Source organism: Myotis nattereri, assembly GCF_964212035.1.
Source record: "Myotis nattereri genome assembly, chromosome: 6".
In the NCBI taxonomy this organism is placed as follows: Eukaryota; Metazoa; Chordata; class Mammalia; order Chiroptera; family Vespertilionidae; genus Myotis; species Myotis nattereri.
The window spans coordinates 52,572,135-52,644,223 of NC_138081.1; the positions used below are offsets into that span (position 1 = coordinate 52,572,135).

General features: G+C 37.7%; 1 protein-coding gene across 2 annotated transcripts; it reads left to right on the top strand.

Moving 5' to 3' along the window:
• Window positions 1–14,600: 14,600 nt before the first annotated feature.
• Window positions 14,601–57,334, top strand: MANEA (mannosidase endo-alpha; the record flags this gene model as incomplete). Of its 2 annotated transcripts, XM_081093644.1 has the most annotated exons (6): window positions 14,601–14,746; window positions 18,692–18,788; window positions 24,763–25,341; window positions 32,970–33,079; window positions 55,374–55,450; window positions 56,154–57,334. In XM_081093644.1, the coding sequence occupies 4 exons, from the start codon at window positions 24,798–24,800 to the stop codon at window positions 56,809–56,811; spliced, it is 1,389 nt and encodes a 462-aa protein (XP_080949770.1). In that variant the 3' UTR covers window positions 56,812–57,334. The 2 variants fall into 2 exon arrangements, with proteins under 2 accessions (XP_080949770.1, XP_080949771.1); XM_081093645.1 differs by lacking the exons at window positions 14,601–14,746; window positions 18,692–18,788; window positions 55,374–55,450 and having other exon boundaries at window positions 24,798–25,341; window positions 56,154–57,294.
• Window positions 57,335–72,089: the final 14,755 nt, after the last annotated feature.

Below are 72,089 nucleotides of genomic sequence, written 5' to 3' on the forward strand. Positions count from 1 at the left end.
AGTTTTAATATGCTAATGTTGATCATGGCTCTTCAAGAGGGGATAAAGAAATTCAGGCTTCCCAAACTTGAACTGTAAACTTTTATCCCAAAGCAACTTGTAGAACTAGCACTCCCTGAAACTCATGTTAGGGATGCTCTCATGTTAGGGAGGCTTGATCTAAAGTTTCTGCAACTTTTCTTATTTTTTTAAAAAAACACACACAATATTTTATTGATTTTTAGCAGGAAAGGGAGAAAAGAGAAAGAGAGAGAGAGAGAGAGAGAGAGAGAGAGAGAGAGAGAGAGAGAGAGAGAGACATTGATGTGGGAGTGAAACATCGATCAACTGTCTCCTACACACCCCCAACCAGGGATTGAACCCACAACAGGGGCATGTGCCCTGACAGGGAATTGAACCATCAACGTTTAGGTGCATGGAATGATTCCCAACCAACTGAGCCACACCAGCCAGGGCCAACTTCTCTTATATTTGATTAAGAAAAATAGGTATTTAAAATATTAAAGGTGCTTAAGAGTAGATAGGGGAGTGAAAAGGATTTTAAAATGTATCAAAATACAAGTACCTCATTTTGAACCACCATCAAAAAAAAAAATGGCTACAGTGCTGGTACTTAACCCCAAGAAGATGTCCAGCAACAGGTATGAAGAGGGGAAATTAAATGACTAGACATTCCATGGAAAACTTCCTGCAACTGCCATTGAAAGATAGAACAATGTGCTCCTTAGTTGAAAAGAGCAAACTCCTCTCACCACACCACCCACCTCTCCCCTCTAGTTACTGTGCTGGATGGTGAAATTAAACCCAGCAGGTAGGCAGCTCCTATACAGATTTCTGGAGCTATCTCATGCTCTGGTTAATTGTGCCAGCTTTCAGAGGCTGATTAGCATAATTAATCTTATCTTGTGATTACCCTGAGTAGGAAGTTCTGAATGCCCAGGTGGGATGTGGTGAATGAGTGACTGTGTCTATCTCCAAGTGACAAAGAAGCACAGGATGGAGAAGTTTGAGAACCAGAGCTAGAGTCATTTGGGAGAGCTTGGATCTAGGCTTCCTGGGATAGGAGAAAAGAGCAGAGGAGGGGCAATTTGCACAGGTCAAGGCTCATGGGCCAGGATGTGCCCACACATCTGTATACAGCTGTGGAGTTCCATATCTCCTCTCTTCGCTAGGAGCTCCCTGAGAACCAGCTCTTTGTCTTCTATATTTCTCTCATCACTTAGTTCAGTGATGGACCTCCTGTTAGTTTGGGGCAGAGTAAAATATCTATAATAATAAAAGGGTAATTGCTAATTAGACCAGACAGCCGAAAAACCTTCTAGATGTCCTTCCGGATGACCTTCCGGATGAAGCCGGGGCTGTGAGGGCCGAGGCAAACCGCCACAGCTTCGAGAGCCATGGCTGCGAGGGCCGAGCCCCTTGCACGAATTTATTGCATCGAGCCTCTAGTTTAAGGTGAGAAAAGCAAATAGAATAGGATGGAATCAGATGGAGAAATGAAAGTACTATATTAGAAAGATGGAGGAAGAGAGATGGTTAGGGAGACAGATGGTTAAGTAGATGGAAAGATGGACTGGTGTGTGGCACCAACCATGTGCCAGGCTCTGTGCTATAAAATGGCTCCCAAATCCTTTATATAGAGCATCTTGTTCAATCATCACAACCCACAACACCCATTGGCTCTCAACTTAAAGGTGCATAAGAATCACTAATACTTGTTACAATGAAAATTGCATGTGAAGAGATTTTAGTTTTATAATCTTCTCATAGGAGCTAGGAAGCTACATCATTAATGAGTAGCCAGGTGCTTTCCATGCAGTTGGTCCTAGGACCTCACCTTGAGAAATGCCATTTACTGAATAAATGAATGAATTGATGGTTGGATGAATAAATAAACATACCCTTTGAGGCAGTTATTCTAGGAATCATTTGGAAAGGTAGAGACTGAGGAACAGAGCAAGTGAGTACTTGTTCATCTCTCACTGTTAGTAATGGAGGGCATTTGTATCTGCCCCCCTACTGTAGGGGACATTTAGAGAAGGTTATATATGAGACTGTCCATGCTCTTCAACACACTTTCTTAGAGTAGAAAAGGGCAGAGGCTCAAGGTGGATGTATTCAATTTGAAGGATTTCTACCCTTATTCATTCAACCAATATTTTAAGCACACACTCCATGCCAGGCATGGAGGTTGTACTAATGGACAAAAACAACAACAAAAGGATAGCCTTTTTGGAGTTTAAAGTCTAGAACAGATAGACATTTATAATCTCACAAATACAACCTTATAAAACTGCTCCAAATATTTTTTATAAATGCCCTGTTCATGGTGTTAACAGAAGCTAAGAGTCAGGGAAGGGTTCTTATTTGCATTGTTGTCTTAAGTTTGAGTCTGAGTTAACCAAATGAGCAGAGTAGGAAGAAGAATACTCCTGGCAGTGGAAAAGCAGATGCAGAACTCTGGGGGCTGAGGGAGCAAAGGACTTGAGAAACTGAAAGGCTATGGGTCAGGCTGGAGTATCCATAGAGCTGCATTTGGGGGGAACCAGAGCATGGACAGGCACATCTTCAGCTAAGAAGGATGGAGCTCCAACCATGGTTTGGGGATGGAGAAAGGCAAAACGATTTGGAGGCAGTGTTATATGCAGAAGAAATGAAATCAGAGAAGGAGACTCTCAGAGGTGAGAAGCTGTTCTGGAACATAAGGAGGCCTAAGGAGAAAGATTTGAAGATTAGCTTGTAAATGAAGTGAGGGTATTAGACACCTGCTTTGTTTGATGCCAGCTACAAAATCCAGGAGCTTAATGGGGTCCTGTGGGACCCTGTGGGATTAAACAAGCCCTTTGAAAGGCCCATCATAAAGGAGAGTGGACAAATTCCTGCCAGTCCCATTGTCCTTTATAATAAAAGCACCTGCTTTTTCTCCTCCACCCCAGAGCCTGAAGGCCACATTGGCTAGTTCGTCAACACATGACTACTTCTATGGCAATGAAGAGAATGACTAGCTCCATTCCCATTTTCATGAAGTTTATGGAGAAGTGGGAGAGACTCTCAATTAAATACTCACAAATGTGATCAGTGTGATGAATAAATGGTATAAGTAGCTATATTTCTGATAGTCTGAGAGTCAGTGGTTGGTGGTAGTCGCCTTGGAGACATTTAAAATAAGATCTAAAGAATGAGAGAGGATTAGGTAGGTGAACAGTGGCTGGTAGGGTGGGCTAGGATGATTGAATGTGGGAAATACATAAATGCACAGACCCTGTGATGGGAGGTACTATAAACAGTACAAGGAATGGACAGAGGGTGTGTGTGGCTACAGAGAAGAGGCCCATTGAGAGAATAAACCAAACAGACCAGCAAGGTTTGGACTATGTGGAGTTTTCAGCCATGGTCCATTGAGTTACTCTCTCCCAAGGGAAACAGGTGAACAGAGAGAGATTTACACCAGACAATGGCAACAGCTGAACATGTTAATTCTCTAGGGTGCTATATTTAATGACAGGACTAAATTGGGTTCTATTTCAAGTTGCCATTGAGTTTCTGAGTTCTTTAGAAGGAAGATAAAACAATCTCAAAAAGAATGATGTATGTAATGGATTAATTTCCAGAGCATTCACAGATGCCATTTATGTTGCAAATCTTCCTTCCTGAATTGTTTTCAATTTTCAATTGAGAGGTAATTTTAAAGCAAATAGATGAGCCTGGTGAAAGGGAGAAAGAGAGTGAGGAGGGAGTGTAGGAAAGAGAGGCTTTGTAATGACTTCCATGTGAGAACAGCCTGGGACCCCTTTCTGCAACCTCATCTCCTTCCATCCTTTCTTTCACTTTACTGTTGGAACACATAATTCCCCAACTTGCACACTATTTCAAGCCTCTGGGGTCTTACTTGGATTGCTCTGTGTCCAAGTAGAGTTCTTTTTCCCTCCTTTTGGTACGGATTCAAACCCTCTGCCTTTCTCCTTTCCTTCTTGCAGCGGTACCCAACCTGTGGGTCGTGACCCTTTCACAGGGGTCACCTTAGACCAGGGGTCCTCAAACTACAGCCCACGGGCCACATGCAAATACAAATATTGTATTTGTTCCTGTTTTGTTTTTTTACTTCAAAATAAGATATGTGCAGTGTGCATAGGAATTTGTTAATAGTTTTTTTTAAAAACTATAGTCTGGCCCTCCAACGGTCTGAGGGACAGTGAACTGGCCCCCTGTTTAAAAAGTTTGAGGACCCCTGCCTTAGACCATCGGAAAACACATATATAATAACATATTGTTTTTGTGATTAATCACTATGCTTTAGTTATGTTCAATTTGTAACAATGAAATTGGGGGTCACCACAACATGAGGAACTGTATTAAAGTGTCATTACAAAGCCTCTCTTTCCCACACTCACTCCTCACTCTCTCCCTTTCACCAGGTTCATGTATTTGCTTTAAAATAACCCCTCAATTGAAAATTGAAAACAATTCTTTTTGAGGTTGTTTTATCTTCCTTCTAAACAGCCGTGACTGGTTTGGCTCAGTGGATTGAGCGTCGGCCTGCAGACTGAAGGGTCTGAGGCTCGGTTCCAGAGAGAGAGAGAGGAAGATGAGGGGGAGAGGAAGATGAATGAGGGGGAGAGGAAGATGAATGAGGTGGAGAGGAAGGAAATCCAGAGATTAGGAAGAAAGGATCAATAGGATGACGTGATTGAATTTGAGAATAAAGAAAAGGGTGGAATGAAAATGAACTCCAAGGCCTTGTGTTTGGATGACTTTGAAAATATTAGTATCATTTATGAAAACAGGAAAATCAATTTTGGAGGGAAAACAAGGCACTCAGCTTTAGACATTTTGGCTTGAGGAATGCACTGGAATATACCGGTGTGGGGAGGCAGGGGTTATGCACTTTGTTAAAAGTTCAGAACTGGAGCTTAGGAGAGAGGTCAGAGGTTAGGAAGTAAGCACAGATAAAATAGAATTGTCGGGCTTCTTGCCTTTGTTGTAAACTCCTTGATGGCAGGACCAAGTCCTATTTGTTTTTGCCATCTGTCTTTACCTGTAAAGTACTCAGCACATAGTAGGCATTTTTGTGAACCACTTTTCTTGAAAGCTACCTAAAATGATAAGCAACTATGTTTCCTTGGTAGTGATTGAGGTACAAAGCACTTAAATGTGAAATTCATGGGCCAGTAAAATATTTAGGCAACAGTCTCAGTCTTCTCTCTCTCCAGAGAATATTTTGTTAGTAGAAATTACCAAATTAAAATTTATCATTTATTTTCATTTCTCGATGATGAATTAAAGGGCTTTAAGTCTGTTACAGATTGGATGCCTCAATTAATTGGTATTTTGTACTTGATGGCTTCTCAAGTCCCTTAAAATTCTAAGAAATCTGTTTCTATATGTCAGGCCCAAGTTTAAAAAAAAAAACACAAAACTAAATCAAGCTCTTACACCTTGAAATATTGAAACTGTACATTCCACCAAACATCTCTATTCTCCTTCCCCCCACCCTCACCCCCCCGCCCCCTCCCCCAACACACACACATTTCTCTGTAAATAAACCAGCACTGAGAAATGAGACTGCGCCTGGTGAAAAGGTATTTTTGGGTTCAATTCTGTAGCTTCTTAATCTGCTTCTCCCCTGCGAGCCTGGGAGAGCTCAAGCAAAGCATCTCTCCAGGTCTGGAAGGAAGAAGTTAGCTCTCTGCAGTCCCATCAGTTCTCAGAGGTGCTGGACCGATGCCTGGTTGCTCCTGGAGAATTGTGCGGTCTCCAGTGCAGCTGCGCTCCTAGTTACAGGGTGACCAAGAAAGTACCTTCCTATGCACTGATTTTTCAGCCCGTAGACATTGAGGCACCAGGATGTTGTAGGGATTTGGGAGGCACTCTGCCCTATAAATATGACCTTTCCAAAGTTGCCCCCTCCTCCTCCTTACTCTAGCCTAGCCCACAGTTGACACTGTAACACAGCAGAGAGAATGCACAGCTAAGTCTTTTCTCTCTCCGAGAGGGGGACATTCACCCCTGCCGAAGTGCAGAAACAGAGGAGGGTGAGATGATAGAAAAGGGCCTCCTGGGGTTTTCCTTCAGAGGCTGGAGGTAGAGCCTGGACTGGGAGACAGTAGGAGCTCTGCTGCTTCTTAGCTGTGTGATGCTTTCAAGTTACTCTACCACTCTGGGCCTCAATTTCCTCTTTGTAAAATGAGAGCATCGCGCTAGACCAGTGGTCAGCAAACTGCGGATCGTGAGCCACATGCGGCTCTTTGGCCCCTTGAGTGTGGCTCTTCCACAAAATACCGACTTCTGCGCATGGGCCACGAAGTTTCAATCGCATTGTACGTGCGCACCCACACGTGGTATTTTGTGAAAGAGCCACACTCAAGGGGCCAAAGAGCCGCATGTGGCTCATGAGCCGCAGTTTGCCGACCACTGAGCTAGACCCAACTAGATAATCTCTAAAGTCTCGTTATTCTCCTAAAATTCTACTTTTTCAAAACTTCATAGGATGAAAGAGAATAAACACTCCCAGTTACTCTTACCACACTCCAGCTGGAATACTGCATAACGTGCAGCTCACAGATAAAATTGATCCTGACATTTCTCTTACATTCAGGAACCTACAGTCTTGAACTAGGGTTCATTAATTGGTCGGGTCCTGAGTTTTGAAGAGGTAACTTCTAGGTTGAGCTTCTGATTTACGTTGACCTTGGACAAGCAAGGGCTCGTGGCCTGAAGGACTGCGATACAGTATGAAAGCCACTTGCTGATTAAACTATCCCATCCCTCTCTGCTTCTGATTGTTAGGGGGAGTGCTGTCAATTACCATTGGGAGTGAGAAGTGGAGTCCATGTAGATACTTGGCAAGGGTTGGCTTCTATATGGTCAACGGTTTTCAATTTCTATGTGTGGGGGATGGTGGGCTATCTAGTTCACCCAGTTGTGTTCACCAGAAGTTTTATTTTGAAGTTTAAAGTAAGGTTGATGTGAAGAATTTATGCTTTTATTTTTCTTAAGCTGCACTGACAGAGCAATATTTGCCAAAATAGTGTATTTTGCATTGACAATCACTGCTTTTATTCTGGCTACAAAGTCACATGGAGAATTTTCAAAGAGATTAAAATACTCCTCTCTAAAAACCTGGGAAGAAAAGTAGGACCATATTCATATATCGGTAGGACTTTCTTCTAGAAGAGGGATTATAGTATTTTCTGTAGCTCCACAAAGAGAGCTAGGACCAATGTATGAAACAGATAGGGAAACTCATTTTAACTTTGTGGACAATTTGCAGCAGTTTTTCCTGGCTTTGGGAGTGTCAGTTGCCTATCTTGGCTGTTTCAGAACGAAGTATTGGAACCAACTGCTTGGAGTGTTGAAGAGATTGATCTACTAAGAGAAATGATGTCCAGCTGAATTTTACTATCCTTTTACACTGTAAAATCCTATGGGTTGCATAACTCCAGCAAAGCACCAGTAGATGCAAGCCTGATGTAATCAAAGGGGAGAGTTAATGAGCCTAAACCAGGTAATTCCAGTCAGTAAAAGTTTTGGGATCTACATGTTAGTATTGGTAGAGGTTGTCACTAAACTTCCCACAGTAGGAGATTAAGGGAAAAGAAATTTCAGGTCCGGAGGCAAAGATGCCACATCGAAAACTAGGAAGACAAGACTGTCTAGGGAGCTTGAACGTATCTAGGAGGGGATCAAAATTGAAAGAAATTTTGGAGAAGCCAACATATTCTCTCTTCCTTATTGAACCCAATCTAAAAATTCTTCATCTTATTTTTTGAATAAAAAATAGCATTAATACTTACTTGAAAAATAGCTTTGACATTTCTTTATATACTCTTCCTGAACAAGATGTACAGAATATAAAAAGTAATGTTGTGGAATAAAGATATTTCATATCTTGCAGCAAATTCTAAACCTACAAAAGTCATTAAAATGTACGTATAAAAGTCTATTTTAATAAATCTTTTTGAGAGCATATTATATTCTTCTAATGAATCATAAAATAGTACTGAGATATAGTAGTTAACAGAATATATATGTATATTTCTCAACTATGAAGTCATTAATGGTAATTTGATAAGTTCTGTTTTTATTCTTTCATTTTAAAAAGAAAATTAAGCACCATACTCAATTTATTTTGAAAGAAGCAGGAAAAGAAAAATGTTACCACCAAGTTATATCTCTCTCTCTCTCTCTCTCTCTTTCTCTCACACACACACACACACACACACACACACACACACACCAGTGCTTTGGTCCTTATTCAGTCAATAAAGAATGAATTGATGCAATTAATCAAAAATTTGAAGATTTTCTTCATGAAATGCATCGAACTAGGTGCTATTAAAATACATAGGTGAATGAAGAAAAGCCTGCCTTACAGGAATTCAAATGCTTTTGAGAATATAGATTATATGTGTATAATTAAAGTAATCCAAGCAGTGGTAAGTGGGTAACTAATATAAACCACATAGTGTCTATCTGTATCTCTCTCGATAGATGGCAAATGTCTAGAAGACAGATTTCTTATGAATTGGTGTATTCGGAGAGTAGGCAACACCTAAATATTGTGACTAAATGAATAAGCAAATGAAACATCTATAATAATAAAAGCATAATAAGCAAATCAACCAAACAGCCAAACAGCGGAACGACCTTCCAGATGACCACACTATGACACCCACTGGCGCCAGGCCAGCCATGGTGGGTGCGATGCGATTGGTTGGGGGGGCCCCCCATTGCCCCATGATTGCCCCACAGAGGGAGGCCCAGGCCACCGGCCAATGGGGAGATCAATAGGGGGGCTCCACAATTGCCCCAAAGAAGGAGGCCAGGTGGTCAGGGTCTACCTCTTTGGATCAATGGATCACGGAGCCCTGCAATTGATCACCCCACAGAGGGAGGCCCAGGCTGGGTGGGCGGGGCCTCCCTCTGCAGGGTGATTGATCGCAGGGCTCATGGACTGCAAGAGGGCACAGGCAGGGCTGAGGAATCCCCCTACCCCCGAGTGCATGAATTTCGTGCACCAGGCGTCTAGTATTATCACAAAACTAACATATTGAGCAATATTAACAAACCAAAACCGACCAAAAACAATCAGAGTAATGTTTGGTAAATAAAAACCCCAGGTAAGATAAATGTATTCAGTTTTAATTCTGTAGATATATTTGAAGGATGGTGCTTCTCTCACATCCAAAGAATCTTTCAAGGCTAATAATAATAATAATAATGAATATACAGTATATCTATAATCTTTCTTCTCACACATAATATTTAAATCAACCTGATCATCTTGTAATTGATGTAATGATTACTAAAATCTTACTGTTCATTGTTTCATTTATTTTACACTACTAGAACAAATGACCATAAACTTGGTAGCTTAAAAAAACATAATTTCTTGAAGTTCTGGAGTTCAGAAGTCTGAATCAGTTTTACTGGGTGAAATCCCATTGTTGGCAGTCACTCACCTATAGGAGGCTTAGGGGAGAATCTATTTTCTTGCCTTTTCTAGTTTCTAGAGCTGCATTCTTTTAGTTGTAGCCCCTTCCCCAATCTTCACTGCCAGCAGCACAGTATTTTGCTTCAGTGGTCACCTTGCCTTCTAATCTGTCCAATCTTCTGTCTGTCTCTTATAAATAAAGATAATAGTTAGGGCCCATCCAGAGAATCCCCATCTCAAAACCCTAATCACATCTGCAAAGTCCCCTTTGCCATATCAAGTAGCATTCACAGGTTGAGAGGATTAGGACTTAGATATTTGGGTGGGGGGGCATTATTCACCCCACTACAAACAGTACTGTGACATATGGCAGTAGGTGCTGGAGGTAGGAGACTCAGAGACTCAGACATTTCTGTATCTGCGCTCATAGAGTTTGACATTATGAGGAATAGAAGAAATGTACAAAGCATAGACCTGCTTTTTAATTTGATTCTCTAGCAAAGGAATGCATTAGCAGAGCATAAATGCATTTTCTTCCTATTTTTATTCTAACAAGAAAATTGCCAGCTACCTCTTAGAATAAGCAGGCACAGAAAATCACCTTTCAGCAGATACTGTTGAGAAAAATTAACTTTTTCTTTCTTATATAAAGACAGGATGAGTAGGCTCATCTATCTTAGGAAAAAACAAGCCTTTTTTTTTTCTTTTAGTAACTGTGCAAGCTGCTCTTTTTTATGTCAACAGAGGGTGTTGTTATGGCAGAGGAATCTTATTTGGTTAAGGCATCATAAGGAATCTAAGGTATCCTGCAAAGGAAGAAACTCAAACCCTAAATGCCTTAGGAAATGACCCAGTAAAATATGGGCTTTAAAAGTGGTGTCACATTGAGGGCTCGGCTGGTGAAGGTGTGAAACTAATGCTCGATTACAACACATGAAACTTCCTTCCTCCCAAACACCGAGAGGCTCTATATCACCCTGTGTAGTAGTTTTCCCTCCCAGGAAGTGCTGCATCTCCCTGCTTGCCCAGCTTTCAACTACAAGGCATGCATCCATCTCAGCTGCCACCATCTGTCGGATGCCTTCTGATACTCGCCCGACAGAGATCAAACACAGGACCTTTTGGTATATGGCAGTGGTCGGCAAACTCATTAGTCAACAGAGCCAAATATCAACAGTACAACGATTGAAATTTCTTTTGAGAGCCAAATTTTTTAAACTTAAACTATATAGGTAGGTACATTGTTATTAACTTAATTAGGGTACTCCTAAGCTGGCCTTTGCTAAGAACGTCCTCATTTTATAATAAAGCCACCAACACAAAATAATTACAATTCTTAAATTGATGACAAAAACACCTGTAGAATTTGCAGCTGGTTGGAAAAATACAGGTAACTTTATGCTTCAAGTAGGTACTTTTGTCACCCGCGTGTGATTTGCGGATGCGACTAGCACTAACCACTGCACATGAGACTGCTGACTGCCTGGCTCACTCAACTCGTGCAGGAATCGCACGCGCTGTGTCTCCCGTCACCTGACCGACTGACACCCCCCACTTCTTCTAACGCCACTTCTTCAAAATAGACTCGCCCAGGTGGAAAACCGACTTCTGCACATGGGCCACGAAGTTTCAATCACACTGTACATGCGTGCTCGCACGTGGTATTTTGTGGAAGAGCCACACTCAAGGGGCCAAAGAGCCGCATATGGCTCTCGAGCTGTGGTTTGCCGACCACTGGTATATGGGATGACACTCCAATCAACTGAGCCACACCAGCCAGGGTGAATGTTACGCTTCTTATTGAAACTTCATTGGTCCTTGTACCTATCAACATCAAACACAGTTAACCAAAAGAATATCTACCACTTCTAATGCTAGGACCAGGAGTACACTTTGATGTGTCTGCCCCCAAAATGGTATTAAAGAATTTGATGGCTTATCACTGGCACTGGGAGAAGACCTTCACTGAGTGAGTGTTTTATTCCTCTGAACACCTAATGACCTATATTCACCACCACTTATATTGGAAACTGGAAGACCGATGTGTGGTAATAATGTCAGATGCTATCAATTTTATGGCAAAGCTTTTATACCCTTTTTATTACCTTTCTAAAAACAGGTACACCCCATAGGGGAACTAAGCTGCCATGTGATAAGCTATGTATTCCAAGATTCTTGGATTGGGCCCAAGATCTTGGTAAGGTCTACCTGCTCTTTCTCTACTCTATTCTCTGCTGAGGTAAGTCTTGTTCATTTCCTACCCAATAGCCATTCTTTGCTTCTTTCTTAGTAACAGAGCTCTGATTTAATTGGGGGTGGGAGTTGTTGAGCACAGGTGAAAGGGCACACTTCTAAGAGTCCTTTGCAGCTGGAAATGGCTAAATGACTCAATTACAGTCAATCACATGAAAGCATATATGGTTGGCTTGTACTTCCCAGAAAACTCCTTTAATAAGTAGCCGGAAGAGCCATCCCCTTTCAACATTTCCTGCTACCACTTCCTTCTACTCGCTGACTAGGAGTCAGACAAGATGTCGAGAGCATGCGGCCATCCTTAACTGCAAGGTAGATATGAGGATGAAAACCAGCATATTGAGAGAGGATGGAAGCCAACAATTAGGATTGTGGCGCAAAAAATAAGTAAAATGAAAAAAATAAAATAAAATAAAAAGAGAAGTCTGTGGCGTTACAACTGTGGCATTGTCTTTATGATCCCCGGACTCCTTTATACAAGAAAGTAGCAAAGCTGTGTCTTATTTACAAAACTGTTGAGTATTCTGTTTTATGTAATTAAAGCTAATCCTAACTGGCATAACTTCTTGCATACTATATATTTTGTATGTGTCTGAGGCTCATTAAAATGGAGACAAGGAGAGGAATGGTTGTAGGTATAGAGTGTCCCAAAATTCACACAAAGATCTGAATTTTGCGTGAGCATTAACAACAACAACAAAAAAAAATAAAAGCCTAATTTTACTTGGTTTATTAAATCAGATTCTAATATCTGTTGCCCTTTGATTTCAATCCCTTCAACTTGATAAGGATTACCAAGTACCAATTATGGCCCAGGAGCAGGGACAATGAAGACCAATGAAGACCACAGCTTTGCATATATGCCAGCAAAGCCGTGGAGGCCATTTACCCAATGTGCTATTCCATACATAACCCTATACTATATACTTTATGAATCAATAAAAAGTTTACAATTTTTAATTATAAACCTGTGTTTTCTATCAAAATTACTTCTTGCGTGAATTTTGGGACACTCTATATAAAAGTTTGCATAGGCCTGGGAAATAAGAGGCTCTTTATTGCTAATGCCAAAAGAGAAAATGGCCGAGGCCGGTTTCGCTCAGTGGATAGAGCATTGGCCTGTGGACTGAAGGGTCCCAGGTTCGATTCTGGTCGGGGGCGTGTGCCTGGGTTGCGGGCATATCCCCAGTGGGAGATGTGCAGGAGGCAGCTGATCGATGTTTCTCTCTCATCGATGTTTCTGACTCTCTGTCTCTCTCCCTTTCTCTCTGTAAAAAATCAATAAAATATATTTAAAAAAAAAGAGAGGAAATGGTTCTGTTGTTCTAATAGCAAGACAAGATTAATACCAAAGATCTTATGGGGTGGAGATTATTATATTAATCAATGGCAATTAGGAAAAACCAAAGGCTACTATTAGGTTAATGCATTAGAATAGAATTTGATAAAAGGGAAGTATTTAAACTTTTTTTGAAAAATGTTTTATTATTTTTTACTAATTAAATTTATTGGGGTGACATTGGTAAAGAGCATCACATTGGCTTCAAGCATACATTGCTATGATACATGATCTGCATATCGCATTGTGTACCACCACCCATATGTAAACTTTTAAAATACATGATTATGTATAAATTAATTTTCAAAAGCAAAGAAGCCAATTAAAAATGAGTCAAGAATTGAGAACAGGCATTTCACAGAAGCACAAATAGCCACTAGCATACACAAACATGCACAACCCAGATAGCAAGGGGGAAAATGCAAATTAAAAGAGACTATTTCCAGGCAAAAGTTTTGAATCTAACCACAGCAGGTGTCATTGATAATGATGTGCCAGCTTAGCTCATGTGAAATGGATTTAAGTATAGATGAAGCTCAAAAACCTCAGAGTGTAGTGAAAAAAGAAGAGTATGATTCATTATATAAAATACAACACCAGGATAACTATATTTTTATGGAATCATATATATAACTTTTTTTAAAGTAAGGGGGTGAGTAATATAAAATTCAGCATAATGGTATTTCTTGGTGGGAGAGAAAGAGATACTTAAGGAGAGGCCTTCCTAAAAGGCTTTAAAAATACTGGTATTTTTCGGTATCTTCAGCTCCGAAGTGATACCTGGATATTCTTTTTATTATTCTTTAAAATGTGCAAATATGGGATAATTTATATATGTATACTTCACAATTAATATGTGTTCTAAAAATTCAGTGAGATTTTAAGGAGAGCAAATTGAGTACATCAGTAAGTTCTAAACTGTGAGTCAGGATTTCCTTGTTACTATGGAACCAAACAGAGAATTCTCTTGGCTTCTGAGGCTGATGTAAGAAGGAACCTTCAGCTGTAACCGCTATTTCAAAAGTTCTTTTTCTTCACACCTTCCTCACTGTTCTCAATTACCTGTATAAATATTTCAATACAAAGGTGAGGTTATACAATACTTTGCAAATTAAAAATGTCAACTTTATCTGTCTACTTTGGCCTTCCAAGTAAAGCTCCATTAAACACAACGGGGTTCCTTAATTTAAAAAGGTTGAGAATAACCACTGTACTAGACTTAAACGCAAATACAAATTTGCAACTCCTGTTACTTTATCAAAATCAGCTGACAGGTATTGGTGAGCGCTTCCCAGTGGAACCTTGGAGGACCAGTTTCTCAGAGAGAGGGGGGCGGGTCATCTATCCATGGAGGAAAAGGACAGCAATCCAGCCTGACCGCATTGCCACATTTTCTCCACTATTAGCTCAGGACACACTAAAAAGCTCTCCACTCTCATCCACTTCCCTCCCCACCCGCACAGCCAGAAGGGCCTTTGCCAGGGGAACCAGAGCCCGTCCCCTCAGCAAGCCCCGCCCCCTCAGCAAGCCCCGCCCCCGCAGCAAGCCCCGCCCCCGCAGCAAGCCCCGCCCCCTGCTCCCGGAACGCTCTGCGCGCGCGCGTTCGGAGGCCGGGCAGGTTGGCCTAGCCGTCGGGGGCCACAGGCACCCTCTCGCTCGCCTCCCAACCCAGACAGCTCGGCCAGCGGAACCTCCGCCGGGGGCCGGATTCCCAGGCCCCGGTGAGTAACCTGGGGGAGTCGGGGCCCCGCACACGCGGGTGCGGCGGGCACGGGGGTCCAGTGCCTGCGCCTGCGCGCTGGTTCGCCAGCCAATCTGCTCGCCGCTCCCTGCCCCCCCCCCCCCCCGTCCCGACCGGCGGCGGGAGGTGGGAGCTGCGGGCCTCGGACCCGGGCCACTGCGCTGTGCCCCTCGGACCCCGTTTTTGTGCCTGGGTTGGTTTTATTGCTTTCTCCCCACCCCGTCGGGGTCCTCTCCGATGGCACCTCACTTGCCTCGGCTTTTCCTTCCCGTCGCTAGCACACTGGGAACTGGGGAGCGAGGAACGCGGGTCCACACCTCGTCCCGTATCCCCAGCCGGCGGCCGGCGGGAGCCGGGAGTGGAGGGAGCCGGGCCTGCCCGGTTCGGGTTCGGGCTGCGGCGGGAAGTCGCGGTCGCCCGTCTCGCAGTGTTTTTAGGCGTCGGGAGCGGGGAGCTAGGATGGCGAGGCCCCACAGACATGGTTTTTTTTCATTCACCTGTTAACATGTTGGGCACTGTCATCGTAGACTTATATTTGCTAGGTCTCAGGGTGCAACTATGGTGGATTGGTGTCTTTTTTCATTTTCCAAAAGAGGGAATTGAAATTCAGGCAGTTAGGATAGTTTGTTTTGGTTTTATTATTGCAAGACCCTACAGATAGCTGTTAAGGGGAAATGTAGAAGTGATTAAAAAAAAAAAAAAGCAAGGGAGGATACTGTTATATGAACTTACAAAAAAAAAAGACAAGAGGGACTGAAGTGGGTTATGTTAACATATTTAGACAATAGTTGGAAATATTAATACAAAATAAAATTTAGAGATTGGTAATGACATGTCACATTGCAAATCATTTTCATGATGTTACTGTATTCATATTAAGCTATAGGTAAGCCCTTGAGTGCAGTGAATATTGGGATTTTTCAGGCTCCACGCCTAAAACATTAGTCCCGAGATGAATAGTAAGTGTATGATCAGAAAATAAGCTGTTTTGAGATTAAATTTGGGCTACCATTTTTGAGGAGGTAACAGTTAATCACTGTTTAATGAAAATATGGTCACACGTCAGCAGTGTTATAGTCTGTAAACTTGATGTGGCTGATGTTGTAGGAAGGTGGAATGGCTGAGGGCAAAAGCTTGAGTTCTGGAGCCAGACTTGCCCTGCGCCTTGCTAGTTGCTTAACCTCAGGCAGGTGATTGCCGTTTGCCAGCTGATAAAGTTATCAAAGGCGGCTCTGTACAGTAGTTACATCAGCTGTAAAATAGCGTTAACTTCATAGATGGTTGTGAAGATTAAAACAAAAGGATGAGATTACGCTTAACTGAATTTTTGTTAGCCAGAGGGTGCAAGTGTTTCCTTAAAACCGACCTGCCCACCTGGGCAGGAAGCCTTGGTCCTGAAACTGATTTTGAAAGTTCCAGGTTGTCTTACAGTACTAGTGTATCTCTAGTGGCTTCATAGAAAGTAAAATTAGAAGAAAGCAATACTAAAATAAGAAAAGCAGCAGAAGTCGGTATAATAGATCATTAAAAGGTGAAATGTTTTGGCTTTTCTGAGTAACAAGATAACAGTAAAAACTTTCTGAAATAATAGTTAAATCATACGGCTTCTGGATCCCTTGGACCTCACTAAACCTCCAAGTCAAAAACTAGCACTTCAAAGATTAAAAGCACAACACACAAATATAGAAACCATAAAATTTAGAAAGAATCTTTGATGTAATGTGAACTGTCCTTTGCAGATAACAGATTTTCAATAGCCAACACCTGGAGTAGGTTCCTGCTTTGAGAACCTATACATCTATAATTAACTTGCAGGATTTTTGTTTTTTTTCTTAAGTGACTTCTGAAACTTTTGTTGAACCCAAATAAGTAGTTCCTATATACCTTTCCTGTGAGATTATTACACCTGTTAGGCATCCCAAGGGTCATTGTGGTTTTGCTATGTTGGACATAATTTTTTAAAAAACATATTTTATTGATTTTTTACAGAGAGGAAGGGAGAGGGATAGAGAGTTAGAAACATCAGTGAGAGAGAAACATCGATTCAGCTGCCTCCTGCACACTGCCTACTGGGGATGTGCCTGCAACCAAGGTACATGCCCTTAACCGGAATCAAACCTGGGACCTTTCAGTCCACAGGCTGATGCTCTATCCACTTAGCCAAACTGATTAGGGCTGGACATGATTTTTATTAAGATTGATTTTTAAAATTTTGGATCTGTATACCTATGATTCTCCCTGTATAATCAGTTCACTATAGACTATAAACATATTAAGTATATGTATAGTCAGTAGAATCTGTCTATACACATATTGCCCAAATATATACCAGTATCAGAACAAAAAGGCCAGAAATTAAATTGTTTAAGCTGAACACTTAATAGTCACTAACTATGTGAAAGATATATTGGGCTCTACTAGACTGTAGAGGTAAGGATTCTATTTCTGGACTTTAAGGAGCAATGTAGTAGGGAATATAATATAATACATGTAAATAAATAACATGATGCAATACATTTTTTTAAATGCCAATTTAAAAAGCAGGTAATGCTGTAACAATAGAATATGTGAGAAAGTGAGTGCTTTTCTCTCTGGAACCATTAGAGGTATCAAGAAGAGGCAACATTTCAGCTTGAAGAATAAGTAGTATTTTAAAAGTTAGCCATATAAACAGTAGGCATTTAAAGAGAATAAATCATGTTTTAGTTTTTAATTTTTTGCCAGACACCCAGCTTTAATAGTAGGCATTGTCATCATAAATGCTTATTCATATTTATTCAGTGTAACATAAGCCAGAAAGATTCTAAGAATTTTATAATGTTAACTTATTTTATCCTCACAAAAATTCTGAGTGAAGTGATAACTCGTACAGATGAAAAAAAAAAAAAAAAAAAAAGACAGGGAAAGGTCAGTTCACTTGTGTAGGTGAAATAGCTAAAAAGGATACAACTGGAATTTGAACCTGGGCATCTGAACTGCAGAGCCCATACTTTTAATCACAATGACCTGCTGCCTTGCTTATGGTTGAGATGACTTACTGTTATTTGAGATATGAAGGTTGGGATAGAACCAGTGGATCATCTATAATGATGTGATAACTTTTTTTAAGTGAATGTAAAAAAAAAAAAAAAAAAAAAAGACAGAGGGTCCAGTTTAAGAAATTACATTGACAGGCAAGAGGGGAAAAAAAGCATCAACTTTCATAAATGGTTTTTTTTGTGTGTTTTATGTTCATATGTAGATGTGAGAAGTTTATATAACAAATATTTAAAAAATCAACTATGTTGCCTATATTTCTTTCCTTTTTATTTATTTTTAAATCCAATTGGTACTTACCAATTGATTAAAACATTACCCTTTTATACTTTCTTTCACATACATTATCTTGCATGATTCACAGAACAACTTTGTCAGAAAGTAAAACAGGCAACATACTCTTTTGAAAGAAGAGATTAAGTTACTTACTCAGGGTCACACAACTAAATCAACATGACTGATTCTTCCATTCTAAGATCAATATTCTTTCCATTATATATCCTGACTCTCATGCATTTCACCACTGAGCTAGTCAACGTCTCAGAATTCAATGTCTTGCTGATTTCTAAATTCAGTAGTTTTTTCTCCATCCTCTGTGACTCATCAATATTCATTACCATTGATTATTTCCTTATAAAATATCTGCCCCAAACTTTTCTTAAAAGGATTGCTTTCATTTTAGAAGACAGAGTAAGAAAACATAACTGTATTTTCTCACCCAGAGGTAATCATTATACCTATTTACCTTATTTTCTCCCTCTGTGTGTATCTTTAATATAATTGAGATAATGTTATATTCATAATTTTTTTCTACTTCATGGAAATTTAAGGACAACAAATCACAGGTAACCACAAATAGTGATATCATTCCTTTATTCTTATTCTATAGGACTGCCACATTCCATAGGTAGGAATTTCGCTCCCTGGAGTCCCTCAGTGCAGAGCTTGAAAGAGTACATGAGTTGGACCTTCCCAGAAATAAGCAGGTATTAGGTTAACAGTGTATGTCCTCCAGTTTGCTTTCTTTATTTTTCCTTTTTAATTTTCAAACATGTTTAGACTTAAAGAAAAGTTTCAAAAATAATACAAAGAACTAACAGTTCTCCTTTGCTTTTTTCTGAAGATTCATCAAATGGTAATATTTTACCACGTTTGCTTTATCATTATACACATACACACTTACATAGAACATTGTGTACAATTACATATATGTAATTATATGCATGTGTGCACATATGTGTGCACATATAAATATACATAGATCTCTGTGTGTGTGTGTGTGTCTAACATGTTTGATGTTTCCTCATGCTTAGATCCAGATTAAATTTTGACAAATACCACAGCAGTGATTCTGTGTCCTTAAGACATTCTCTCAGGAGATTCATGATATCTCCTTCCAAAATTAACTGAAGAACTTAATTTTGATTACTTGTCTAATAACGTGGTGTCTGCTAGGTTCTGTACTGTTAAGTTACTATTTTCCCTTTGTAGTTAATTAGATATCTTTTGGGGAGATATCCTGTTTCTCATCAAACTTTTTCTCCCTCATTTAATATCCATTGATAACTCTTGCCTGATAATAATTGTTATGGTAGTTGCCAAATGGTGATATTCTAATTCCATTATTCCATCTAAATTTATTTGTTGACTTTCTAATATGAGTCTACTTTATTCCATTTATTTTTACCTTTTAAAAAATAAAGATTCAGTAGTTCTCACTTTATCTTAATGCCTTAGTTTATTCTTATTCCTTATTTTGATGCTGAAATTGTCCCAGATTTAGGCAGTGGTTGTCCCGTCAAGCTGGCTCCTGTGTCCTACGGATATACATCCTACATTTCTTGTGTACTTCCCTACTTTCTAGGCTTACCTTATAAATTTCCATCCACAGTCTTAGAATCAACATTTCTCCACAGAACCTGGTTCTTTTAAGTAGAGAAGGGTACTTAAAAACCAAAATCTTGGCATCAGATGTGTTAATTGCTGCTGATGCTGCTTTGGTTCTAGACTCTCTCAGTGGTCAGAGCTAGGAAATAATGTGAATATATTTACATGTACACACACACACACCCCTACACCTATATATTGATGGTAAAAGCCCCACATCCATCCTGAAATTGCCAATTACAATCTAACAACACAGTTTTTATTCTAGTCTCCTACTTTTTTATAGCTCACTTTTTTCTTTTTTTTTGTCAGTGAAAATTCTGGGCCCTATTTTCCAGCATATATTGCTTATTTGCTTACTTCTAGAATACACATTAAGTACTTCAAGAATTGCTAACCAATACCATTGCAAAAAAACAACTTACTAACTGGAGTTCAACATTTAATATTAGATATGTTTGTTTGTTTTAAGTGTGCTAAATATAAAATGGCTCAAAAAATAAGACTGCAAAAAGGTATAATCAGAGAAGAGTCTTTCATTTCCTAGCCCTTCTATTTCATTTTCATCCCCTCCATATTTTCCACCTTGTTCCTCCTCACCCCTTTTAAAATAATCAACCTAATTAAAGTCTTGTTTAGTCTTTGTGTTTCTTTTGCTCATGAGAAATGTATACTTTCTATTTGCATTTGGCTTTGTTCACTTGGCAGTATACCCAGAAAAACACTTTATGGGATTTCAGGAATCTCTTCCTCATTTTTTTCCCACTGAATATGTCAATCAATACAATTACAAATAAAGCTGTATGTGAATTTATTTACTATTGTTTGTGTATTTTCAAGCTAAATTCTATGAAGTAGGATTGGTGACTCAAAAAGTAAATGGATGTGTAATTTTGTTAGATATTGCCAAATTCCCGAAAAGGTTGCACCAATTTGCCTTCACTGGCAATATATGGGAGTGCTTGTTTTCTCACTCTCTTGGAACAGGATGTATTTTCATGCTTTCTTTTTTCCAATGTGTTACGTAAGAAATGGTATCTTTGTAGTTTTAATTTGCATTTTTCTAATTTTGGGTGAGGCAGGTCTTGCAAATATATCTTCACTCAGTTTGCCAATTGTCCTTTATAGTTTTCTGATAGTTAGGATGTCCCCCATACATTTTTTGATAGCTCAATTGATGTTTCTTTCTTTTCAGATTGAACTCATTGGAATTAAAAAGTATTCAAAGTGTGTATACATTTTGGGACACTCTGTATATATTTTTTAAGATTTTATGTAGTTACTGTCCTTTATGCCTTCTGAATTTTGAGTCCTCTACACTAATAAAAGACAAGCATGCAAATTGACTGTACTTTCGCTATGCCATAAGCCACGCCCACCAGCCAATCAGAGTGACTATATGCAAATTAATCCAATCAAGATGGCGGCCGGCAGCCACAGAGCTGGAGCGAGCAGGAGGCTTGGTTGCCCCAGTGATGGAGGAAGCCAGCTTCCCATCTGCCGAGGCTGGCTCTGAGCTCCACTCAAAGCAACAAAGTTTCAATTATAGAAGATAAATAAACTCCAGATTCCTGCTTTCAGCCGGCCATGGCCATGGAGCTGGAGCGAGCAGGAGGCTTCCCTTCCACCTGCCGCGAGCAGCTCTGAGCTCAACTCAAAGCAACAAAGTTTCAATTATAGAAGGTAAATAAATCCCAGAATTAAAAAAAAAAAAAAAAAGGTAAAAAAGGAGACGCTGGGAGCTTCCGTCGCTGGGGGGGCTTGGCCAGCCTGAAAACAGCCATCAGCCCCTCACCCAGGCTGGCCAGGCACCCTAGTGGGGACCCCCACCCTGAAGGGGGTGGGACCAGCTGCAAACACCCATCAACCCCTCACCCAGGCTGGCCAGGCACCCCAGCGGGACCTCCACCCTGATCCTAGACATCCTTCAGGGCAAACCAGCCGGCCCCCACCCGTGCACCTGGCCTCTTTCCTATATAATAAAAGGGTAATATGCAAATTCACCCTAACAACAGAGCGACTAGGAATCACTGGTCACTATGACACACACTGACCACCGGGGACAGACGCTCAATGCAGGAGCTGCCCCCTGGTGGTCAGTGCGCTCCCACAGGGGGAGCTCTGCTCAGCCACAAGCCAGGCTGATGGCTGCCAGTACAGCGGTGGTGGTGGGAGCCTCTCCCACCTCCTCAGCAGCGCTAAGGATGTCCGACTGCAGCTTAGGCCTGCTCCCCGCTGGCAAGTGGACATTCCCCGAGGACTCATGGGCTGCCAGAGGGATGTCTGATTGCCAGCTTAGGCCCAATCCCCCGGGGATGGGTCTAAGCCAGCAGGTGGTCATCCCCTGAGGGGTCCCAGACTGCAAGAGGGCACAGGCCGGGCTGAGGGACCCTCCTGCCCCAAGTGCACAAATTTTTGTGCACTGGGCCTCTAGTAAGTTATAAAGCCTATCACTATACTCAGGGGTTATAAGCAAATTCAGGTGGGATTATTTATTTAATCATTTAAATGATTCTGAGCCTTACAACTTGCATTATTCTTTGGGATATTTGGGTCCAAAAGAGGGAGGGTTTAAAACCCCTGATTCAAAAGTAGCAGCAGAGAAGCAGAGATCATAAGTAGAACGTGGCAGTTGAGAAAATGAACTGTTTTGGGCAGTTTTAGGACTCTTTGGGGAACAAAGTTGGAATTGAGGATCCTTCCAAATCCATGAAAGACGCATGCTTTGATTTTGGAACTTGTGGTTGTTATTGAGTAAGGATGAATCAGAAATAGAACAAATATTCATAGGGACTTAAGCCCAATTTTGAAGATTTCAGTTTGTGATTAGATTAAGATAATTCTCTACTCTAGCAGACTATGAAGCAAAAAATAAGATTTCTCAAAGGAAAATAATATATAGAGAGTTGTCTCTAAAAATTTTTATACAGCATTCAATAAAAATAAACCTAGCTTACAAAAAAAAAGATAATGAATGTCCAGATATTAAGAGAGAAACAAACAAGCAAAAAAATATTAAACAGGCAATAGAAATAAAATCATTAAGATCCAAATTTAGGTTATTAGAGTTGCACTGTATATAAATGGGATTAAAATGTTCAAGGAAGTAAGAGAGAAGATAGATTATCTCCCATTTTGGAATACATTATTCACATGTTAGAATTTTATGTCACATGTATTTAATTTTTTTTAACTTACCTCCTTTTGTCTTTTCAGTCTGAATAGTTACTTCTAAACTGTCTTTCATTTTCCTCATTCTCTAAATGTATATATTTTAGGAAAGATTGACATTCCAATTTGAGAATAGTGCTGCAGTGTGGAGTTTGAAGTCATATTTGAAGGGGCTACAGCATCTTGGTTTCAAGAACCCTTAAAACCTTAAGTTGCTGAAATTTGTTCAGGATAAAACTCCATATTGAAGAGTAAGGTCTGGAAATAATTTTCAAATTAATTAAGGTGGGAACAAAATAGAAGTGAAGGAAATAAAAGCTTCCAGATAATTATGGGAATGGAAAAACAACCCAACTGATCTCAGAAAAATTTTAGGCCATATGAAGACTTCACATGAGCAGCAGAAAAATGATCTCTGTAGAGCTGTGAGGCTGGAAAAACTATCACAATTCAACATTTATTTCCAAAAATTAAGGGGAAATTATTTCATATGTTCTCACATATGTTCTCAATAGGTTCTGTGACTATAAGCAAAACAATTTATAACAAAACCAATTTTACCCTACTCTCGTCAACATTGTAACAAAAGAGCATTTAACAAAATGAAGTTATTTGAGGACCTGCTGCCTTTAGCAACAGAAAATGATTGCAGTCAAATCCCATAAAAAGTAATTATAGGCAAAAAGTTATCATACTTGTAAACACTGAAAGCATGCTGGAGATGTGCTCACAAAACATCTGACAACTGTACCCTAATATTTAAGTTAAAGCAAACAAAATAATTAATGATGTATGAATGAATAAGTAAATTACAAATATGAAAACTCAGAAATGTAATATTAATCAGAAAATAATTAGAATAAAAGCTTCATAAATGAAGACTAGAAGACAAGCACAACAGATAAATCCTTGTGAGAGAAATGGTAAAGAGAAACTTAAAAATCAAAATAAAATGAAAAGGTGAAAAAGAAAGTGCATTTGGGAAAATGCAGCAAAAATTCAAAGAAAGTAGTAGAACTTCCCGTAGAAGAAAGGCAAAGCGATGCAACAGAACAAATTTAAATAGAAAATAATTTGATGACAATAAAAAAGTGAATGTCACCCAGCTGACTTGGCTCAGTAGTGGAGCATCAATGTGTGAACCAGGAGATCACAGTTCCATTCCCCGTTGGGGCACATGCCCGGTTGTAGGCTCACTATCCAGTGTGGGGCTTGCAGGAGGCAGCTGATCAATGCTTCTCTCTCATCGATGTTTCTAACTCTATCCCTCTCCCTTCCTCTGTGTAAAAAAATCAATAAAATATATATTTTTTAAAAAAGTTGTAAGTTAATTTTATAACCTCTGTGCAATGTGATTTTCAAAGTTATAAAGTAAAAATATTTTTAAAAATCAGGAATCTAATTTGTGATCATTTAAATTTTTTTATCTCATTCTCTTCCATAATAAATGTCATTTAAAATGGGTGATTACTTCCTTCTTGTGAAATAATTATTCTTTGTTGAAAAAATTAGTTTCTTGAAAATCTCACAAGTATTTCTTTTTTTAAAACTATGAACCTTAACTTTATATTTAGAAAGTTTTAGTCCCTATACATAGAATGTTTTATTTATAATCAGTATTTGTAAAATCTTCCCAAATGATGAAAAATATATTTGTTTTTTTTAAATAATATTTTCAAAATGTTTATCTGACAAAATATAATCATGGTATTTCCAAATACTGCATTTAGTCTAGCCATATATAGATTCTGTTGTAGACATAAATATTTGATATAATTAATACCCTAATGCACTGTTAAATTTTTTCAATGTAATGAACTTTGTGCATTTGAGTTTTCATTTTTTAATACATTGGAAAATATTAATACCACTTACTAATTACTGTTTTTCAATAAATTACAGCTAAACATTTATTTTGGAGTTTAAAGTATGTCATCATGGCAAAGTTTCGAAGAAGGACTTGCATCATTTTGTCACTTTTTATTCTATTTATTTTTTCTGTGATGATGGGTTTAAAAATGTTGAGACCAAATAAAGGTATTTTTGGAGCTCCTTTTGGACTTGATCTTCTTCCAGAAGTTCGTCAACAAATTCCTCGCTTGGGGAAAATTTTTGATTCCGAATTGAGTGACACAATCAACAGTGAAACAAATACCAAGAATTTAAAAAATGTTGAATTTACTGTGAAACCTCCCAAAGCATCTGAACCTTACCTGGAAGAACTGCCACCTCTGAATTATTATTTACATGTATTTTATTACAATTGGTATGGAAATCCACAATTTGATGGTAAATACATACATTGGAACCATTCAATGCTGAAGCATTGGGACCCTAGAATAAACAAGAATTATCCACAAGGGCAACACAAACCTCCTGATGATATTGGCTCCAGCTTTTACCCTGAGTTGGGAACTTACAGCTCTCGGGATCCTTCTGTCATCGAAACTCACATGAAACAAATATACTCAGCTTCAATTGGTAATTATTTTATTTTATTGTGTGTGTATGAGTGTAAAATATATAATTCTTGTAGAAAATTAAGTTACTAATCTTCACATTATTAATTATAAGTGTAGACTTACAAACTTCAAATTAAACTATATATGTTCTTAAACATCCAGAAACCACTTTTTTTTTTTTAATCCTAACCCAAGGATATATTTTTTTAATTGATTTTTAGAGAGAGTAGAAGGGAGGGGTGAGAGAAAGAGAGAAACATCAATGTGAGACAGACACATCGATTGGTTGACCGGGGCCAGGGATAGAACCTGCAACCCAGGTACATGTCCTTGACCGGGAATCAAACCTACAATCCTTCTGTGCATAGGATGACACGCTAACCACTGAACCACACTAGGGGCAGAAACCACCTTTTAACACTACTTTATGTTTAATTTTAAAATTTTGTAGGATTTATGTATATATTTTTACTGATTTCTAATTTACTACTCTTTTAGAATTTTATTATTTATTTATGTAAGAGACCATGAATTCTCCACTTTTAAGTATACAGCTCAATGTTTTTCAAAGATGTACATCTGTTTAAATACCACCCGTCATGAAGTAAAATACTTTTTAGCCCAACAAGTCTTTTCATGATTCCATTATTCAGCCCCACCATTCCACCCCAGAAATCTACGAATGTCATTTCTGTAACTGTAGAGAAGTTGTGAATGTTCTCTTACTACATAAAAATAGAATTATTCAGCATTTGTGTGTGTGGTCTTTTGCTCAGGCTGCTATTTTGAAATTTACCTATGTTAATGATATCAGTACTTTATTATTGCTGAATAGTATTCCATTGTAATGATTATAGCAATTTAGCAGTTTGTTTCTGCGTTCATCTTGATGGACATTTGGGCTGTTTCTAGGTTTAGGCATGTAGCTATGATTTGGTCTTTTTTCTGTTTTTTAAAACTAGTCTGACAATCTCTTCTCTTTTTCAAACATATATTTTTATTGATTTCAAAGAAGAAGGGAGAAGGAGAGAGAGAACCATCAATGATGAACCATCAATTGATTGGCTGCCTCCTACATGCCCCCAACTGGAGATTGGGCCTACAACCCAGGCATTTGACTTGACTAGGAATCGAACTGTGACCTCTTGGTTCATAGGTCAATGCTCAACCACTGAGCCACACGAGCTTGGCAATCTATTTTTTAATTTCTCTGTTTATTTCATTTACATTTAGGTATAGTTGAATTTAAAAGTTTCATTTTACTATTTCTTTTTCTATTTATCCCATCTGTTCTGCTCCTTTCCCCCCCTTTCTTCCTTCTCTTATGTTTTTGCTGTTTGATATTTTCCTCTGGTTTATTACATATAATCCATTTTATTTATTTTACGTTTGTTGCAACGTTTACAATATGCATCCTTAATTAAATGGGTGAGAAATCACCGGTAATTTTTATTCTTGTTCCTCCTTTTCTTCAACTTTCTATTCTCTCTAATTTCTGGCACTCCAGTTATACATATTTGAAAGAGACATATTATCCCACTAGTAAATAATATGAGAAAAATATTATTGGGTGCCTAAAAATTCTTCAGGTCATTAATATACGTTTTATAAAAACTTTCCTGTTTTGGTTCCCTTTGTCTTCTTAGTATCCCTAACACTAGGGTCATAAGAAGAAATTAGGTGTTCTCACATTTTTCTAGTTGTACAAAAGGTACAAACTCACTATCAATCTTCTATGTATGTGGAGACATGCAAGGCTTTTTAATGAACAAAACAGTACAGAATTTTGTGAATCTACATCAACTATGTGTAAGATGGCTTGTTTTTCTTCTGTGGGATTTTTTTTTTTTTCAATCATTTAAAACAAATCTAAGTTTACAGTATATACTTATAGCTCTAATTTCTATGTTCTGTGACATAAATTATGACAAAACTAGAGGCCCGGTGTATGAAATTCATGCACGGGTGGGGGGGGCTCCCTCAGCCCAGCCTGCATCCTCTCCAATCTGGGATCCCTTGGGGATATCTGACTGCCGGTTTAGGCCCAATCCTGGGGATCGGGCCTAAACCGGCAGGCAGACATCCCTCTCACAATCCTGGACCACTGGCTCCTAATCGCTCACCTGCCTGCCTGCCTGGTCACCCCTTACTGCCCCCCCTGCCGGCCTGGTCACCCCCAACTGTCCCCCCTCTGCCAACCTGGTTGCCCCCAACTGCCCCCCCCCCCGCTGGCCTAGTCGCCCCTCACTGCCCCCCCTGCCAGCCTAATTGCGCCCAACTCCCCCCCCTACCAGCCTGGTCACCCCCAACTGCACCCCCCGCCAGCCTTGTTGCCCTGCCTCCCCCCACCGGCCTGGTTGCCTCTTACTGCTCCCCTCCCCCGCCAGCCTGGTCGCCCCCAAATGCCCCCCTCTGCCAGCCCTGTTGCCCCCAACTGCCCCACCCTGCCAGGCTGGTTGCCTCTCACGGCCCCCCCCTGGCCTGGTTGCCCCACGCATCCTGCTTGTTCAGTCCTTTGGTTGTCCCTCAGCCCCTGCCGGCCTGGTTGTAGGCAGCCATCTTTGTGAGTGCATGAGGGTTAATGTGCATATCACCTCTTTATTATATATGATAGGATTTGTAAATTCAGATAGCATTAACTAGTGCATGTGTACGTGCCCATCTCTATTTACAATTTACTTTTTGGGGGAGGATCTTTCAAATGACTTTTTCCTACTTTCTACAAAGAATTTGTATTACAGTCAATTATTTTTTATTTCAAAGTTGATGTGCTTGTGGCTAGAAAAGCCATGCTTGATTGATAGAAAAAAAATGGATATTCATGGTTGTTTTAGTTTTCTTAATGCAAACTGAACTGTGTACAATAAGGCTCTTTTCCCCTTCAATCAGATGCATAACTCTTTATATGTGAGCAATATGTAAATGGCATATTGCATATATTATAGTTTAATTATGATTAAGAAAAAGTTTCAGTTCATATTTAGTTCTAAGCCTATCTAGTGTTTATGAAGACCATTCCCCCTGTAAATTATATATTACTACATAATATGTATGAACATGAGTCATTTCAAAATAAAACATTGTCAACAATACAGTTTAAAATTTTTAAAATTTATCTTTATTGTTGACAGTATTACAGATGTTCACCTTCCTCCCCCATTAACCCCCTCCACCCTGCTCCCACCCCTCCCCAGGTCTTCCCTGCACTATTATCTATCCATGGACTATGCTTATATGGATATAAGCATATTCATTGGTTAATCTCTTCCCAAATTATCTTAAATTTTGACAATTTCAGTCAAATTGATGCAAATATTTCTTTGGTAGATTTTCTGCAGGAGAAAATTAAAAAACACTTTGATAGTAAAAAAAAAACAAAATGACATAACCCATTGGTAAATAAAGAATTTATTTCCTTATTAAATATTGAATTATACTAATCATTTTAATTGAGATATAATTGCATTTAACATTTGGTAAATTTAAGGTTTATAGCATATTGATTTGATACATTTACATTGCCATTGTTAACCTCTCTATCACATCACATAATTATTATTTATTCTAGTGATAGGAACAATTAAGATCTAGTCTCCTAGCAAGTTTAATGTTTATAATAGTGTTGTTTATACTCACTGTATATTAGATCTCTAGGTTGTCTTATTTACATACTAGTTGCAAGTATGTGCCTTTAACAACATATCTTCCATTCCCCACTCTCCATCTGCTAGTAACCACCATTCCACTCTGTTTTTCTTTGAGCTTTCTTTGTTGTTTTTTTAGATTCCACATATAAGAGATATCTTACATTATTTGTCCTGTGTCTGACTAATCCCAGACCAATTGGGTATGTTGTTTTGTGTTCTCTTACCCATTATTTTTCCTCATTATATTTCATCTTGGTAATTTTTTGTGACTTGCCAGAATTACCTCTTTTCTCACTACTGTTGAGTCTATTTTTGAGTCTGTTGCAGGTATTCTTCATTTCTTAATAGGATTTTCATTTGCAGCATTTCTGTTTGATTCTTGTAATTTTTATCTTTGCTATTTTCACCTGAATTTACCTATTGGCTATCTTTCCCTTTAGATCCTTTATCATGTAATCATAGTGATTTTATGCTCCCTGTTTAATGACTTCAGCATTTGTTTCTTGTCTGAATTTGGTTTCATTGATTGCTCTCTTGTCAGTGAGTTGTTTTCCTTGCTTATTTGTTTGCCTTTTAATTTTTATGTGCTTTGTAATGTTTCATGTCATTCTGTATTGTGATAATAGTGTTTATGTCTGGGAATGGAATTGCCTTTCAGATAAATCTTTAGTTTGAAAGAATGTTGGTGATATTTTAAAGAGGCACTATATGTAAGTTTCCTATAATGTAAGAGAAGCTTTCATAAGCTCTGTGGAGTTAAAAGTATCCAAATTTATTTACTATTTTACTGTTTTCTTATTATTGTTTTTTATTATTAATTTTGGGGGGACTTACTCTGTGTGATGCATGTTTCATATATACATACTTTTTTTTCTTAATCTTTACCCCAGGATATGTTCTTTTTTAAAAATTGATCTTAGTGAGAGGAAGGAGAGTGTGGGAGGGAGAGGGGGAGAGAACGGGAGAAAGCGGGGGGGAGAGAGAGAGAGAGAGAGAAGAGAGAGAGAGAGAGAGAGAGAGAGAGAGAGAGAGAGAGAGACTGATGATATGAGAGAGACCTCGACTGGCTGCCTCCCAAATGCACCCTGGCCAGGGATTGAACCTGCAACCTGGGTGCACTGAATGGGAATCAAATCCACACCAATTGAGCCATACTGGCCAGGGCTGATTTATATTTTTTAAAACAGACTTTTAGGTTATGAATTTATTCCCATTTTACACATGTGAAAACTTAAGTAAAATTACTTACATAAAAATAAACACCTGTCAAATGACATAACTGGGACTTGATTCTTCAAGTCTGTCAATTTCATATCTGGTGTTCTTAACTATTACCTTGTTTCAATGCATTATTTAACGGGGAAAAAAATGGGTGTCAGTTATATGAAGGTCATCCTTTGATAAGTTCTTTAGAGGGATGACACCATCAATATGATGTGATCTGCATTTAACATACTAATATTCTATGAATGGATTTCAATGCGTATTACTTTTCATTAAGCAATTGGAAAGGTAGAAATGCATAGTAATAGGTATTACTTATTAACAATACCTGGTTGATGTATTTTACAGGAATCTGGTGACTATGAAGGACTCATTTACCATTGTAAATGGTCCAACTGTCCTCAGGTTACAATCATCATTGGCTTGGTTCCCAGAATACTACTTATGTAGAGCTAGCTCATGAGTGAGTCTTCTGCACTATACAGCAGGTCCTCAAATAATGTTTGTTCTATGTTTTTCGTTATAACATTGACTAGATGCCATAGTGTTGCCAGTGGAAATGGGAAGCAACTGAGTTGTGAGAAAAGCATTTTGGAGACTTAGGCATAGGAGGATGTGAATAGTGGCAGTATTTATTGGAATGGAAACCTAGGACTGCCCCCAGGGTCCCGATGTCTCATCCAAGACCAGGTGGCTTAGCTCCATCTCGCTGTGGAAGTCTGGGGCCTGGTCAGCACAAGTACACAACCCAGCAAGAGGGTCAGGATCCGGAACTGTACTGCCATCACCTTGGCTCTGGTAATCCAACATAGACTCTGCTCCTGGCTGCCCTCTGGCCTGATCAGCATTGTGCTTCACTCGGGTGGCTGCAATGGGAAGAGAGAAGGTGTGAAGGAACCAGCCCCTGGCATTTGTTAATAAGCTTTGATCATTTACTTTGGGCTTGTGAAGGGATAAGCTTTCTTTCAAACTAACCACTCTTCTTTCTAATTCTTTGTGGCTTATGCTGGGTCCTCCCCCTATGCAATCCCTTTCCTTGGTCTTTGAAGTTCTGTGCCCTTATCCTATCCAGTCCTTTTCTCAGATTTTCCCAGGCTGTTATGTCCCATTTGGGCTCCTACTGCAGTGGTCTAATAGTTTTGCTTCGTCATCTGATTTCTACTGCACGTGCCTAAGCATAAAAATCTCTTTTACTTATTCTTTCCCCACCCCCACCTTCATATTGTATGGTTGTTCCCTGGAAAGCTGGTCCTTCCTACTTGGGAGAGGGAGAGATGTTAATCCCCTTGGCAGGGCAATGCAGTTATTCCCTGGAAGTTGATCCATGCCGACTTAAATCAGGCTATCTGCCTTAAATGGAAACTTACTGTACAAAGATAAAATTGGATTGTGAAGCACAGTATGGGATAGCATTAAACACGTGGAGGTGATAATGGATACAATAAAGAAACTGAAGCACAGTAACAGGATAAGGAAGAACAAAGAATATCTTCCCCAAGTCTTAGCACCTTTATTCATAATTGTCCCAAACTTGAAGCAATCAAGATGTCCTTCAGTAGGTGAATAAAGTGTGGTACATTTCTATAATGGGATACTATCCTATATAATAAAAGCCTAATATGCTAAGTGTCTGGTTGTCCTGTCATCCATTCAACCAATCAAAGCATAATATGCTAATGATATGCTAAGGTCGCTCAACCACTCACTATGACGTGCACTGACCACCAGGGGGAAGACGCTCCAACTGGTAGGTTAGTTTGCTGCTGGGGTCTGGCCCATTGGGACTGAGCAAGATGGGCCGGACATGCACTGGAGCTCTCCCGCGGTCCCTCCCCGGCCCCAATTGTGCACCAGTGGGGTCCCTTGGCCTGGTCTGCACCCTCTCGCAATCCGGGACTCCTCAGGGGATGTCAGAGGGCAGGTTTTGGCCCAATCCCGCAGGCCAGGCTGAGGGACCCCACTAGTGCACGAATCCATGCACCGGGCCTCTAGTTTAGCAATAAAAAGAATGAGCAATAAATCCATATAAACACATAAGTGAACCTTAAATGCATATTGCTAAGTGTGAGAAGCCAGTCCAGACAAAAGTTACTTTTTTATTCCACCTATATGACATTCTGGAAAAAGCAAAGCCATAAAAACAGTAAACAGATTAATTATGGTTCAGGGAGTTGAGGGGGAGAGAAAAGGGATAAATAGGTGGAGCACACAGATATTTTGAGAGCAGAAAAACTAATCTAGATGATACTGTAATAGTGGTCACACAGCATGTATTTATTTATCAAAAGCCATAGAACTATACAACTCAAGAGTGAACCCTACTGTAATCTGTGGACTTTAGTTAATAATGATGTATCAATATTAGTTCATCAGTTTTAACAAATGTACCACACTAAAACAAGATGCTAATAATAATAGAAACTATATGGGATGGAGAGGGGTTGGGTAAACAGGGAGTACATATATGGGAATACTGTACTTTGGGTGCAGTTTTTCTATAAACCTAAAATTTGCTTAAAAAAATAAAAACCTGTTAATTCAGTTACTGATACCTGAAAGAGTTCATAAAATTGATTATACAAAGTAATCTAATAGCCATAGGTAGTATCTAACTAATGTAACAAAACAATGTTAAGGGAAGATATTTCTCTTTTGTTAAAACTTTAATTCTCATTGTGCCCCTCCCCCCCCCTTTTCTTTTCTTAAAGAATACCTGTAGTCATTCTTGTTTCTGTGTTCATTATTTTCTTTTTTTCTTTTTGGTCTTTTCTGTTAGGTGTATTAGTCCTTTCTTGGTACCCACCTGATTCACATGATGAGAATGGAGTACCTACTGATGACTTGGTACCAACTATTTTGGATAAAGCTCATAAATACAATCTAAAGGTACTTTATTTCATGTATTTTAAATTTTTATTGATATATGATTGACATATGACATTTGTTTCGGGTGTTCATTATAATAACATGTATATATTTGAAACGATATCACTATAAGGCTAGTTAATATCACTATAAGGCTAGTTAATATCACTATAAGGCTAGTTACATTATACATTGTAACAATATTTTGTCTTGTGATGAGAATTTATAAGATGTATTTTCTTAGTAACTTTCACATATGCAATGCAGTTATTATAGTTATTAACTATAGTTACTATGTTTTACTTTACATGCCAGGACTTAATAATTTTATGACTGGAAGTTTGTACCTTTTATCATCTTCAAACATTTTGCTCCACCCCATCTCAGGAAACTATGATCTGTTCTCTGCAGCACTGAGTTGTTGGTTGTGTGTGTGTGTGTTTAAGATTCCACATTTAAGTGAGATTGTGTGGTATTTGTCTTTCTCTGAGAGACTTATTTTACTTAGCATAATGCCATCAACTTCCTTCCATGATGTAACAAATTGCAAGATTTCCTTCTGTTTTTATAGCTGAATACATATACCACATTTTCTTTATCCATTCATTGGTTAATGGACACTACATTGTTTCCATTTCTTGGTTGTTGTAAATAATGATGCATTGAGTATCCAGTGTTTTTTCCACTTAATGTTTCTGTTTCCTTCATATAGTAGTTCTATTTTTACTTTTCTGAAAGAACTCCTTACTGTTTACCATAGTGGTTGCATCAGTTTATATTCCCTTTTCTCCATATCCTTGCAAACTCTTGTTATTTTCTCCCTTTTTGATAGTAATTCTAACAGATGTGAGATGATATCTCTCTGTGGCTTTGATTTGCATTTCCCTGATGATTAGTGAACTTAAAGTATCTTTTCATTTATTTGTTGGGATATGGATGTCTTCTTTGGAGTAGGGTGGGGGGGGGAGTCTATTCAGAACCTCTACCCATTTTTAAATCAGATTGGTGTTTTTGTTTTTATTGCTATTGTGTTGTATGAGTTCTTTATATATTTTGAATATTAACCCCTTATAGATAAATATTTGCAAATATTTTCCTCCATTTGGTAAGTTGCCTTTTATTTTGTTGATGGTTCCTTTGCTGTGCAGAAAGAAGCTTCTTAGGTTGGTATCATTCCATATTATTTTTTTTAAGATACTTTTTTATTTTTCTTGTTATTTTTCTAATGGGTTGCACAGTAGCATTTTTTTTAATCTATACTTGTGAGTTTTCTTCCTATAATTGATTTCTAGTTTCATATCATTGTAATCCAAAAAGATGCTTGGTGATTTCAACCTACTTAAAATTTTAAGACTTGTTTTGTGGCCTAACATTTGATGTATCCAAAAGCATGTTCCATATGCACTGGAGAAGAATATTTTTATTCTTTTGGATTGAATGTTCTGTTAATTGCATCTGGTATAACATGTCTTTATTAATTTTGTCTGGATGATTTATCCACTGATTGTACTATTATTATTTTAGTTCGGCCTACTTCAGCCTTTTAAGTTTGTTAATATTTGCTTTTTGTATTTAGATTTCCCTATATTGGTTGAATAAATATTTAGAAATGTTATATATAGTCTCTTGTTGGATTAACACCTTTATACAGGGTATGGAAAAAGTAGGTTTACAGCCCGGCTGGTGTGGGTCGGGTCAGTGTTTAATGGTCAACCTATGAACCAGAAGGTCAGGGTTGGATTCCTGGTCAGGGCACATGCCCGGTTTTCAAGTTTGATTCCCAGTGGGGGGCATGCAAGAAGCAGCCGATCAATGATTCTCTCTGATCACTAATGTGGCTATCTCTATCTCCCTCTCTCTGAAATCAATCTGTATACTATAGTATATAGAAGGCTAATATGCTAAGTGTCGCTATGATGTGTACTGACCACCAGTGGGCAGATGCTCAACTCAGGAGCTGCCATGATGCACACTGGCCATTTACAGAGAAATGGCAGCATGGGCCTGGTGCCGACAAAGCAACACTCAGCTTCCCCCAAGTGGGACACAGGCCCTGCCACCACCCTGGAGCAACAGCCCACTAAATTGCAGCTGACGCTGTCGAGACCCCATGGCCAGCCCGGAAATAGTTGCTGTGGGCACTGGGTAATGATGTCACGTAGCAACGCCAGGTTTCCTCTCCCTAGTGACTACTAGTAACCTCCTTGTAGTTTCTTCAGCCCAGAAACATGACTTGCTTTATAGCCAGACAAAAACATTTACACTTTAACCAAATGTCTGTGAAGCGTTTTCCCATGCTTCATCTCATTTGATCCTCACAGAAGTCCTGAAGTAGGTAGATAGGAGACTGGGTGGAATCCTATTTTCATTTCATTAGCCAGAAAACGGAAATTTAGAAAGCTTAGAAACTTGATCTGACTGAAAAGAAGTAAGAAATGGTGGACCTTGAAAATGACTTTAGGTTTTCTCACTGCATAGTCAAACACTGCTGCAGTTAAATATTTTACCCTTTGTTCTCCTTGAGTGATCTACAATAATAATCTGCTTCATGTTGATATTTACTGCTGTGTTGCTGACAACTACCTTAAAGAGAAGTTGGGGTGCTTTACTGGGCTGGAAAGAGTTTAGCTACATCAGAAAGCAGGTCTAATTAAGCAAGTTTATTCTATACTAGAGGCCCGTTGCAGCCCAGCTTCGTCCAGAAGATTGTTCAGCTGTCCGGTCTTATTTGCATATTACCTTTTATTATTATAGATATACTAGAGGCCTGGTTCATGAAAATTCATGCACTTTGGGGGGGGGTCCCTCAGCCTGGCCTGTCCCCTCTCACAGTCCAGGAGCCCTCAGGGGATGTCCTACTGACGGCTTAGGCCCACTCCCCATGGAGCAGAATTTAATCTATTTATACTTAAAGTAGGTATTGATAAGTATGGGGTCTTGTTATTGTTTTATAGCTTTTTTGTAATTCCTTTGTTCCTTCTTTTCTTGTTTTCTTCCCTTTATGATGATTTTCTGTAGAGGTAGGCTTATATTTCTTTCTCTTTATTTTATGTGTATGTACTATAGGTTTTTACTTTTTTGTTATCATGAGACTTCCATACAACAACTTATATTTGTATTAGTGTGTTTTGTAGACATGTTCCCCCATTTACATGTTTTTATGTTTCCCATAACATTATTGTAGTTATTTTTACTATTTCTGCTTTAATACTAGCTTTATAAATGATTAATTCATCGCTTTTACATTAGATTTTTCTGAATTTTAATATATATATATTTCAAGCGGTGAGATTTATACTTTTATTTTTTTTCTATTACAAATTAGCTCCTTTTTGTTTAAGCTAAGGAAGTCCCTTTAACATTTTTTGTAAGGCTGGTCGATCATGAACTCTAACTTGTACTTTTATGGAAAAATCTTTCTCATTTAGTTCTGAAGGATAACTTTGTTAGGGAGAGTATTCTAGTTTGTAAATTTTCTTTTAAAAGTGCTTTAAATATATTGTGCCACTCCTTTCTAGCCTATAATATTTCTGTTGAAAAACCTGTCGATATTATAGGGGTTCCCTTGAACATAACATACCATTTTTTTCTTTTGCTTCTTTTAAGATTCCTTTAACTTTTGACTATTTATAATGTATCTTAGGATTCTCCTTCAGTACATTTCATTTGGAACTCTCTGGGATTTCTGGACTGCATGCCTATTCTTCCCCAGATTAGGGAAGTTTTCTACCCTTTTTTATTTAAGGACCCCTATAATGCACATATTGGGCTTTTTTGATATTGTCCCACAAGTCCCTTAAGTTCTCTTATTTTCATTTTTCTTTTGCTGCTCTGATTGGATGAGTACCATTGCCTTGTCATTGAGTCTTTCTCCTACTTTTTCTAGTCTGCTACTGAACACCCCCCCCCCATTGTATATTTCAGTGCAATTATTTTATTCTTTAACTCCATCATTTGTATTTGATACTTTCTTATATTTTCTGTTTATTGAAATTCTCACTGTGTTCTGACCTCGGTGAGCATCTTAAAGCAGTTATTTTGAACTATTCATGTGAAAAACTTCGTTCGTTTCCTATTTCTGCATTACAAATTACCCCAAAACTTGGCAGTTTAAAACAACACATTTATCACCTTATACAATATCTAAAGGTCAAGAATCTGGAAGTGTCTTAGCCTGGTAATATGATTCAGGATATCTCAGGAGATTACAATCAAGCTATTGACTGGTGCTACAGTCATGCATCCAACTCTTTCATGTGGTCGTTGACAGGCATCAGTTTCTGTCAGCTATTGAAATGGGAGTTTTAGTTCTTCACCACATAAGCCTCTCTGTGGGGCTTCCTGTGTCTCTTATGACATGGGAGCTGGATTCTTCCTGGGGCCCCTCACACGGGGTGCCACCTTGCCGGGGCTGACCAGCAGCCCCTGAGCGACGGATGAACAGATTACTCTGCTGCAGTTCACTGTGAGAGAGAAAGCTAAGGGATGGCCTGGCTGATAGCAACCAGGCAGCCTTGATTGCCTACCTCCTTAGGCTTTTATTGGAATTTTTATCTTTAGATGCAATCAGTAGGGTAAGTAATCTTGTTTACATTGTCCTCTAGGGGCATCCAGAGATTAAGCATAAGAATTCCAGTAAACACCCGGGGGTCTGCACATGCACAGACTTGTTTGGAAAGGTCAAGGAATAATTAGGGGTACCGCCTATGACACTCCCCTAAGACTCCCTTAAGTCGGAATTCCGATAAACAGGGCAGGCGGTCTTCCACACACTTCCCTTTTCTCAGAATGTCCTCCTTACACCTTTCCAACCAAGTCTCGTGTGCTCCCCAACAGATTCTCCATAGTGAATGAAGAGAGAGTCCAGTGTAGAAGCTGAAGTTTTTTTCTGAACTAATCTTGAAATAGTATCACTTTCATCCTATTTTATTGGTTTATTCACTGATAAACCAACCCTGGTACAATGAAAAAGGCAATTGCATAGGTCATGAATATTACAAAATGGGGATCATATGTGGTTAATTTGGATAGTGGCTACTACAGAAAACTTGCAAATTTATTATATAGTGATAGCATGATTCTGATTCAAAAACTAAACAATAGCACAAGAAAGAGATTTATTTATAGGCTGATCCCACTGATGAAAATACATGCAAAATTCCTAAAGAAGACTTTAAAAAGAAGTTGTTTATTAGAATGGATATTAAGAATAGTTTCAAGAGTATATGAAATCTGAATTCAAATCTCCTATATTCATTCCTGACTCAACCACTTACTAGCTATGTATGGTACTCTTGTGCCTCAGTTTCCTCATCTCTCAAATGGAATGGTTATAGAGATTAAATGCTTTAGTATATATAGCATTTAGTGTCTGGCACAGAATACACTATATAACAACTAAGTAAACAAGACTTCATTGGATATTTAAGGAGATAAATGTCTTATTGGATACTGAAATTTTGAGAAAATAACTTGTTACTAATAAATAGCATGCTTAATAATGAAAGTTTTTTTTAATCTTGATAAAAAGGTATATTTTAATAACTGTATCAAACACCATACTTAATGGGGAAACAGTAGCAACACCAATCAAGCCTGCCCTCCATCAGTATTTAATATTACTATAGAGATTCTATCAAATAACTATTTTTAATATTTTTAAACTGCTAAGTAAAATGATCATTTTTTGCAAATGGAAAATACCTACAAAACCAATGAAAATAATCTAAAAATTATTAGACATCATAAGTCTAGTAATGTGACTGGAACCAAAAATATACACGGCAATAGGATTCCTACATTTCAGGGGGAAAATGTACTTTGTAATTAGCATAGCAAGGACATTTTAATAAAGGATATGAAATGAAAGAAAACGTACAGAAACATAAATTTGATGGGAAGACTCAAAATTGCAAAAATGTTCTCTCAAACATTTGTATCATATTTTTAATATAACTCATAATATTATTAATATGTATAAATTTAATGTAATTCCAATCCAAATTTCCAGTGAGATTTTTAATGCAGAATTTGACAGGCTAATTCTAAAATTTAAAAATATAGTTTAATTTATTAAAATGTTTGATAATGAAGGCAGAACTTGTCTTCCCAAATAATAAAATAGAAGTAATTAAAAGAGTATAGCATTAGTATCAGTATACAGAAAGAAAACAGATCAATGAAACACAGTCCAATAATAAGGCACTTTATATGGAAATCTGATATATAATGAATCATTTTGAATCATGTAAAAGGAATACTTATATATGATTTTTATGATACTGGTTTAGTTTTCTTGCATTATCCATTCTGTTGTTCTTGGACAATAATTTTCATTTCTAATAATTCTAATTTTCAGATTGCTATTTTTTCTTAGAGTTTATTCTTGTTTTCCTGTGCAATGCATTTTGCAACTTTTTTAAAAATTAAATTTGTTGGGGTGACATTGGTAAGTAACATTATGTAAGTTACAATAGTACAATTCTATAATACATCATCAGTATATTGCATTGTGTGCTTACCACCCAAAGTCTAGTTTCCTTTCATCACTATATATTTTACCTTCTTTATCCTACCACCATAGCCCTTTCTCTCTGGTAACCACCATAGTATTTTCTGTACCTTATCAATTTCTTTCTGTTTGTTTTGTTTTTTAGATTCCACATATAAGTGAAAAATTATGGTTTTTGTCTTTGTCTGACTTAATTAACTGAGTATGACACTCTCAGGATCTATCCATGTTGTTGCAAATGGCAGTATTTCATTTTTTTTTTTTTATGGTTGAGTAGTGTTCTATTGTATATATGTACTACCTCTTCTTAATCACCCATCAGAAGACACTTAGGTTGCTTATATAGTTTGGGTATTATCAATGCTGCAATGAACATAGGGCTGCATGTATCTTTTTGAATTAGTGTTTTAGATTACTTTTGATAAATACCCAGCAGAATTGCTGGATCATATGGTAGTTTAATACTTGTTATATGTTGATTTTGATGACAATCATTCTGATAGGTGTGAGGTGATATCTCATTGTGGTTTTAATTTGCATTTCCCTGATTGGTGATGTTGAACATCTTTTCTATGTCAATTGACCATGTGTATGTCCTCATTAGAGAAATGGCTATTCAGGTCCTATGCCCATTTTTTAATTGCATTTTTTCTTTTGTTACTATTAAGTTGTATGAGTTCCTTATATATTTTGGATATTAAACCCTTAACAGGTATATTATTGGTAATAGCTTACTCCATTGAGTAGGTTGTCTTGTTTTATTGATGGTTTCCTTTGTTGTGCAAAACTTTTTAGTTTAATGGTTTCTCATTTATATATTTTTTCATTTGCCTTGCCCAAGGAGACATATCCAAAAAAGTATTACTAAAAGCAATGTCAAAGTGTTTTTTTCTATTTGTCTTATGGTTTCAGGTCTTAGGTTTAAATCTTTAACCCATCTTTATTTTTATTTTATTTTTTAAATATATTTTATTGATTTTTTACAGAGAGGAAGGGAGAGGGGATGTGCCCGCAACCAAGGTACCTGCCCTTGACCGGAATCAAACCTGGGACCTTTCAGTCCGCAGGCTGACGCTCTATCCACTGAGCCAAACCAGTTAGGGCTCTTTAACCCATTTTTAGTTTATTTCTTGTGTGTGGAGTACAAATGTGGTCTTTCTTTCTTTCTCTTTTTTTTTTTTTTGTATGTTTCTGTTCAGTTTTTCTAGCATACTTTATTGAAGAGACTGGCTTTACCCCATGGCATATTCTTGCCTCCTTTGTCTTAGATGGATCTTTGGTAAGGGTTTATTTCTGGTCTTTCTGTTCTGTTCCATTGATCTTTGTATCTGTTTTTAAGCCAGTGCCATGTTGTTTTGATTAATATAGCCTTGTAGTGTAGTTGGATATCAAATAGTGTGAACCTCCAACTGTGTTCTTTTTTCTCAAGATAGCTTTTATTGTTCGTGGCTTTTTAAGATGGTTATAGTTTTGTCATTGGTATTTTGATAGACTTCAAGTTGAATTTATAGATTGCTTTGGGTAGTATGGGCATTTTAATTATGTTAATTGTTCCTATCCATGAGCATGGTATATGGTTTATTTGTACCTTCAATTTTTTTAAGTGTATTATTTTTTGAGTAATAGGCCTTTCACGTCCTTGGATAAATTTGTTCTTAGGTATTTTAATTTCTTAATGCAATTGTAAATGTTAATTTCTCTTTCTGATAGTTAATCTTTGGTGTATAATCAAAAATCAGTTGCATTTTTAATTTTGTTTTTTGCCACTGTAACAAATTAATTTATTAGTTCTAATAGTTATTTGGTGGAATCCTTAGTGTTTTCACTATATATAATTTATGCTATCTGCAAATAATAATAGTTTTAATATTTTCCTTCCAATTTGGATGGTTGTCATATTTCACATCATTTTATCTTGTGTACCCTAAAGTAGCTATTTCAGTTGTTCTTATTACCTTTGTCTTGTAATCTTTTTATCAACATTATAAGTAATCAACTTCGTTTACTATATATTTACCTTTCCCAGTAAAATTTATACTTTAAGATGTTTTCTTGTTATTATTTAGCCCTCTTTCTTTTCAGCTTAAAGTCTAACTTTTCCTTGTAAGGTTGGTTTTGTGGTGCTGAACTCCATTAGCTTGTCTGGAAAACTCTTATTTCTCCTTCAGTTCCAAATGATACCTTTGCTGAGCTGAGTATTCTTGTTTGGAAAGTGTTGTTTTTGTTTCAGCACTTTGAATATGTTATATGACTCCTTTCTGGCCTGCAGAGTTTTTGCTGAAAAATGTGTATATCAAGTTGTTTTTGTTTTTTTCTTACTGCTTTTAAAATTATCTTCTTCTCTTTAACTTTTTAATTGATATGTCTTGCTGTGGGTCTCTTTGGGTTTATTTCATTTGGAACCCTCTAGGCCAGTGATTCTCAGCTTTCCTAATGCCGCGACCCTTTAATACAGTTCCTCATGTTGTGGTGACCCCCAACCATAAAATTATTTTCGTTGCTACTTCATAGCTGTAATTTTGCTACTGTTATGAATCGTAATGTAAATATCTGATATGCGGGATGTATTTTCATTGTTACAAATTGAACATAATTAAAGCATAGTGATTAATCACAAAAACAATATGTAATTATATATGTTTTCCAATGGTCTTAGGCGACCCTGTGAAAGGGTCATTCGACTTCCAGGTTGAGAACCTCTGCAATATGTAATTATATATGTGTTTTCCGATGGTCTTTGTTCGACCTCCAAAGGGGTCGCGACCCACAGGTTGGCGACCCACAGGTTGAGAACCGCTGCTCTAGGCTTTTTTGGTCCGGAAGTGTTTTCTTCCCCAGGTTAGGGAAGATTGCAGCTCCTCTCTCTTTTTTTTCCTGGAACTCTTGAAATGCAAATTCTAGTCCGCTTGATTGTTTAGATAAGTTTCTTAATCTAGCTTCGCTTTCTTTTCATTCCTGTTTACTCTTACTAGGTGACTTTTTCTGTCCTGTCTTTAAGTTTACTAATTCTGTCTTCTATTGAACCCTCTAGTACATTTCTCAGTTTACTTTTTATATTCTTTAGCTATCTATGTTCGGTACTTTCTTATATTTTTCTTCACTTTATTGACGTTCTCACTGTGTCCACTCATTCTTCTCCCAAGCCTTGTTTATAAGCAACTTTATGATCATTAATTTGAACTCTTTATTATTACCTCCCCAAGATTTTATCTTTATCTGGTGATATTTGTTTTTCATTAATTGCTTAATTCTGTGTTTGTTTCTATGCATAAGATGAAACAGCCATCTCTCCCAGTCTTGAGGGTTTTACTTTGTTTAGGACAGGGGTGGGGAACATCCGGCCCTGTCAAGGCATTAGGGGTGAGTTAATTAAATGTTTGACCAAATATAGCAGGCTAATTTTTAAGTTGATAATTTTATATGGGCTGTGAAATGATATTATAAATATCTAAGTGGCTCTTGGCAGAAAAAAGGTTCTCTACCCCTGGTTTAGGAGATTAATCTTATCACTCACCATGATCTAGACCTTGGTTGTCTCTAAAACCTTTTTTTAAAATTGATTTCAGAGAGGAAGGGCGAGATAGAAACATCATTGATGAGAGAATCATCGATCGGCTGCCTCCTACACGTTGCACACTGGGGATGGAGCCTGCAACCCAGGCATGTGTCTTGATGGGAATCAAACTACGGTCTCCTGGTTCATAGGTCGATGCTCAACCACTGAGCCATGCAGGCCAGGCTCAAACCTCTTTAAGCAGCCTATTTTATGTTTAATGGTCCATAGTGGTTCCAGGTGTGCAAAGACCAGTTGATTCCCCATAGGAGAGAGTCTCAACACCTAGATTCAGGCTTTTGTAAGCCAGACCCTTGGGCAGCAGCTCTTGAAGAATGCAGATATATGCAGTCTGTGGGACCAAAGACTGATGTAAGCCCCATCAGCCCCCAGAGCCAGGCGGCTGACTTACAAATTGGTGTTTTAGTCAAGTGTAAGCTCCTTTCTGAGAAATACTGGTGCGCTGTCGTGGGGTAGAGAGAGAGCACCGAGATGCATTCCCTGAGGGCATTTCTGTAGCCCCTACATGTGTGCCAGACTTGTCCCAGGCAAGTAGGCCTGTTTCACAGTGAGGATGGGCATGTGTTTCAGGCTTCTGTCTCTGTAGTGCCTGGTGGTAGCCAAGGCCTCTCTCTCTGATTGTCATATTCCCTTGGTACCCAGGAACACAAGCCCCCTTGGGAACCAGAGCCAGGCAATTAAGGATTATCCCCTGGACTCTAGCCACAAAAACCAGGGCACCAGACACATGTAAGAGCTTCCCCTCCAAGAGATGCTGGTGCTCTGGAATGTGGCAGAGTGTGAAGGTAATTCCTGACCTCTTCAGTCTCAGGAAAGGTTTTCAGTCACTCTTGGATGTGTGATAAATTCGATGCCTGTTTCTCAGCCTACAGCCATGATGATAAGGTAATAGGCCGCTTTCACAGAAATGCTGAGCCCCTGCCTCTGTTGTGCCCTAGGGGCAGTAGCTGTTTAAGACTCTTTATGTGTTAGTTAGTCCTGTGGGACCCACAGCATAAGTCAGCTGGCCCCTAGAGCCAGGTGATGTAGATGTATCCCCTGGTAGCAGCTGCAAAAATCAGGCCACCAGCCAAGGATATAAGCTCTGTCCTGGGAGATAAGGGCTAGCTTGTGTGAATGCAGGCATTGTCCTCTGTTCCCTGAGAGCACCACAGTAGGCCTATATATGTGTACCCATCAGGCAGATCTTCTGAACAAGCAAATGGGCCTCTTTCTCAGAAACACTGGGATGTGCCCCACTCATTTAGCTGTTGCAATGCCCTGGGAGTGGTAGTCTTAACAAGATTGCTACAGTCCCATGGGACCCAAGAACACCACCTCTCTGGCCTCTAGAGCCAGGCAGTCAGGGGTAATAGCCCTGGGTGGTAGCCATGAAACACAGGGCACCAGACCTGTGTAGAGGATCCTATCTGGGAGATACCACTTTGGAATACTACTGGCTGGATCCACTGCAAAGACAGTATCCACCTGAAAAAGAGAAAAGGAAGAATAAAAAAGGTAGCACACAGCAGCTTTAGCAAGACAGAGGGCACATGGAAAGATGGTGCCCACCAGCCTCCTTTCCCCAAGAGTATCCCAGCAGGACCCTGTTTCTCACATAAAGTCCGGGTACTTTTCCAGGGATTGCTTCTGCCCTGGGCACCATGGCAGTTGAGCCAGTGCATAAGCCCTTGTAAGAGCTATTTCTCAGTTCACGATAGTCCCTTGGTGACAAGCCCCATTGGTCGTTAAATATAGATGCTTTGGGCTTATCTCTCAGATGCTGGTATTAACCCTTTGTGCTCCAATTTAATTTTGGAATTCAAACAGTGTGGTCCGAATTGGAAGTCCTTCCTCTCTTGGTTGCAGTAGTTCTCTGGCGGAAATTGCCAATTACCTCAATCACCAACTTGACCTTGGACCTGCTACCAGCGCCTGGTCTGTCGATTCAGCCTCGACGTTGGAGAACAAAAGGTTAAAAGTTAGGTTGCCCAGTGTTGGGTATGAACCCTTTGCCCCTCATGGAGAAGCTCCTGGTTTCCAGTTTTCTGCCAATTGTGGGTCACTGTTCCATGCAAGAGTTTGTGAGATTATGTCTCAGCCTTTCTTACCTGCTCCAGTGTGGGTTTCCTCTTGATTGCAGATATGAAGGAGCTGCTCTGCCAGTTTTTAGATGTTTGTTTTTGTCAAAGGAAATTGTTCCATATGTAGCTATAGATTTGGTGTGTCTAATGGAAGAGGCAAGTTCAGGATCTTCCTATGTCTTTAACTGGAACCCTCTTTCTTTTTTCCAAAAGAGTAGAAACATACTTACTTCAACAAAATTATAAGTAAAAATACAAAAAAGGTAATATTTGACACTCACTGAGAAACATTTTTTGTGAAAAATTTAAATGTAATCAACATGAATATAGTCAATAATAAATACCTGTTGACATTTTTTTTTTTTTTAAATATATTTTATTGATTTTTCAGAGAGGAAGGGAGAGAGATAGTTAGAAACATCGATGAGAGAGGAACATCGATCAGCTGCCTCCTGCACATCTCCCACTGGGGGATGTGCCCGCAACCCAGGTACATGCCCTTGACCGGAATCGAACCTGGGACCTCTCAGTCCGCAAGCCGACGCTCTATCCACTGAGCCAAACCGGTTTCGGCACCTGTTGACATTTTAATGGGAAAAAAAAACACAGGAGAAATAAAAACACTTAAAAAATACACTGTCACTATTATAACACATGAAAGTGTTTTTCTTAAAAAGTTAATTTCCACTTGGACATTGCATTTTTTCTGCCCTTTTTGAATTTACATTCTGAAATTTGGGTTCTATTGCAGTTTTCACTTTTATGGAATATTTTTTCTATCCCTTCAGTGTATGTGTATCCTTAAATCTGAAGTGGGTCTCTTGTTAACAGTATATAGTAGGGTCTTTATTTTTATCCAGCCAGCCACTCTTTGCCTTTTGATTAGCGAATTCAATTTCATTTCTTTTAAAAGTAAATATTAATATCTAAGGACTTTACTGCCATATTTTTCTCTGTTTTTGCCTACTTTATAAATTGGTTATTTTTTATTATGGTGTGCTCTGTTTTCCCCTCCTTTGTCTTTTGTGGATCTACTGCAGGTTTTTGCTTTGTGTTTACCATGGGATTTATATATATAAAATATTTTTTAGATAGACAGTTCGTTTTAGATTAATAACAACTTATTTTTGATGTCTTATAAAAACACTAGGGGCCCAGTGCATGAATTTGTGCACCTTGAATGGAACTGTGGGCTGCCAGGCTGCAATGGGCACAGGGGCAGGTCTCGGCCTATCCTCTGTGCTCCTGCCTGGCCGCTCGTACCCGCTGATGGCGCCAAGCGATCGGATGCAAGCAGGGCCGGCAGTGAGTGTGAGTGCCGGGTGGAATTGCGGCACGCAGGAGCAAAGAATTTTCAGTAACCACCACAGGCTTGCCCCAATGACAGCGACCAGAGCCCTCGCTCACCTGCTCCATCATCCCGCCACCCACCATGTTCCATGCGTGTCATAGCGACCAGTTCTGCCATTCAGTCAATTTACATATTAGGGTTTTATATATATACTAGAGGCCCAGTGCACAAAATTCGTGCACTGGAGGGGTGGGGGTTGTCCCTCAGCCCAGCCTCCTGCACCCTCTCCAATCTGGGACCCCTCTCACAATCCGGGACTGCCAGCTCCCAACCACTTGCCTGCCCGATTGCCCCTAACCACTTCTGCCTCTCAGCCTGATCAACGCCTAACTGCTCCCCTAACGGTCCGGTCCCCCCCAACTGCTCTCCCTCCCCTGCCGGCCTGGTTGCCCCTAACTGCCCTACCCTGCTGGTCAATTTGAATATTACCTCTTTATTATATATGTATATATATATACATGTATAAACACACACACACTAGAGGCCTGGTGCACGAAATTCGTGTACTGTGGACGGGTGTCCCTTAGCCCAGCCTCTGCACCCTCTCCAATCTGGGACCCCTCTCACAATCCAGGACTGCTGGCTCCCAACCGCTCGCCTGCCTGACCGACACTTAACTCTTCCCCTGCAGGCCCGGTCCCCCACCCCCAACTGCCCTCCCCTGCTGGCCTGATCGCCCACAACAGACCATCTTGTGGTGGCCATCTTTGACCTCATGGGGGCAGCCATCTTGTGTATTGGAGTGATGGTCAGTTTGCATAGTGGTTGTGACTAATTAGCATATCTGGTCATGACTGTTAGGGTGTGGTGACCAATTGCATATTACCCTTTTATTAGTATAGATACTAGTAGATAACCTTTTATTGTTACCTTTTATATTACTGATATCACAATTTACTTTTTTGTTATGTGTAATAACTGTAGTTATATTTTTCTTTTCCTTTAATCTTTAGACATACAGTTTTCTAAGTCTGGCTGTACATTTTTCACCTGTACTAGTGTGTTGTATTCTTTTGTATGTTTTTATTTCAGCAGGAAGAACTCCTTTCAGCATTTCTTGCAATGCAGGTCTAGTGGTAGTGAACTACTTCAGATCTTATTTTAAGGATGAGTTTTCTGGATAAAGTATTCTTGGCTGGCCATTTTAATCTTTCAGCACTTTGAGTATGTCATTCTACTCTCTCCTGACTTGTAGTTTCTGCTGAGAAATCACCAATAGCCTAATGGGGATTCTTTTGTAAGTTAAATTATATTTTTTAACCTGGCTGCCTTTAAGATTCTTTATCACTGATTTGTGACAGTTATGTCTTGGAGAAGGTCTTTCTGAATTGAGATTACAGAATGATCTATTGGCTTTTTAGACTTGTATGTCCAGGTCTTTCCTCGGGTTTGAGAAGTTCTCAACTACTTTTTAAACTCTCTGCCCGTTTGTCCTGGATTCCTGATTATTCTATATGTTGTTTTTATGAATAACAATAACTCATGGAGACTGTCTTTGCTCTCTTTGAAACTATGTTTCCTCTTCTCTTCTGTGTTACTTCAAAATTCCTATTCTCTAAATTAATTATTCTTTTTTCCATATAATCTGCCCTGCTACATAGGTTCTATATTGCATTCTTAATTTCATTCATTGACTTTACAGATCCAGAGTTTCTGTTTGGTTCTCTTTTATAATTTTATAAAATTATAAAATTGGTAAAGAACTCATTTTGTTCCTAATTTTATTCCTGATTTCACTAAATTGTCTTTCTGAGTTTTCTTATAACTGAGTTTCTTCAGAGTAGCTATTTTGAAATTTTAACTGTTAGATTACAAATTTCTGTACCTTTGAGCTTGACTGCTGGAGAATATAATTTTCTTTTTTTGATGCCATATTTCCTTGAAGTTTCATATTCCTTGCAGATATGCTTTGCTGCAGTAGATACCTTCTTGACTCTCTTCTCATTTCCTTCAGCAGATGAGGTGCTGTTATTACCTGAGTTTTTATCTGTATTTGTGTGCTGGGGCTGACCAGCAGCCCCTGAGCGACGGATGAACAAATTACTCCGACACAGTTTCACTGTGGGGGAGAGGACTAAGGGACAGCCCCGCTGAAGAAGCCAGGCGGCCTCGACTGCCTGCCTCATTATTGGAATTTTTATCTTTAGATACAATCAGTAGGGTGAGTAATATTGGGAGGACACATGTGTTTACATTGTCCTCTAGGCAAGGGCATCCAGAGATTAAGCATAAGGATTCCAGTAAACACCCGGGGGTTTGCATATGCACAGACTTGTTTGGAAAGGTCAAGGAATAATTAGGGGTGTCGCCTTCGACACTCCCCTAAGTCGCCCCTAAATCAGAATTCTGATAGGGCAGGCGGCCTTCACACACTTCCCTTTTCTCAGAATGTCCTCCTTACAACTTTCCAACCAAGTCTCTTGTCTCACCAACACTTGTGAAGGTGTACTGCTCCACTCCTATTGCTCCCTCTTTTGTGCAAAAGTTTAAGCTTTTGTGCTTCTTCTGGTTTTTAAAAATCACCAGGCTGAGTATTAGAAACTCTCTTTTGTTTTAAATAAGGTGGCACTATACTCAACTCTGTGCTTCCTGAGCATGCTCTCTGTCCACTGGAGCTTGCTCTCGCAGCGGTACTTGTCAGCCCACACAAGGAGCTGACATAGAGTGGGGAGAGGTGTGGGTTTAGCACTGAGTGCAGTGGGGGTGCCTGCAGACCCAGAGGGTGCACACAGGGTGGTACACCCAGAAGCTCCAGTTAGGACTTCCTGCTGAACACAATCCCTTTAACACCATTTGAAATACTTATCTGCCTCTTCCTCAATGCCTTACCCCCACCCACAGTTATAGAGCTTTCACCATACTACTCTAACTGCTACAAGAAAGACTTGATTTCTCCAGCTGGGGATAACACTGCTTTCCTTTTTTCCTGTGGGAGAGGTCACCTTCAGCAGATAAATTAGTGCTTTTCACTGTTTCAATGGTGCTGGAAGAGTTTTCCTGACAGCCTCCACTGTGTCCTAAATCATATCCCCCGTCCCCCCACTCCAGTGATCTGTGCTGGAGAGTCTCCTTTTGGGAAGGCTGGACTTCTGCAAGTTCTCTCTGTAATGTGTGAGTTCCTGTACTCACCCAGCTTTTGTCCAGCAGTGACAAGAGGCATTTTGGCTGCTCCTCTGGTGGGCAAGACTCTTCCTGGTTTCTTGGAGTTAGGTACTAGTTGAAGGGGGATAAGTATCAGGAATGTTTTATACCACGTTTCTGAAATCATTCTTCAGGATCATTTTCACTTTAGAAAGTTCACTTTTGCTGCAGGATAGAGACTGGCAAGGTCAAACTAGAAGCATGAAATAAGGGAACATAATATCTAGAGATAAGACAGAAAAGTTGACCCTTGAATAACCTTTAAACTGCAAGAGTCCACTTATACACAGATATTTTTCAATAAATGCCTGTACTGTTTTTTATCTGCGGCTGTGAATTCACAGATGCAGAGGGCCAACGATATGCATTGATCTATGTCATTTGCTATTCATGAGGTGTCCTGAAACCAATCACTAATAGATACCAATGCACAACTAAGTTTTTGAGGAATGGAAAGACATGTAGATTTTCTAAAGCACAGGGGGTCAGCACTCTTAACCCCCATGTTCAACAGTAAACTGTAGTATTGTCATGTTAAAAGTTATTTTAATATTAGTCTAATATATTTTGCCAAATGGAAGAGAGAAATAGTGACTAAATCACATCATTAATTAAATGTACAAGTAATTTTATTACAATTAAAAATTTTGAAATATATGAGGGGAAATTATAATTCTTATACTTACTAATTTTTGGCTTTTTTATTTACATATATTGAGCTGCATTTTACAAAAGAAGGATGTCATGGTTTGCAACATTAAAAGCAAATCATTTTGACATAGGATGTTTGCTTAGATATGGTATCATTTGTATATAAAATGGACACCTACTTTAAAAAATATAATGTTGCATTTAAAAAGAGAATTATTCAAGATAACCTTATATAAGAGTATAAAAATACCTATACCCTTGTCAATCATCTTTCAGTTGAGGTTAAGAAGTAAATCCATTTTGCTTTAATGGGTAGCTGAAACTAAGGCATTTTATTACATAGTGGCATTGAAGTCCTTACATGTTTTCCAGAGACTGAACACTATGTTTAAAATAACATCAATAAGTTTATTAGATTGCCATAAAGATTTTTAATGGCTACTAATAAATCAATAAAATTAGTAATAAAAGTGAAAATTTTTATATTATTTGTCTTACAGATCTTAAATAGACAATAAAGATATTGTCTGTCCTTAAAATGACAATCTACACTATTAGTTAGAATGGACATACAAAATGGTTTTACTTGCCATAATTAGTTATATTTAAATCAACAAAAACAACATTTTTAGTGAAATAAAATGGAGTCTCTGAGCATCATGGCAGAATGAGACAACCTCTTTGTATCTCCCCTTCATTCTACAACTAGTCGAACATCTATAATCCAAAATGGGTTCCTATGAGAGATCCATAGATTGGTAAACCTGAAGGTGGGTGTTTTGGAACTTGTAGGAGAGGCAACCCTTTAGCTATACACATTAAGGAAAAGAGAAGACTCAAAATCAGAAAGAAAAGAGAAGTTAAAATGGATATCAAAGAAATATAAAGTATCATAAAAGAGTGCTATGAGAGGCTATACACCACCAAATTGAACAACCTCGAGGAAGGGGATACATTCTTAGAATTACACAACCTTCCTAGGAAGACTGAATCATAAAGAAATAGAAAATCTGAATAGACCAATCACCAGCAAGGATATTGAAACAGAAATCAAAACTCAGAAAACGAAAGTCCAGGATCGGGTGGCTTCAATGGTAAGTTCTACCAAACAGTCAGAGGAGATTTAATATTTACTCTTCTCAAACACTTCCAAAAAATTTAAGAGGATGGAATACTTCCTACCACATTTTATGAGGCCAACCTAACCTTGATACCAAAACCTGGCAAAGGTAACACAGAAAAACTATAGACCAATATCTCTGATGAATTCAAATGCAAAATTCTCAACAAACACTAGCAAATCAAATATAATATATTAAAAGGATCATACACCCTGATCAAGTGGGATTCATTCTAGGGATTCAAGGATAGTTCAACATCTACAAATTAATCAATGTGATATACCACATTAACATAATGAAGGGTAAAAATTATATGATCTTCAAAAGATAGAGAAAAGGTATAACATTCATTTAAGATAAAAACTGTGAATACAGTGGATATATAGGAAAGTACTGTAGCATAATAAAGGCTATATATGACAAACCTACAGTTAACATTATACTTAGTGATGAAAAATTGAAAGCTTGTTCTGTAAGATCACCAATAAGACAGATGCCCACTCTCACCACTTTTATTCAACACTAGAGGTCTGATGCATGAAATTTGTGCACGGAGGGGGTGTCCTTAGTGCAACCTGCACTCTCTCCAATCCGGGACCCCTCAGGGGATGTCTCACTGCCAGTTTAGGCCCGATCCTCAGGATTAGGCCTAAACCCGCAGTTGGACATCCCTCTCACAATCCTGGACCACTGGCTCCTAATCGCTCACCTGCCTGCCGGCCTGATTGCCCCACGCAGCCTGCTGTTCAGTCGTTTGGTCGTCCCTCACTAACCCCCCTGCAGGCCTGGTTGTAGGCAGCCATCTTGTGAGGGTGTGAGGGTTAATTTGCATATCACCTCTTTATTATATAGGATAGTACTGTCAGTCCTAGACAGAGCAGTTATGTAAGGAAAATAAAGGCATCCAGATTGGAAAGAGTAGTAAAACCATCACTATTTGCATAAGGCATGGTTTTATATAGAGAAAACCTTAAAGACTTCACCTCAAAAAGACTATTAGGAATAGTAAGTGAATACAGTAATGTTGCAAGGTACAAAATCAATATACAAAAATCTGTTACATTTCCATATACTAACAATGAAGTATCTGAAAGAGAAAAATACCTAGCAATAAACTTAACACAGGAAAGACCTGCACACTGAACACTACAAACCACTGTTGAAAGAAATTGAAGAGGACCCAAAATGGAAAGATAGGCTCCATTCATGGATTGGAGGAATAGACTAACGTTGCTAAAATTCCCATATTACCTAAAGCAATCTACAGATTCCATGCAATCCCTATTAAAATCCCAATGGCATTTTTCACAGAGATTGAACAAAATATCCTAAAATTTTTATGGAACCACAAAAGACCCCAAATAGCCAAAGCAGTCCTCAGGAAAAAAAGAACAAAGTATGAGGCGTCACACTCTCTAATTTCAAACGATACTACAATGCTCTATTTAAACAGCATGGTGTTGGGAGAAAGACGGACCTATATACTAATGGAAAAGAGTTGAGAGCAGAGAAATAGACCCACATATATAAGGACAACTAATTTGTAACAAAGAGGACAAAAATATACAATGGAGAAAGTCTTTTCCATAAGTGGTACTGGGAAAACTGAATCATGTGCAAAAAAATGAAATTAGACCAATATCTTTCACCATACATAAAATTTATCGTAAAATGGATTAAAGACTTGTATGTAAGATCTTGAGACAATAAAATACCTAGAAAAAAAGTAGGCACTAAACTTAATGGACATTAGTCTTAGTGATGTTTTTCTGTGAATTTGACTCCAAAGGCATGGGAAATAAAAACAAATAGCACTACATCAAACTGAAAAGCTTTTGTGCTGCAAAGGAAACTGTCAATAAAGCAACCAATCAAATGAGAGAAAGGGTTAATATCCAAATAAAATCTCATACCACCACCACGACCACCACCACCACCACAACAACAACAAAAACAGATTAAAGATTGAGCAGAGGGTTTGAATAGACATTTTTTCAGGGAAGACATTCAGATGGCCAACAGTCATATGAAGAGATGTTCAACTTCACCAATTAGGAAAGTGCAAATCAAAACCACAATGAGGTATCACCTAACACGAGTTAGAAGGGCTGTAACTAAAAAGACAAGAAATAACAAATATTAGAGAGGATATGGAGGAAAGGGAACCCTGATACACTGCTGGTGGTAATGTAAGTTGGGGCAGCCACTATGGCAAACAGTATGAAGTTTTTTTAAATAAGGAGTAGAACTACCAAATAATCCAGCAATTCCTCTTTTCGGTATTCATCTGAAATGAAAATACTAATTTGAAAAGATACATGCATCCCTATGTTCATTGCAATATTATTTACAATAGCCAAGATATGGAAAGAAGTGTCTATCAACAGATGAGGTAAATATACACAGTGGAATATTACTCAGCCATAAAAAGATGAATATTGCCGTTGGTGATGACATGGGTGGATCTCGAGAGTATGATACTAAGTAAAATAAGAGAAAAAGACAAAGAATATGATTACAGTCATGAAGGATAATAACAAAAACTCATATTCAGACAACAGATTGATGTTACCAGAGGGGAAGGTGGTAAGGGTAGGGCAAAGTGGGGTCAAATGTGTGGTGAAATTGGAAACTAGACTTTTTGTGGGGAGCACATAACAGATATTGAATTATAATGTTGAACACCTGAAATTTTTATGTTATTAATGTTACCTCAATTTTAAAAAACGGAGTCTTCTGTGAATAGTATCTTAAAAATACTTTTGGTTACTGCTTCTACTATTACAGTAGAGATATATAAACCATGTCAATAATGAGCATTCTGAAAATTATTGCCCTTTATAGTACAAGTGAATGTTAATAGTATAAATTAAATTTACATTATTTTGTAAAATTCTGTTTTAATTATATAGAAGAATTTTTCATTTAAAGGCATTTGCTGTTGACTCCATTTAAGTGTACACATATAATCACATCAGAAAAAAAGAATCCAGATTTTTCTTCGTTATAGTTTGCTTGCTTTGGGGTTCTTTTTGTTGTTGTTATTGTACCTTTCTTAAAAAATAGTTATGTCTGTGCCCTGACCGGTTTGGCTCAGTGGATAGAGCGTCGGCCTGCGGACTGAAGGGTCCCGGGTTCGATTCCAGTCAAGGGCATGACCCTTGGTTGCGGGCATATCCCCAGTAGAGGGTGTGCAGGAGGCAGCTGATCGATGTTCCTCTCTCATCGATGTTTCTAACTTTCTATCCCTCTCCTTTCCTCGCTGTAAAAAATCAATAAAATATATTTTTAAAAAAATAGTTATGTCTGAATATAGAATATATCCTGATTTATTACTTCTTTAAATTTTTATTTATTGATATTTGAGAGAGAGAAACTTCAATTTGTTTTTCTACTTATGCATTTATTGGGTGATTCTTGTATGTGCCCTGACCTGGGATCCAACCCACAGCATCATTTGGATGATGCTCTAACCAACTGAACTACCCGGCCAAGCCCTCCCTATTTATTCTTTATCAGGAATTAACATACAGAAAGAAGTATTTCACAGTGGTTGAACATTTGGGCTCTAAAGTCAGATCACCCTCAATGCCTCCAGCTGGCTGGGTGTGACTGGTTACAACACCTTTCTTAAATCTGCTTCCCTTAGAAAATGAAGATATTAATTGTAACTACCTTATAGCATTGTCAGAATTAACTGAGGTAAAGTGTATAAAATACTTAGCTTATTATGTAATAGAAAAAGCTCTTAATAAATATTAAAATTCTCAGGTAACTTCTATGTTCAATAACTATTCATTTTTTAAATTAAGGTTATTAAATAATGGGATTAATTTAAAACATAGGATATACTTATATTTACATCATAGATGATTTTTTCTTTAATCAATATTTTTGTTTTAGGTCGCTTTTCACATTGAACCATATAGCAATCGAGATGTTCAAAACATGTACAGAAATGTCAAATACATTATAGACAAGTGAGTTTCTCCCGTGTTTATAAATTTTGTAGTGAATATTGAAGTCATTTTGAGGAACATTTGAGGTTCCGTACAGTTCACTTTCTATATGAATAAAGATTTCTCTTTAGTATTTTACATATGTTTTATGCTATTTATGATTTCTTCATACTGACATTTTAAAATTATTATTTAAATCTTATGGATATAGAGTTTTATCTTTTTAAAAGAAGGTTCAGATTATGAAGTGTGAACTGCTTTTGTAACGGTGGACCCAACATCTAATATTTTCATTTATACTTAGTCTGATTATAAGAATTTATTCAGCTTCACTCTGTTCATGAGTACTACTGATAATAGTCTGACAGATGCCATACTCTAACAAAGAAACTTGTCAGCAACAGATGGCCACGTACTATTGATACAAAAAAAAGCAGTCTATATATTCATGTAGAAAATGGGCTTTTCATGGTGTTCATCATCATTTGTAGACCTCAGCATAAGAATTAATTTCTTGTTTGGTAATGTCTTGATATCTAGTATTTCCTTCCCTAATCAATAAAATTAAAATGCACTTTTAATAATTACACTTATATAACTGACTCCCCAAAGAAGGTGAACAATTTGTATAAACTCTGATTACCTTGATTTTCATACATAATTATTATCTATGGCAAATGAAATGTGAATATTTATTTCACTTTTATCTATGTTTGTATTCTAGATATGGAAATCATCCGGCCTTTTACAGGTACAAGACTAAGACCAGCAATTCTCTTCCTATGTTTTATGTCTATGATTCCTATATTACAGAGCCTGAACAATGGGCCAATCTGTTAACCACCTCAGGGTCTCAGAGCATTCGCAACTCTCCTTATGATGCATTGTTTATTGCACTTCTAGTAGAAGACAAGCATAAATATGATATCCTTCAAAGTGGTTTTAATGGAATTTACACGTATTTTGCCACAAATGGCTTTACTTATGGCTCATCATATGAGAATTGGGCTAAAATAAAATTATTTTGTGATCACTTCCAACTATTATTTATCCCAAGTGTGGGCCCAGGATACATAGATACCAGCATCCGTCCATGGAACACTCAAAACACTCGGAACCGAATCAATGGGAAGTATTATGAAACTGCTCTGAATTTGGCACTGCAAGCTCACCCTAGTGTAATTTCTATCACCTCTTTCAATGAGTGGCATGAAGGAACTCAGATTGAAAAAGCTGTGCCCAAACGAACCAGTAAAAGAGTGTACCTGGATTACCGGCCTCATAAACCAAGTCTTTATCTGGAACTAACTCGCAAGTGGTCTGAAAAATACAGTAAGGAAAGATCAACTTACGCATTAGAGCACCAGCTGCCTGTTTCATAATGCACTATTTAACGTTTAATAATTATAGAAAACACCTAATTTCAGTAAATGCCTATTGTTTTGAGTTACAGAAAGAAAACTGTCAAAATCATATGCATTGTTACTATTTTATAAAAATAATTTGTACTTTTTTAAAGGTAGTAATGTTATTTATCATCACCACCATTCACAATGCTGTACTGAGAAAATGCCTGAGAGAAAATTGTGCAAAAACATTCCCTGTGCCATCATCTGCTAAATTTCTGACTAAAATTGAAATCCTGCTTTTATAGCAGTTTAATTTTTATTTTACAATAGATAAATGCTTATTACATAAAATAATTAGCACACAGTTCTTTCTATCCTACTGTATTCTGGGCCCAAAGAAATAGGATTATGTATTTGTTAATGTACTTGTTTCATCTGTATGTTTTTTCAATGATTCAATAAACTTTATGGTATTAGTGTTTAGATTCTGGATAACTCTTTAATAATAATTCTTACAAAAATAAAATCACATATCTTAAACTTTACTGTGAACCATATTGCGTTTGGAAGGCCTACTTTCTGCAGCACAATATGTATCATTTGCAGATTTTTGGTTACCTAGAGCATGCTAGGTGTTTTGCATGTGTAATGTTTCTGCTTTAAAAAGCTGAATTCTAGATTTTAGAAGCTATAGAAAATTCTTTTACAAAAGTTAACGATTGCTTCTCAAATAAAAAAACATAGTTCTTTCACAGTTATTATATACTAGAGGCCCGGTGCACGAATTCATGCATCAGTGGGGTCCTTCAGCCTGGTCTGCGGGATTGGGCCAAAATTGGCTCTCCGACATCCCCCGAGGGGCCCCATATTGCGAGAGGGCGCAGGCCAGGCTGAGGGATGCCACTGGTGCATGATCGGGGCTGGATGTGGAAGGTTGGCCAGCTGGGGAGAGACTGCGGGAGTGCTCCAGGACGTGTCCAGCTCGTCTTGCTCAGTCCCAATTGGCCAGACCCCAGCAGCATGCTAACCTACTGGTTGGAGTGTCTGCCCCTTGGCGGTCATTGCACATCATAGTAAGAGGTTGAGTGGTCTTAGCGTATCATTAGTATATTACTCTTTGATTGGTTGAATGGATGACCAGACACTTAGCATATTAGGTTTTTATTATATAGGATAGATATAATGTCCAAAATGTTATCATTTTTAGAGATAATGTTTTAGACTTTAACTTCTTATTCTATTATTCATATTTTTCAATTTAATCAGAAACCAACTGTTAGATAAGAAAAAAGTTGATACTACTATTAGATTGCCTCCTTTTATGATATTAAGCTACTTTTACCAAAAGTAATTGAGAACATTTACTTAGCTTATTTTAGTTTTTTAGAGACGTTGAAATGAAAATTTCTTTATATCTTAAATTCATTCCTGAAGTTTGACATTTGATTAAGACTTGATGGAAATAATATTTTTGTTTCAAAGATAATATTTTAAGTTATTTTAATAGTTTTCCAATTATATGTACTTTAATGGTTCCTATCAGGTTAAATACTTGTGGTCAGTTGTTTATCATATTATGATAAATTAAGCACCTGTATGCTAAAAATGAATTTCCTTACTTTAAAAACAAGAGAATAAAATATGTTATTATAGTTAATATGTGTAACTAGAACTGTAGTAAAAAGTCTAATATATATGTTACTACATGAATATTATTTATTGAAGAGAAGCAATAGGGTATACTAAACAGTAATGCATATAAATCTTTAAAGTATAAAGAGAGTCTGAAACAAATTAGCAGTGTAATTTATCATAAAATAGCCCATCATAGGATGAAATTTTATTTTTAACCAGTGGTTTTGAAGTAAAAGAACATTTTTATAACTTAGAATTTGCCATTCCTCAAAAAATGATCAGGCCACAGGACATTATTACAATAGTAATAATCTACTTTCTATAGGAAATCACAAGAAAAAATCAGTATATGATTGATATAACCAAGCATCTTCATAGGAATAAATACTCATAGATATAACCTGTGGATTTTTTTTTTCTTATATCCACTTAGCCACTATATATTATGGAAATAAACTCTAAATATGTCATACCTAATAATATTTTATAACATACCACATTTTATTAAAGATTGGTTAGAGAAATAGCTACTACAGAGGAATTTTTGTCATTGCTTATATTGTGTATTTGAATTCATTATGGTAGGAAATTAATTTTATAAAATAATTCTAAGATTAAGGGAGATTGTATAAACATGTTCAGTATATCCTCAACACAGATAGCACCACTTCCTATCCTGCTCGTAGGGCCAAAATAGATAACCTACTACAGCACAGTTTAACTCTGACCTTCAGTGTGGTTCCCAACACATTACCCCACTAGCCAGTAATAAGCAGTCAGATTTCAATGTAAGATAAGACAGATTCTGACTTCATTATGAATGTTTGAAATGTGATCACATAGTGGTTTAATACTTTATAATTATACTAGAGGCCTGGTGCACAACATTCGTGCACTGGCGGGGGGGGGGGGGGGGGTTCCTCTGCATGGCCTGTGCCCGTTAGCAGTCCGGGAGCCCTTGGGGGATGTCTGACTGACGGCTTAGGCCCTGGGGGAGCGGGCCTAAGCCATCGGACATGCTTAGCACTGCCATGGAGGCAGGAGAGGCTCCTGCCACAGCCCCTGCGTTCACCACTGTCAGCCTGGCTTGTGGCTGAGATGCGCTCCCCTTGTGGAAGTGGACCCAACCACCAGGGGGCAGCTCCTGCATTAAGCATCTGCCCCCGGTGGTCAGTGCACATCATAGCCATGGTTATTCAGCTGTTTGGTCAATTTGCATATTACCCTTTTATTATACAGGATGAATATTTTTCTCCTTTTTAAATAAAAGTTATTAGGAGGAATTATCTGATAGTTTTGTTATTATTAGGGAGGAATGCTTTCAAACTCTCAGGTATTCATTACAGCTGCCTTTACCATTTGACTAGTAACAAACAGTTTAGCTCACAAGTAAATAAGAGCAAAGAATGATTTCCTAATTTTAAAACTATAGGTTTTAATTCAATAAACTAAAATAACCATTAAAAGAAAAAGCAGCGTAATATATGCGATGCATGAATTCCACTGAATTATTTTATGTTGTAATCCAATTGTTTTGACTGTAGAAACCAAATATTTCTTTCATTGCTCCCCTTAAGGACCAGTATTATTAAAACTGTTATTATTGTTTATATAAGTTGCATGTTAACATTTTTTTGTTTAAAGAGTATGTAATTAAAAGATGACTATTTTGTTATATGGAGTAATTTTCATCTAATAAAAGCATACATGAAATATGTTATATCTCAGATATAAAAATTTATTCCTTTCTATTTATGCTATGTTTTATTTAATGTCTGATCAACAAATGAAAAGGTAATATTCAATCACACTATAATTTCTCTATTTGAGATATGTAGCATTTACGAAGTAGATATATTTAATTTTACATACTTTTGAAATCTGTGCACCTCAATTATACACACACAAAAAAAACTTTCTCTTTTAATTTGGGAGGTGATTTGTTATTTTATCCTTTGGGCATAATGATATATTAGCTCTGATATCCTTTAGGAAATTGATCTTCCCCCCAAACAGCAAAAGTAACAAGCTACCTGAAAAACCTACCAAGTTCATAACCTTCTGCTTTTTCAAACTAATCAGTTACTTTAAATCCTGCGACTGCTCTTAAACTCTATAGTGCATACAGAAACAGTGTTTGAAAATCTATACCTAAATTTTGAATTAAGGTCAACACCCTCATGTCTCATAGTACAGAGCTAAATACTTTATTTATAACCAGCAAATTTTTAGTTATTTTTATAAATATCTATAATTTCAAAATAAAAAAATTGATCTAGCCACAAGCAAAAAAGTTTTGGCTCAGATAGTCCTCTTTTTAAAAATGTACTTCAAATTAAATTTTATACTGACTTTGTTATATATCTACATAAAAGCTAACTGTTATTGTATGCCTCATATATTGTTATTATTTTTGAAAATTCAGTTACTACTTTGACTTAATTGAAGAGACTCATTTATTCTTAGCCAAATCAAAAAAACTTAGTAACTGTGCTGTTTTATTCCAGCTACCAATGAAGGGAGCATTTTTTCAAAGTGATTAGCTTTTGTTGTTATATGGTTACTATTTAATTGATGACATCAAAAGACAAAGTAGCCCGGCCAGCATGGTTCAGTGTTTGAGCATCGACCTGTGAACCAAGAGGTTATGGTTGGATTCCTGGTCAGGGCATATTCTCAGGTTGCAGGCTCCATCCACAATAGAGGGCATGCAGGAGACAGCTGATCAATGGTTCTCTCTCATCATTGATTTTTCTACCTCTCCCTCTCCCTTCTCTGAAATCAATAAAAATATTTTTTTAAAAAGAAAATAATTTCAGACCTAATCAGATAGTCTTAGATCTAAAATTTACTAAACTCAAAACTAGCACTTTTTCTATTGAATGTTCTAGATTTCATTTTCTAAAAAGCATCATGTATACTGAATTTTAAGTTTTCTACTTATATGCAAATTAACAATATATTTAAACAAAGATAAAAAGCTTTTTAGATAAAAAGCCCCATTGAAATAACTATTTCATGACACAAAGCAATGATGTACCATGGTAAGATAATTCTATATATAATTCAACTTATGGTATATGATTGTATCCTTTTGTGCTTTTGTGTTTGACTTTTTGAAAGAATAGAATAGAAATCTGAGCAAAGATCATTGTAAACAACACAAAAGTGACAAACTACAGCTACTCAATAACATTTAAAATAAATACATTAACTATGTCTATGCATAAACGTATTTTTTAGTTGGTTTTACAAAAACCATTATCAAACCACTATATCACCATGTTAACTTGATAACTAATATAATGTGGTCTTGACCCTGATCTTGAAAATAGAAAATGCAAAATAGAAAAATATATGAAAGAAATTCAATTGTAAATGCATGCAGTAAACTAAAGCAATTTATACGTTTGAACACAGTCACCTAGGATATCATGCCACCATTTTTTGTTTGTATATACTAAACATATTCTTATTGAATACTTCTACATATTGTTTGTTAATTATCCAGACTTAGATTAGCCATGTTTCAGACTATTAAGCCATTATTATTAAAATGATGCAGTTGAATCTCTGACTACATGTAAAAATTCAACTGCTATATTCTTGAAAATTTGCTGTGTTGCTATATTTAATTAAAGTGCATTCTTAAAAATTATGCTCTTTTTAGGTATTTTGTATGAAAAATATTTAATGACAATGATATGAATAGGAGCTGAGCTCAAATTTTATTTTTCTTCATATGAGTATTGTGTTTATAGTTAAAGACTTAATCTCCAAATAAAATATTTTTTAATATACATTATTTTCTCATTTCACTTTTTTTTAACTTGAGTGATTCTTAATTAGAGTTTAGGTAATGTCTTATTTTACTAGAATATGTGCACTCTGACCCTTTTCAAAAAGGACTTCAAGTATTTTTCCACAAAAAATAATTACAAAATTAATATATAAATTATGAATGGTGGAATTTTTTAAATGCTTATATGACTACACATTTGGTATTGACCCTCTGAGTAGTTACTACAAGATATCATATTGTTCTTATTGCCAGAAAAGAAGCACCTCCTTATATGTGATGCAAACTTTACTTTGTTGATATGTTTTAAAATAAATTTCTCAAAATGCAAAAACCTACAGCAACTTATCAGGTACTGTAAATAAATGCATCAGGTTTAAGACTCTTCTAGAGAGTCTAGGGACAGTGGGTAACTGTCACCTACAAGGAGTAGTTGCTGGTCAGCTCCTGTCCATGTCACCCTTTGTAGCTATGGGTCACTAAAATGAGCATGTATATATATTTGTGTATCTTTGTGTATATTTGTGTATATTTGTGTAAATTTTTCTAATTATAATGTGTTGGCAAATATTGCAAAGTTTTAAAAAACTATTTGCTGATTGGATTCATTTCATGGGTCATTAATTTTTGACCTGATAGAATGTAAAACTTTTAATGAAAATATCCTCAAACTTTTATAATACTGAAGAGGATTTCATATGACTATTCATTGTGGTGATTATTGGATAAATTCCAAGTATGTAACAATAAAAGGCAAGTCAGTGAAAGTGAATTCATGATTATGTGATAGCTTTCCTCAGGTCTGATCTGATGCAAGATCAGAAATTAAAGCACCCCAAAGGGAGAGTTGGGTTCATATCTCAGCCGATCTTTTCTATTATTCCTCCCAATTTGGCTTTTGAATAGTGATTTGCCTTAATTTATATTCACTGAGGGAAACTGGGATGCTTTTATTCTGTTGCTTATTAGATTTAAATCCATTTTGAAGCCTGGCAAGAAAAAAAAAAATAACTGGGTTTGATTTTAGCCCCTTTACTGCAACCTACTTCCTACCCTTTGGCGGCCTGCTTATCTACTTTGTTTCAAAAGTGATGTTAGTGATTTGTTAGAATACAAAACATGTGACAACATAGTCTCAGTGAAAAGTAGATCATGAATAGGAATACAATTATTGAACCCAGCATTAAATGCAAACTGAATATTATGGCAAATAAACTGCTATACTGATAGTTAAGCTTTTGATTGGACAATATGAAAAGACATCTAATCATCTACACATTGTGTAATGTCCACAGTACAAGATATAAATACATTTCTCAATAAAATATATAGCTGCCTTGGCATTAAGAGAGGAATAGATTAGTGCTCACCAAGGTTTAGGGGTTGGGGATGGGGTTGATTACAAAAAAAGCAGCACAAGATAATTTGGGGAGGGATCTTCTATATCCTTATCAAGGTAATGATTACCTGACTCTACATTTGCCAAGTAGAGCTATACAATCCCTCACACACCCAATACACATGCACACAAAACATTAAAATTTCTGTATATTAATAGTTTTAAAAACCTACAATGTGGCACTACTTACTAAACAGTCATAAAAATGGCTAAAATTAAAAAGACTAGCAATGCTAAAGCTTATTTCTGGTAGTGGTATAAAATATTTCACCTTTCAAAAACCATGTGGCAGTTTCTTATAAATTTAAGCATATCTTTACCACATGACTAACTATTTTAGCTCATCTTCCTTATTCTCTCTTCCCTATCTCAATTCAGGACATTATCATTCAACCACTCAACCAGAAACATGGGGTCATTCTTGGCCTTATCACACTCTCATGCCTGCATCCCATCAAACATTAAGTCCTGATTCCTTTCCCCCTAGATGTTTCCTAAATATGCTATTCTCTATCTGCACTGACTATATCCAGTTCATCATCATTTTTCATGTGGCCCATTTCATATTTTCAACTAGTTTCTATACCTACAGTATTGACTATTTCAAATCAATCTCTAGAATCAGAGTCAAGGTCATTTTCCCAGTTGCCTACAGAATAAAGCACAAACTTCTTCAGAAGGCATATAAGATGTCCCATTACTGTTCTATGCCTACAGTGATAGTCTCATGTCCTGGTTATTTTTTCTTAAATTTTCTTCTGCAATATTTTATTTCAGAAGGGTCACCAAACACAACTTATTTCATAATCACATGAAGGGGTGTGTGTGTGTGTGTGTGTGTGTGTGTGTGTGTGTGTGATATCTTTTGCATTGATATCAATTATGTCTACGCATCAACATATTTTTTAGTTGATTTTACAAAAACCATTTACTCCTACTAGAAAGAGGAGGTGAGTAGGACAAAAAAGTAAAAAGGAAATAATATTTCTAATAAGTATCTAATGTGTGTCAAGCACCATGTTGTGTTGTATGTTATTTTATGTAATATACGTGCAACATTCTGAGGGAGCCTTTATTTATTTTATAGTTAAAGAAAGTTGCCAGTGTCCCACAGCTGAGTAGAGATAGACCTGAACAAACTGTCATTTTACTATAGGGTCAATTTATCTAGAAGTATTTCCCCCCACTCACACAGATTTGGCACTCAGAGTACACATCTAGCACTTACTATTTTTTATTGAGGTAAGCTTTTATACATGAGTATGTTTTTATCTGCTATAAGCACCTTGAGGGTAGGGAATATCTTTTTTTTACACTTTTTAAAAAATACGTTTTTATTAATTTTTAGAGAGAGAGGAAGGGAGAGAGAGAGAGAGAGAGGAACATTTATGAGAGAAAACATCAACATTGTGATCGCTGCCTCCTGCACATCCCCCACCAGGGATCAAGCCTACAACCCAACCATGTGCCCTGACCAGGAATCACACTGGTGACCTCCAGGTGCATGGGTCAACACTCAACCACTGAACTGGGCTAGATTTAGTGTTGTCATGGACCCAATACTAACTGTAATGAAATGTAGCATTTCCTGTAGCTTTGAAGCCTGGCCTCAATTAGTGAGTATGTCCTTTCCACATTTATATCCCCTGTACCTGACACAGTAGGGGCAAATGAAATGCTTGTTGAACTTAACATAGATTCATATGAATACTGCATATACAAAACAGTGTGTTACTTAGAGGTTTCTGTTCATAAATATTTTTTAACATTATTTGATTCCTCGTAGACTACTTCTAAGAAGATTGTAGATAGATTCCATGATTGATGGTTGTAGCCAAATAATATTGGTGTGGGTGTGTGTGTGTGTGTATAAGTTCCTGTTATATTTATTAACTAAAGCATTAAAAATAAAATTGTAGTTCTATTTCATAAGTTGTTTTTTTGGTTAATGAGCCTTTCACACAAAGTCAATTTCAGGCAAGTTCTGTAAAGCAAACAGAAAAACTATATTGTTCCCTAAAAGTGAGGCTATTGCTGTTGATTTAATGTCTTAGTGGTAGAAATTCTGGAAGAATCCCAGTTAAACAGACTTTTAATAAGTCATTTATTCTAACAAGTATTATGTTTGAAATAGTCATAGATTCTGAGCTATTTGCATAATCCCTGTGCTCTTTTCATTAAATGTTTTGCTGAATTTAACACTGCTATTAAAACAGAACATGCACTAGAAATTTTTAAAAACTACATATCGACGTGCTTTTCAAACAATAAGATTTAGAAAAACATATGCTGCTGAATATTAACGTCATTTCTGCATTATTCCTAATTCATCATAGACCAATAAATCTTTTTCAAAATTCACATTTTATTATGTTGAAATAAACTATACAAAATTGACTTTCTTTACCAAAAATAACAGCACTATTTGCTATATTAGTCCTAGATAACCACAAACCTGTAGGTTTTCCAGGTGTGCTTATAAACTAGAGTAGGCTGTAGACTCATTCTGGGAAAAGACAGAATAAAACAGACAAATCAGTTATCATTGTCTACGGCCTCTGATCCTATCTTGACCATGAAATAGAAGTGTTCGACATATACCTGCTAAACAGCTGAAGATACAGGCTCACCAAAGGAATGTAAATAGCAACAACCAGTTATGGAACAACAATGGCAGGTTGTTCTATTCAATCTTTAACTGTAACTTGTCCCTTTTAAGATCACTGAGTAAAGACAAAATCTACACTGGAATCCTTGTTTCGCAAGCTCACATGCTTATTTCACAGTCTGGCAATTGCCTTAACTATCCATTACAGATTTTTAATAGCATACTTAAAACTTGTGAGCTTCACTGTAAGATTTTATAAAATGTATTCCTCCCACATCTCCTCAAAATTTATTTCTCCAAAGAACTAATAACTCAAAAAAAAGTTAGTTCTTCAAAGCATGAGAGTTCAACCAGGGGTCATTTTAAACAGGCAGATTTTCAGTGGCTAATATACTCAAAATATTCAGTGATTAAGTGGCCCACATACACCTTACAGCTTTTCTGTAACATGTTTTCAAATTTCTTACAAATTTTTTCAATATCAAGTGTAAGAGAAAACCTACTTTGAAAGTCTCTTAGGTATTTTTAATGGTTCAGAAACCACCAATAAATAAATTTTAAGATAGTAGAATCAATTATTCTTACTATTTATGACCAAGTCCCACAAATGCCATCAGAATATTTAATAATTGATTAAAGTATGAGGATTGAGTTGGACAAGCAGTTATCTTAGGAAGCCACATACTGGAGAAGCCCTACAAATCTTGAAGAGATTGTTTAGAGTCGAAAGGTACACTCATTCTTATATATATTTCATTCTTTTTTCCCCATTTTCTCAAACCTCCACTTCTTCCTCCTCTGTCTAAACAATTAATGTTCTTGCTTCCTACTTAAGAAAGTAGAAGCAACTGAAGATGATACCCAATGAGCCATGCCCTTATATAATCTCTGCCCCTAAAGTGTGGACAGGATCTTCTAACAGAATTCGACAAAGGTGAAGGGACTTTGAGGTTGTCATTAAGATCCCTAAGCACTTGATTAAATAATCCAAAGGCAGATGATGAAATAAAATGAATGCACTATTTTCATGCCCAAAGAGTTCACAATTTAGAAGCAAAAGAATCATTTCTTTACAGGACATCTGTTTTGATTGTTTCTTTCTGCTTGCCCAGTGTCCCTTAACTCTTTTTGATAAAAATTCTGTTCTCTTTGAAGCACTCTCTTCCCTTAGTTTTGGAGACATCGCCCATTTCTGGCTTTCCTTCTAACACTGACTGCTCTGTTTCAGTCTACCTTGCTTCATCCTCCTGCCTTTCTTAACCGTTGGAGGTAACGGTGGTCTGGGCTCTGCCTTGTACCTCTTATCTTCCCTATCCACATTACCTTCCTAGGCAGTCTTGTAGGCATGGCTTTGAGTCTCATAGACATGCACAAAACCTCTAAAACATCATCTGTAGCATGTAACTCAAACTATATCTATAGCTCTAAGCTCATATCAAATTGGCACTTGAATTTCTAATTGGTAACTAAAATTGAACTCTTAATTTCTTTCCTTCCACAAATATTTGCTTTCTGAGGAAGTGGCTTCAGCATACTTTCTGTTCCAAATCATTGGAATCGATCTTGATTCCTGTCTTTATTTCAGATCCCACATCCATTCATTCCTTTGTTGAGTAACTGCCTATTCTACCTTCAACATGTGTTCTCAATATCAACCTTTCTCACTCCACTCACTAGGACCACTTTGATTCTAGCCACCACTTTTGCTTCCCTGGCTGTAGCTTCTCACCTTGAGTCTATTGTTGGAAACTTGTGGTCTATCCTTTTGTTAAGTAGAGTGATCCTTTTAATATGTTAAGTTACATCATGATATTTCATTTCTAAAACCATCCAATGACTCCCTCAACACTAAGAATAAAATTAAAAGTATTTATAGTACACACTAGGCCTGCAGGATCTAGCCCTTGCTTCAGCCCTGGCCTGCTTCCTCATTCTTCTCTTGCTCGCTCCCCCTGGGTACACAGGCTTCTGTGCTGTCGCTACAGACCTCTGTGCAGATGCCTTCCTCAGGTTCCTCCTTTCTTTTCCTTTGCTGTTTCCTCTTCTAGAATGATCCTCACATCTATTTGCAAAGATCACTGTTACCCTCATTTCATTTATGTCTCTGGCCAAAAGTCTCCAAACATCTTCCCCAGTGTGTGCTATTTAAACCGCAGCCATGCCCTAACCAGTTTGGCTCAGTGGATAGAGCGTCGGCCTGAGGACTGAAGGGTCCTGGGTTCAATTCTGGTCAAGGGCATGTACCTTGGTTGCAGGTACATCCCCAGTAGGGGTGTGCAGGAGGCAGCTGATCGATGTTTCTCTCTCATCGATGTTTCTAACTCTATTCTTCTCTCTTCCTCTCTATAAAAAAATCAATAATATATATATTTTTTTAAAAAAAATAAATAAAATAAACAGCAGCCATATCACTCTCTATTCCTTTGCACTACTTCACTTTTCTTCAAGGCTCTTTTACCTGAAGACAATATAATAGCTTTTTTCTTTTTATAGCCTGTCTTCCCTTCTGGAACACAAGCTCCATGTGGTGGGTCTTTTGTTTGCTCACTGCTATATCAGATTGCAGACAAATTCATGGGGTACGTGAAACAAGCTCAGAGGAGCAAATCATAGAAATACCAAAATATCATCATTTGTTGCGGTATAGAAAAGGCAGGTTTCTATTACATTTTTTGTTGATTAAGAATTTGCTGTTATGCAATAGATCCATCACCTCTGAACTAGAATTTATTTGTAGCTGTTTATGTTCTTTTGATGAACTTACCACATTTCAGATAGTCTCATTTTTTCTTCTTCTGGGAAATAGGGGATCTTGTTTCCATTATTCTTGTCCCTGACTACCACGATTCACCTAAAAAACAAATAAGCAAACAAATAAACAATAACAACCTAAATTTTAAAACAGTAAACTATCATAGCTGTATTTATCTACAGTAGTCTTTTAAGAAATTTTCATCAATGGAACATTTTCTACTCCAACATTTTCACTGAGTAAAATAATGAGTTAGGACATTTTGTAAGATTCATTACCTAATCAGTAATCCTCTAGTTAGCTTTGATCTTTTCCAGATGGTGAAAACTTAAAATGATCTTTCAAAAAACCTTTTAAAGACCTTTTTCTTTATACGAGCTAGAAATACCTTTTACTTCCTTCCAACTTATTCTATATGTGCAAATGTACCCATGAATGTTTTTGAGTCTATCACAATGCTTTTCTTTTCTCTCCCTTTTCTTTTTCATTATAAATATTACAAAAGAATCCTACTCACTCATTCTCAGCCTTAATTTGTTTCACATATTTCTCACACACCTGCTCATCCTCTCAGTGTGTAATACACAGCCCATTTGTCATTTAGTGCCTGACAATGGTGTTAAGCTTCTGCAGAGATGAGTCAATGCCGAACGTACAAACCCATTGTGCATAATCACAAAATCATCTCTTCTTAGTGCTTTTCCTTTTAAATGGCTTTCTCAAATTCTGGCTAAAAATGAAGATGAGAGTCTCCTACTAAACATGCTTCGTTTTCAATGTGCTTGCACCTCTGACAAAATCAAACTTGATCGTACTATTATGGCAAACTATATACATACAAGTACAACTTTAGGATGGGCTTTTAAATTTGCAGAAAACAATCACTCTGTGCCTTCAAATTAGCATTTCTTCCATTACTTCATTCCTCGTCTCCATTTAGAATGTGTAGTTTTGTGCTTCTTGCATTTGAGATTAAAATCTGGCTCTAATAGTTTTCCTTAAAACTGCAAGGAGTTTCCATGGAAACACAGCATGGCTTCTCGAATGTCAGTTTCTCAAACTAGCACTAGCAGTTTAGGAAGGATCCGGTATTGAAGTATGGCAATCTCTTCCACCTCTGTGAAGTGCGTAGGGAGTATTGGAACAAGAAGAGGTCATCAGGGACAGACTATCGAGTTACATAGTATTTGCACACCTAAAAATATGACGCAAAAACCTATCAATTAAAAATCAGTGTTTTAAGAGAGCATAGTTCCCCTCCTGCATACTAATAAAAAAAGCAGTGGCTGAGAAACAAACACAGGAAGCATCTTGATTTTCTTTGTCACAGAATATACTAGATAGCTGAGTCCTGCCTCTTCCGCTGCTTTCAAGTCTCCTTCACAAAGCAGAGGGGCTACTTCACACAGAGCTTCCTCCTCCAGCTGGGGACTCCTGGGCCTGGACAAACACTGGGGTGAAATACAGAAAACGGGCATTGAAAAAGCAGAGAGAAATATGGGCAGTAGGCTGCGGACTGAAGACACTGAGCAGGCCTGTGTAGCAGGAAGGATGGTGAGTGATGGGCTGGGCCTGGGCTCCTGCCTTTCCCCAGATAACACCACAGAGAAGGTCAAACACATGGGACCACGTACACACATGGAATTCCTTTCAGGAGCACAGCCGGATGCTCCCCACTGGGGTCCAGGCCACGAAGTGAGTCTCTCTTCTCCATCTGCTGACTGTGCTGTTGTCTCAACAAACCTGCCACAATCCTTGCTACTTCACACCTCCACCACATCCTCACCACAGTGTTCTGGCAATGACAAGAAGTAAATCAGTGATATGTGCGGCTCTAGCCGCCGGATTACCCCTTCAGGCCCCCAAGAGGACCTCCTAAAGATACAAAAGGGTTGTTTTGGGCTTTCCTCTGGAGCACTTCCAAAACAAGCAAGGAAGAAAGAATTCAGCATGTTCCTGTCACCGCAGCCAGAATTCTGCTAACCAAATTGAGCAGAAGTCTGAGGCCACGAGTCCAAATAACCATGACCAAAAGAGGCTTTTAAAAATAAGTTACTTTAAGAGTTTCTTTGAATATTCCTAAAGTCTGAAATTTACCTGCCTGGTTGTCTTGATTTTTTTATTTCTTCCTTTAAAAAGAAATGAACTCATCCATAACTTATAGTTCTCTTTTTGGGCACTGGTTGGTTGAAATTTGGTTCAGTTTACTACACCAGTTACCCAGGGAGTGGCCACTGCTCCCCTTCCCTCTCCTCCCCGTCCTTCTCCTTCTCCTCTCTCCCTTCCCCTTTACATTCCTCAATCCCTACACTTCCCCCTCATCTTTTCAAATCTTTTGTCACTTTAATATTTTTTAATTTGATTTTTTTAATGTTTATAAAAGTTGAGCATGAAGGAGTTAAAATAGTCATTTTGAAGTTATTTGTTGTGTGTATCATTGTCTAGTCTCTGTCTTTGCCAACTTATCTTGTCATTCTCTTTTCGTGTTCATTTTTGGCTTTATCTTTCATATTAAATGCATTCCCTAGATTACCCTTGGTGTCCACTCATATTTCAGAGAGGACAATAAAAAGCAGATAGAGCCCTAGCTGGTTTGGCTCGGTGCATAGAGCGTCAGCCTGTGGACTGAGGGGTCCCAGGTTCGATTCTGGTCAAGGGCATGTACCTTGGTTGCGGGCACATCCCCAGTGGGGGGTGTGCAGGAGGCAGCTGGTTGATGTTTCTCTCTCATCCATGTTTCTAACTCTCTGTCCCTCTCCCTTCCTCTCTGTAAAAAAATCAATAAAATATATATGTTTTTAAAAAGCAGATAGAAACATCTGGGTGGGACTTGTGTATTTTTAATGTGGGATGTTCATCTGAACCAGTTATTGAGAAACATCCTGTCAGCATCATTAGGTCTTTCCTGTGATTGATGCAGGCTACTTGGAGAAGATCCTTTCAGTCTCCTGCCTGGCTGCTAGCATTCTGGGGGCAAATGAAGAAGAATGTTTGGGGACTCTGTGATCAGTATGTGCACTTTCATTTACTCCCCTCTTTTTTATGCACCCCAACTTCCAACTTGATCTTCTGTCTCCAGTCCCAAAACCCTCAGTTTGACCCAATCCATAAACTTCAA